The sequence below is a fragment of the Balaenoptera borealis genome (genome assembly GCF_965194805.1).
Source record: "Balaenoptera borealis genome assembly, contig: HAP1_SCAFFOLD_323, whole genome shotgun sequence".
Classification (NCBI taxonomy): Eukaryota; Metazoa; Chordata; class Mammalia; order Artiodactyla; family Balaenopteridae; genus Balaenoptera; species Balaenoptera borealis.
In genome coordinates, this window is record NW_028123869.1 from 124,826 (window position 1) to 196,914 (window position 72,089).

Sequence of the window (72,089 nt, forward strand, 5' to 3'; positions counted from 1 at the left end):
AAGTAGGAAGGGAATTAGCTGTTTTTTGGGCAAATGTTACCAAAATAAAGTTAGATCAATTACATTAATATCAAGACAAGACAAAAATCAAGGGAGAAAAATGACAAATCAAGTAAAACGGGCATTTAATTATAATTAATTAATTAAAAATCCATAAATCATAATTTACCAAAACTATAGCATCAATAAAAGCAGAAAACTTAGGTTACACAAGGAAAAGCACATTATTTTAGAATACTGAGATTTTTCACACTCAGCTTATTATAACTGAAGTAGATAAAAATTTAAGTAAACATATAGACTGTCTATTCCTCAGACCTAGTGGCTTACCGTGACCTCCATCCTAATCCCTTATACCCATGCCCACCTCACTCCATCCTTTACCTCTACCTGGTGTCACAGGCATGTCCAACACTCTGAGTTTCTTGAATAATGTGTCATTGCTTCCAACTTGCTCTCCCACCATTCTTCCTTGGCATACATTTTTCTTTCTCTTTAGAGTGGAGTTACTGTCTCCTTCTTCCAGTGGAGCTAATTCCACTACTCAAATCATGCCATTATATGGGAGGTAGTATTTTGTGATAAGAAAGCATGGGTTCTGGGGTCAGACTTAAGTGGGTTAAGATCCCACTTAAAGTATGACATTGGAAATGCTGTTTAACCTACTGTGTCTCATTGTCCTCATGTGTAAACTGGGAATAATAACATAAGCTAACTCACAGAATTATGGTGAGAATTAAATGAGATAATTCTCTATACAAGGAAAACATGCAATCAAGTTATTAAAAATATTAGACTATTAAAGTGTTGTTTTTAAGGCAGTAGAAAGCACCTGATCTGTTAAAATTGCACACAAACACATAACAGAAAATTTTTCAAATTTCACAAATACATCTAAGTTTATAATCCCTTCCTGGCTAATTAAAGGTCAGAAAATGTCAATAAGATATTCAATCTTAAGTTATTCCTAATAAATTTTGCTATATGATGATAAAAGGCATTATAGTGGCTTGGAGAAGAATAAATATTTTCTAAATAAATAAATACTTCTAAATAAATTTTTTTTAGGTAAACACATTTCTTCTGTTCTTCATATAGAAAACTAAACTTGCAATTCAAAGAAGTTATAGAACTGTGATTTGGAAGAATAAACAATTCCCTTGTTTAACTTGAGATAGATAATACTCTAGATAATACACAAGATCTCAAATGAAAGCCGATAAAATGAACTCCATGTCAAGCCTACATTCAGTAGGCTACATACAGCACTAAGGAAGGAATTATAATGTTTAGATGGTTGATCTTGCTCTATAAAGTTAAGGCAAACAATCCTCTGAGGCATCCAGGTGAACCTATGCTTCCAAGTTTGCATTCTGCTCTCTTTTCCACATCTAACAGGGATAGTCAACATTTACTTATGGGTTTATTACATTTAAGTAATTTGGGGACAATGAGAAATTTCATTAAGCTTTACATAACTTTTGATGATTCCTATGTATAAAAAGATATCTGTATCTCTCTCTCTCTCTCTCTCTCAGAGAGTTTTGCATTGAAATGTATTTGTGTCTGGATAAGAGTTTATTTATATTCTTCTTGATAATCTCTATTTTATAAATGTTCTCAGAAAATAAATAACACTACAGTAAATTGTTATTTTGATCAAGCAGAAGAAATACTTCTGCAAAGTCCCTGGCTTATCTGATATTATTCCAAGCACCAATGAAAAATTGACTTTCATCAAACCTATTTGCCCAAAATATAAATAAGTTAAATTTCTAAGTCAAATATACTTACTTGAAAGGGAGTTTCACGTTTTTTTCTTGTTGTTCCTTTGTTTACTTTCTAAAGCAATCTAACAGTCTACTAGACAATAAATCACCATCTGGGAAAAGAATCATTTAGTTAATCACTATCATTTCTGGGCACAAATAGGCTTTTATTTTCACTCAGTCATTTTCCCCTCTGACAGCCTTTATGATAAAACAACTTCAACAAGCAATAGGAAGATGAACTGTTCTGTCTCATGTATGTACCTACCCACTTATTTTTTTCTTCACACCCTTCAGGAGCTTATTATATTATATTATATTATATTATATTATATTATATTATATATGATATATATAAGCTTATATATAATAAGCTTAACTTATATTGCTGATCTTTTCATTTTTATTTATTTATCTAATCCTTTGCAATGTGTGGAAGTGTATAGGAGATAAAACAAAAGTTATCAAATTCTAAGGATAGAATCATAAAATATTACAGCTAGAAGGAACCTTAGGAATTCTGTTAGCCACCACCTCATTTTGTGTATGAGAATACTGAGGACCAGAGAGTCAGAATGCTAGTTAAGAGTCTACAGGACTAGTTAATGTCTTCCACACAGGTTCGTTACAATCATCAGGTCCTGCCAACAGAAAAAAAGTTATTCATTATGAAACCCACAGACATTAGAAGAGTAAGTCAAATGCTAAAATCCCTTCTAACTGATTTTGCCAGTGTCAGCTCTACATGATGTCCTTTCAATAGAGAGAGCAAAGAGATTGCTGCCACTCAACAGCTGGACATCTCCGGGAGAGCGATGGGCTCTGACATTCAGCAATAGATCTAACCACAGCGTCTCCAGAAATTAGGTAGCACTTTGCAATTGGTGTGATGCTTTCCAAGCCATTCACTCATTTATTCATGTTCACTGAGGACCTCCCTGAGGTGTCACATGAGGCTCCAAGGAACTATCGGAAGGTGAACCAGACAAACATCCCTGCTGGCCTGGAGGTTATACTCTAAGTGTGGGAAGAAAGCAGCACATAAACCAGGAAACATATTCACAGGTAATTAAGATATATGGTAAGTGCTATGAAGAAAATGGGTATTATAATTTTGATGAAAGGATGAAGGGCCTCTCTGAGAAAGGAAAATTTAAGCTGAGGACTTTTGTAGGAAAAGTTAGAATAAAATGGTTTTTTTTTTACAATCTTTTTTTTAAAATGCCATCTGTTGATACATTTCAAACCAAAAGCTCAGAAAGTCAAATTTATTATATGTTCTGTTTTCTACCAAAGAAATACTTGTTGAAATGTACCAACTAATTTTCAATAGCCCATGTCACTCAAGTAGCTTTTTCATCCCCAACTAATGCATAGAACCAGAGAATTATCATAGAGATCAAACTGTTTGGTGAAAACTAAACATGTTTTCTATTTGAAAGCTTTTCCCAAAGAGTTTCACTGTAACAAACAAGAGTGAACGTGAATATTAACATTTAAACTATGAACAGCTCTCTGCTGCCTCTGCTGTTCTTTGTTACCCAGGATAAAAGATTACCTCCGCACCACTCAAAAAAATAAACTAAAGAAAATTAAAAGAAGAAGAAGAAAAAAGAAAAGATAACCCATTTTATTAGGAGTCTTAAGAAAGTGACTGTACCTCCCTCAAGGCCACTGCTTATCTCCTGGAAAATGGAATAAATGAATATTTCAAAAAAGATATTTACAAATTTATCAATAATTCTCAATCTGATGCCTGTTTTTAACCATTTTTTTAAAAAACCTTGAGTTGGTCCACACTAAAGTAAATCTTAAATAGCATTAATGAATGCCATTCACAAGAAGGATATATAATTGCATTAAATCCTCATCCAAATAAACTGACATTTGCAAGTGATGTTCTGCATTTAACAGCCATAAAGCAGTATCTTACAGTAAGTGAAACTGCTGGTTGCATCCAGAGGTTCATACAATAATAAAACTGTTTATACTGATTAACACACTAGTGAATGACATCTCCATTTCTAAGCATCTATTTGATACCTGAAATGTTTGCCTTACCTCCTTAGCCCTAAACTCTATCAATAAGCACAACCTCATTTAACTATGGTCTTGCTACTGTTTATAGACAGGCTTCAACCAATTCTTAAGGGAATAACTAGCAAGCGGTAGGCACTCTTCACTCAAAATGTACTGTGGTAATAAAACCCTTAGGATGAAAGCAATTAGGAAAATTGTAACTTGCTCATAAAATGGTAAACTGAATGAAATTTTAGTGAAGGGAGCAGAGTATGTACCTCTGTTTCTGCTAGCAAGACATTGGGATAAAATAGCATTCATATTTTATTTGTTTATATTTTTTAAAAATCTGAGAATAAATTCAGAGAAACAAAGAGATAAGACAACAGATGTTCTGGATGCTAAGTGGAAAATTCCACTGAGATTTAGATTATGCATTTGCATCTCACCGTCATCAAAAATATCACAGGCTCCTTCAGTGATGGGCAGGCCATTAAAGATTTTGATGCATGACCTCCATTAAAATGGGATTAGTGTCTATTTAAAAGAAATTCATAGGATTGTAGGAGTGAAGAAGAGGAAAAGGAAGAAAAGTAATTCGATTTCTAAATTTCATCCAAGTATGAAGATGACATCAGAAAACCTGCACAGAGACATTATGAAATTACTTTCACAGTGTATGAACATCACGGCCACTGCTAGTATGTCATAATATACTTTAAGGGATTTTTGATCCAGGTACTTTAGATTTCAGCTCTTGGCTGATAACAGCTTATAAAACATCATCATGAATTAAACATGGAAGGATCATACAACTCAGAATAATACAAGGGGAAGTTGATCAGGTTTAGTTTTATACATGTGCAGTGAAAAATAAAATGTATTAGAAAATATTTTTAGAGCCAAAGAAAGTGGGCTTACAAAGGAGTAAACAAAAAAGAGATAAAATTAATGATTGATAAATGTACCTTCTGCAATAGATTTTTCTAAATTACTTTAAGAAACATGAAAAGCAGCCCAAGAGACAGTGCCTTAATCATTTCTCAATGAATATGTGTGCTGGGGATAAAAAAAAATTAAGAAGGCAAAGATGTTCTCATCTTTGTGGAACTTACATTCTAGGCTGGGGGAGGGAGGAGCAGATGATAGATAAGTAAATAGTGACAAAGATGAGGCCCCTAACCTCTGAGGGCTCACAATCAGTTTGGGGGAAAAGATATAAAAACAAATAGTTATGTCAATATAAGAAGAAGCAGAGAAATCACTTTAGTTATGGGCGGTCAATCTCTGTCATTTATCACCCTGTCCTCATTTGATGAACAGTAGTTTCTATAAGGGCCAGTCCAAGTCTCAACAAAGTCACATTTTATCAGTGATGCTAGTTATGAATTGACAGCAAGAGGAATTAAATAAGGAGGCATGTCAAACCTTAGGAAGTTGGGGTACTCTAGAAATCTCCCTAACCATGATTAAAGTTCAGAAATAAACAATCTATTTTTGTGGGGCTACATATGCATATGTAGAAAATGCAACATATATGACAAAACCCTGCTGACCATGCTATAGGAAATGACTCTAAGAATGGTTTCCCTAACTTAGTAAGCTTGATTCCTTACCTGGCCAATTGTTACTCTCCTGTGTTCTTCCCATTTCCTTTGAAACCCAAAAGTCTCAATGTTCCTCCTCTGGTTTAGAGTTTGAAAGCCCAGGTTCATATTCAAATGTGTTATGTAGAATTTATGATCTCTTAAACCGTTAACCACCCAGCCATCCATAGTTTCTGTGATGACATGAACAAGGGCAGTACTTTCCCCGCAAAATCCCAGAGATCTTTAGTGAATGACTCAGAGGTCATGCAGGGAGGCCAGGGGAAGCAGGAACAACTCCTACTTTTATGTGTTACAGCTTGGCCTTCAGTATAAGACTTTCTGCTTTGCAAGAACTTTAAAAGCCACTGATGTAGACACCATAAAACTATCTATGTAAAAATCACACGACACAGTGTCAGAAACAGCAGACACTTCATGTTAAAAAATTATTATTTTCAACAGCAGATTCTGGCACTGTCCTCTTGATCAAACTGATCCTGAAGCATCCTAAACAAAGATATATTGGGAGGTAATTGATTTATATTAGATTGTAAGCTACTTAGGTTGGATATGTTTCTGCTCCTATATTCTGACATCTGTTAGATTGAATTTGTCCATTTCATAGACCCTTTCTGTTGCCCATAATGGTTAGTAGAGAGGTCATTTTGGTGTCATAGTCATATATTTGACTCTCCTTCAGAACCATTCCAAGTAGCAATAATCTGTAGGGCTGAAATGAGAAAGGAAGATGGTACCAACTTACCATCTCTTTCCATCCAAGTTTCCTAATAATTCCATTGAAATATGAGAAATGATTCAGAAACATTCATTAAGAACTCACTTCTGGGGCTTCCCTGGTGGTGCAGTGGTTAAGAATCCGCCTGCCAATTCAGGGGACATGGGTTTGATCCCTGGTCCGGGAAGATCCCACATGCTGCGGAGCAACTAAGACCATGCGCCACAACTACTGAGCCTGCGTGCCACAACTACTGAAGCCTGCGCACCTAGAGCCCATACTCCACAACAAGAGAAGCCACCACAATGAGAAGCCTGCGCACCACAACGAAGAGTAGCCCCTGCTCACCCCCAACTAGAGAAAGCCCTGCCCAGCAACGAAGACCCAATGCAGCCAAAAATAAAGAAATAAAGAAATAAAAAATTCACTTCTGTGTGAAACAAAGAACTGAAGTGATTACCTAGCCAAAACAATCTTGGCCACAGATGATCCTTTTTCTCCTACTCTCCCCCACCTCTATTTCTTTTGTGATACCCGTTAGTAAACTCCTACATTTTTTTCTCCTTCCTTCTTATGTTCTCTGATGTTCTTTGTCTTTCTTCTCCATTTGGTCTACTTTCCTCCTCAATAATTAGGCATATATATGTGGGAAAAATCATAGGCATTGAAGTCAGCAAAATGTGGATTCAAACTATGTCTCATCGTTTCACAGCTGTGTGATCATGAGAAGCTTGCTTAACTTCTCTGATTTTTAGCCTCTGCCTTTCAAAATGAAGATAACAATTCTTATATCATAGGTTTTTGTGAGAGTTTGATGATGATACTTTTTATGTACCTCACTATTATTTGGGCTATAATAACTGTTTAATAAGTGGTATTAATTGTTGTTATTTTTACCATTAAGCATAAGTTAATGCTGTGCTTCCCAAGCATTCATTCTCCTTTCTTCCTAATATTGTATTATTTGAAACTCTACTATTGCTCACTACTTTGTATTCTCCAGAGATGATGATAATAAAGAGAAAAAACCAGAAGAAAAAGAAAAAAAAAGGAAGAAAAGCAGGAGAAGGAGGAAAAAGAAGAGAAGGAGGAGGTAAAGGAGGAGGAAGAGGAGGAAGAGGAGGGAAGAAGAAGGTGGTGAGGGTGGTAGCTGTACTAACAAAATGAGAGGTGATTCTTTACATTATGAATTTAATTTCTGTGAGGAAATAGGTATTGCCTTAATAAAGGGAGTCATATTATGCAAATTTACAGTATATTATATCATAACTCACATATCATAAAATGGTTATTGATCATATATCATAATACATAACTCACATATCATGAAATGGTTACGAATGTGGGCTCCAAAAAAAAGAACCAGATCTAGGTTGAAATCATAGATTCAACATTTTTCTATCAGTCTTCTAAATTGACAACAAACTTTCTGAGCCTTAATTTACTTGCTTTAATATTGGAATAATGAACCACATACTTCACAGTGTGTGACGATTAGTTATATGTGTCAACTTGGCTAGGCTATAGTACCCAGATATTTAGTCTGACATTATTTTAGATTTTACAGTGAATGTATGTTTTAGATGAAATTAACATTTAAATCAGCAGACTTTGTGCAAAGCAGGTTACATTCCAAAATTTGGATGGGCCTCGTTGAATCAGCTGAAAGCCTCAATAGAAAAAGACTGACCTCCCAGGAAGAAGAGGGAATTTTTTCCAGCAGGCTGTCTTTGGACTCAACTGCAACTCCTCCCTGGGTCTCTAGCCTACCAGTTTACCCTGCAGATTTTGGACTTGCCAAACCTCCACAATCCTGTAAGCCAATTCCTTAAAGTAAATCTTTCTCTCTTTCTCAATCTCTCTCTCACTTTCTCTCTCTCTCTATAGATCCCGTTGGTTCTGTTTCTCTGGAGAACCCTGACTAATACATAGTGTTACTGTGAGGATTTAATAAAACGATGCACAAAAACTGGCTAGCACATAGTAAGTGATCAGTAAGTAGACCTGTAAGTACAACCATTGTAGTTGTAATTAATATTTAGACTTTACTATTTTCTGGTACGTGATATAATTTGGCAAGTTGGTTTGGAGGTGGGATTGGAGAGTGAAGAACCTTTAGACCTGAGTGAGATCTGACTCTGTGGCACGCTCTGTACTGAGCATTATCATCTAGATTATGTATTGTATTCCTCTCCATAACCCTACTGCAGACACTATTATTTTACAGAGAAGGAAGCTAAGATCCAGAAAGATTAAGATTATTTTCAGGGTCAACAAAGGTAACTACTAGTAAATCTAGCCTACTAAATCCAGTCAATCTGACCCCAGGACCTACACTCTTAAATTGCACTCTACATTTTTTCAAAATAAAAATACTTGAACAAAGTTCAAGTCAAAAAGTAAAAAATGGATTAACTTCTGCTTTAATTGTAATGTGGCCATGAGTTTAGCCTCAAAAAGACTCCAGGGACGATATCAGAAGCATTCGCAAAAGCCATGAGGGACCAAACTGCCCATCCCTAAAGGCGCAAGTACAGAAACAGAGGTTTAGGCAGTCACCCTAAAGGTGGGGTCAGGACTTCTCTGATGCTCTCCTGACCTCACTCTCTCACCCCACCCTCAGGAGGAGTTCACTTTGAACTGGACCATTATCCTTGGATTTGTGTTTGTTCAAAGGAGTTAAATATCATGTCCACAAATACCTTCTTTTTTGTTCTCTTTGGCTGCAGGAAAATAAGTGGAAATCTCTCAATCTCAGTTCAAGGGGCAGAGGGAAGGGAAACGGACGAGATTATTGAAAACTTATGAAGATTGAAATCATCCCATGTCTAAATAGACAGCTGCTACTCAGCTTCAATCAATTGTTTTAATGCAAACAAGCAGGGCTAGTTTCCCAAATATTCAGAATTTTCAAGAGAAGCCAGAAATATGAAAATTTATGAGAAATACCTGAGCTTTTAAGTATGGGAATGAGTAGTAATTAAAAAAATACGTTGAGAGGGCCAACACTTTTGAACAAATTATATCTGTAGGAGCGTTTTGACATAGGGAACCCCAATTTACAAAAAATGTAATTAACAAAAGGATGAGACAAAAGCACCCTATTTCACTTCAAAAATGAATCACAGATTAATTCTCAGAACATATTTGTGTTTTGATTTAATGGAGACTAAAGAGAAAAAGATCTATTCACTATCATCAATTTTTCTAGTTCCCAGTCAAAAGTTAGTAATTTTCTCCTTTTCAAAGTGCCTGTTGGCCTGATCACTACAGCTCTAAACAAACAAACAATTGATTCAATTACCTGGAAAATTCATAGTAAGGCATTTATATGGCATTCAGGGCACTGCAGTGGCATTTTTATTTCAAAATAGGTAAATGAATGTATTGGTAAACCAGATAAAGACTGTTCACATTTATCAGGCAAAACCATAAAGGCAATATGCAAATACCTCAACATTTCTTTTTTTAAATCAAATGTAGCATTTCAGTTAGCTAATCTACGAAAACACCTTTTGATTAGCAGAGGAGTCTGGCTGTGAAGGTTCAAAGCAAAGCAAAACTCTTATCCAATCATTATGATGTAACCCCACTTTATCTTATTTAATTACAACCAAATAGTCACTGAAAATCAAAAACAGGGGAAATCTGTAATTTTTTTTCCTTGAATAATGTAAAGGTTTGATTTTAAATTAAAATATATGTATATTTTATATATGTATATATAATTCCATGCATACTACATCATTAGCCAATGACTGCTAACCCTGTGATAATTTTAGACTTTTAGTGATTATGTTCTACCAGCAAACACAGAGCTGAGCCTGATCAAATTAAAAGAAGCCAGTCTTTCACATCAGCACATTGTGATTCCTGCGCCAGCCAGTAAGCATTTGAGTGATGTTCTCTTTCCAACGCAAATAGCAGAAATCCTGAATCTTGTTCCTTGTGAGTATAAGAGATAAAACAATTCAATGCAAAATGTTTTAAAAATTGCATGTTGCCAAAACTGTATCCCTTAGCTAATCTTCAAGAGGATATTTTGCCCCATTGCAATATTTATGACATTGGCCTTGAGAAATAATTGCACTCTCCATAAAGGCCTATACTGAAAAAAGTCTGATTTGGGAAATAAGTTGGTTTTTATAATTTTGTTGTTTTGTTTTAGATAACTCTCAGATGACAGTGTTAGTGCAAGTTCGTATGCCTGACACAGTGAGGCCAAACAAACCAAAACATCAGAGTTTGGAGCAGAGAAAGGTTTATTGCAGGGCCATGCAAGGAGACAGGTGGCTTGTGCCCCAAAATACATTTTTAAAGGCCAGGTGAGGGAGGGGGTTGCAGGGTACATGATCAGCTCCTGCACAATTCTCTGGTTGATGGTGAGGTAACAGAGTGATGTCACAGGGGTTAACTTTATCAATCCTCAGGCACCAAGAAGGTCTCGGGGCTATGTGCTCATGATCATCAAGTAGTTAATTTCTTCCATTTGGTGGGTGTTTTCACATCTGTAAAACAACTCAGGAATGTGCATTAGATGCTGTTATTTAGGTACTTCAGAGAGGAGCTAAAGCTAAAGGGTATGGGGGAAGGGTCTGCCCCAGGAAGGCCCCATAGGGTCCTGCTTGGTTACAATAGAATATCAATCAATGATGAAAGAGCCCCAGGAGTTTCTCTGTCCAGTCATGTACCGTACAGAAGTGTACCATGCAAAACTTGGGTGCCCTAAACACACATTGATCTGCCTTGGATGAAAACCTTGTCCGTTCATTTTATTATTTTTATTGTGCTGAAATGTAATAATTCATGAGGAACTAGATGAAGATCATGGTAAACACTGGAAAATCAAACAAGGATGTTTTTTCAAATGATGTGTTTTAGAGATTGATTAACCAGATGGACAGCCAGAAGAATACCAAATGTCATGAGCAAGAAGTGATTTTGGTTAGTGCTTTCCTGGGATGTAATAAAAATGCATTACTCGAGACTACAGACAAAGGTTCTAGTGAAATTTAATGAAAAAGCAGGAGGTAGGTAGCTAATGCACAGCTAATAGAAAAGAGGTTTTCCCCAAAATGGAAAAATTTGCTCTATCTGGGTATTTTTCAATAGTTGAGGCCAGCAAACCCTAGCTGGCCATGAAATGACAACATATGTACTTAAAGTTACATTTAATTGCAGAGCTTTTGTACTTCCCATCACCAAATGACAAGTTCAATTGATTTTTTTCATTGAACTGACTAGCTGTTGGACACAGTTGTCTTAAATTGACTGGTAATTCAACCTATGTCTACATAACACTAAAATAACAGATCAAATGAGCGGAAAAAAATAACAAGCAGATTGGCTTCACACAAATTTAGCTGATTGATAGAAGTTTCCACATTTTAACCCACCATTTCTGTGTTAGAGATAAATAGCCTCAGCTTAGCAGCAATTGTGTCAAACCCCAAAACCTACACACAGAGAACACCTGACCTTGTCCTCCACTGAACTTCAGCTTTTCCATTTTTGCCTTTGGGGAATAAAATATTATTACATTTGCCTCCTTCATACTAAGCAATGAGCTTGGCCAGTGCAAGGCAAAATAATGAGATAAAGTCTGCTTTGGAGATTGCTCCAAATCCCCTAATCAGCGCTTTTTGCTTTTTGATAAAATTTCTACCATTCTCACAGTCTCCCAACATTCTATGGATAATCTGTGCCTTTCTGTGCCACACCATTCTCAAGCCTGTCTCTCTCAAGAGCACTTAACTTCCCAAATTCTCCTCCATGTGTCAAATTTAGTGCTTTACTGATAGGTTTTGATAATGTATTCAGTAGTAAACTACTTGATGATTAAGAAGCTAAGGGCTGTTAACAGGTTACATCCCATGTAACAATTGCAAACCTTAGGATACTGTGGCACAGAATACTGACCAGTGAGGAAACTCTCAGAACTCCTGTTAAGGTGAGGGAGGCAAAGGATTTAGAAAACCCTGGATTCTTTCAGTGCTTCTGAAACAGCAGGATGTAGGGTATTAGCACATGTGAGGCTGATTCTGAAGACCTTGCTTACTTCACATGTAAGAAGTTACAAATGTCACTCCAAGGATAGAATTCTGCAGTTTTTCAGACTTAAGAGGCCCATGCCTACTACCTATCTCCAGGGATTCTAACTCACTGTATCTAGGCTAGACCCAGGCACCTTTATTTCTTGAAAGCCACATAGGTAAGTTTGAGACACACCAAACTTGAATGCCAAGTGACTACATTCTTGTTGTTAGATGATTACCCAGAACCTCGAAAAGATGGTGCTAAGTGAAAGAAGCCAGTCACAAAAGACCACATATTATATGATTCCATTTATATGAAATGTCTAGAATGCACAAATCTATAGAGACAGACAATAGATTGTGTTACTAGGGCTGAAGAGGAGCAGGGAATGGGGAATAGGGTGGTGATAGCTAAATGGTATGGGGTTTCTTTTTGAGGTGATAAAAACTGACTGTGGTAATGTTTGCCCATATCTGTGAATATACTAAAAACCATTGACTGGGACATGTTAAATGGGTGAATTTTAGGGAAATTAATTATATTTCAATAAAATTGTTATAAAAATTTTATATGATATGCAGTGAAACCTGTATCTCTCCACAATTATGTGAGGAAAGTACATCATTCTGTGTCACTCTTTTTGGGCCTGAAAACTTACAGAGTTTCAGCACCAAAAATGCTGTCAGGTTTTTAAATCTGGATTTTATTTTTCTTCTAACACTCACCATTGATGACCTAGTGATTGAAATCCTATGGAGGTTCTACTCCATTACTGAAATGAAGTGACAGTCCTCAAAAAAGCATCAGTGCCAAGCTGTAGATGGCAGAGTCGATATCTTTTTTGATGATAATACACGGTTCGTTTTTTATGTGTATAGATGGTTATTTAATTAAGAGAGCACATTATTTCTGTCAGGGAAAAATTGCTCTCCTGGCCACCCACCAAATGTTAACAAGAGCACTCTGTCATCCACTGATCAAAGCCAACACAAAAATCTGTCAGCCTTGAGAGAGAAGTCGCCACTCTCACTCAGGCAGAACTCAGTTTTTACTCTCTATAGCCATAGTCCATTCAACAATGCTTGAAGCAATAAAGAGACCAATGAGAAAATGTGTCAACCTCTAAATATGTTTTTTTAAAAAGTTTTAGTACAGGTTTTGCATGTATAAATGAGATACATAAATAACGGAACATATAAAAAATTTATATTTATTTTGATGACTATTATTCATTAAAATTGAGACAGTTTTAAAATCGTGTTTTGAGATGCTCCTAATGATTCCTGATTTAAATATTTTTGACATGGATGGTATAAACTAATAGCTATTAAATACATAAATGCCAATTAGTTCTTATGTTAATTTATTGAGATATGAATATTTATTAAGATTTAAGATTGTATCAATACCCAGTAAATCTTGAGATGTGAAATCAGAACATATTTTAATCATTTTGTCAACACTAAGCTTTCCTTTACTAAGATTCCATACACTTATTTTTCTTGGAAGAAAACTTAATCAAATCTTTCATTTTCTAGATAGGAAAATGAAGGCTAGAGACATGAAGTTACTTGCTCAATACCACACAATCAGGAAGTGGCAATGCTGGGGCCAGATCCAGAATTATAGGGTGGAAATCTCACCTAGAGATACAGGTCTGATTCAGACCCTAAGGCACCACTCACAGCCTAATCTGGCTTATAAATACCTTGTATTAGTCACCTTGGGCTGACATAAAAAACATCATAGACTGAGTAGCTTAAACAACAGAAATTTATTTCTCACAGTTTTGGAGACTGGAAAATCCAAGATCAAGGTGTTGGTTGATTGGGTTACTGCTGAGGAACCTCTCTTCCCGGCTTGTAGACAGTGCCTTCTCGCTATGTCCTCATAGTACACACACACACACACACACACACACACACACACACACACAGAAATTATAAGGCCACTAATCCTATGGATTGGGACCTCATCCTTATGATCTTATTTAACTAAAATTAGTTCCTAAAAGCCCTATCTCGAAATACAATCACATTAGGTGTTAGGGCTTCAACTTACGAATTTTGAGGTGACGCAATTCAGTTCATAGTATACATCAAACTCAAGCATTATGGTTCAAGGAATCAAGTAACAATGGCCAGACTGTCATAATGCCTCCAAACTTATTGGGTCCAATAAGGCAAGAATAGTACTTCCTTTTCTACCTACCCTCAAGTTTCAACAATTCACCAATTCAACAAATATTTAGTACCTACTATGGCACTAGGAATACAAAATGAATAAGTGCACTTCTGGTTCAGCCTCACTAGTTATCAAGAAAAGCATTAATAATTGCAATTCCTTAATCATCAAATTAACCATCAAATTTGTGAAACAAATGGTATTCTGAACACAGTGAACCAAACACTCTTCATAAATTCCTGGTAGTTTATAAATGAACATAAACTGTCAACACTTATTTATCAATTACTATGTGAAAAGCCCATTTAAACTTTTAGTATATATGATTCATTTACAGTATGAGATATGTTTATTCCTCAGCTGAGGGAAATAAGACAGAGATGAGAGAGGACCTGTCTAAGGCTGAACAGTGTTCATCGTGCCATGTCTCAAAACTTTATGACCTTCCCCCATTGTCTGTTTATTCTCAACCCAATAGGAACAGCAACAAAAAAATTCTTAAACTCATAAAATTTAAGTTTATAATAAAAATGAACAATTTCTCCTGCAAGCTGTGATCCTCCAATTGGCTGGGTAGGGAAGCATACGCTCTGCAGACCCAATTGTACAGTCCAATCTGGCTTTATTTGTGACAAAGTGAATTCTGCATTTTAATTTCTACCTGTCTGCAAGGCATTTGGGCTAGGTCTCCTAAATCATACACTTGGCCTTCTTTCTCTTTTTCCACCCTTTCCATTGCCTCCTGTATGGTTTCTGCAGCCATGGTGGATGTTCTCTTCCATTTCTATTCTCACCAAATGACAAGGCTCCTCTAAAAGAATATATGACCTGACACAGAGTCAAATTAATGGACGTGGTTTGGGACTGGTAAAGATTAACAGAGTCCTATACAGTTCGAAAATCTGTCTACTTTCATTTCTTAAAATGTCCATATACTCACAATTTGACAGTAATATTCTTAGACAGGTGTTTTCATATACAGATTGTCAACCATTCCTATCTTTTTTATTAAAATAAGCCTAACTGGAACCTTTGAATATAAGTAGAGATGTGAAAAAAATTTATAAAACCCAGTTTTTCCCCAAGTATTCCTTTACTCAAAATGTCCTTCTAATTTGCATTGACTTGCTTAATCTAATTAGTGACATGGCACAATGGCTTTGAATTTTGTATCATATTACCTGCTGACCCTCTATAAAATGCTTTGCATTAATGAGATGTATTGTAACTGGATTTTTCCACATTTCTTTTGACTAAGAATGATTATATATTCTTCACCCTCAGCTAGGGTTTTGTGATCCTAAATAGAATGTTATCTATTTAGGATCACAGAAGATGTGATCCTACCATTGCCCTATATACTTCCCATTAAAAATATTGATATTCTTGGCAAGGCATGTTTCAACTAAGGAATGATTTAATTAGCATCTGGAAATATTCATTTTACATATGCGTGAGGGGAAAGAAACACATTAACTGGAAAAGAAAATGCATTGTCCCCTGTAAGGATATTGATCTGACCATATGGATGGAATTTCACTACTATACTTGACTAGCAGGTATCTCTGGCTTGGCCCCCTAGGGTCAATTTTCCACTATAATTTTAAACATTTGAAAGTTATATTCATTCACTAAGTTGCAAAATTATTCTTTTCTTGCATCAAAAATTGATTCTTACAATTGCTTTCCATTTTAGCACAAATAAATAATTTATTGTTAGCTTCCTTTATGAGACAGCAGGAAATATGCTTACCTCTTCAATATCGTTTTAATTTAAAAAAGGACTGGAATCCACCAGGAATATTTAGTCACATCAGGAGGGAGGGAAATTTGACTAACTTGTTATTTTCTTATGAAAGTGTTGACAAGGAGAATTTTTTAAATAGGTTCTGATCTCTGTTAAATCTCTCTCCCTAGAGAGAATGCCAATATTTGATTGAAGTGACAAGGAAAACATCCTCTACTTATACTTTCCATGCATGATTTGGGTAGAAAGGCACACAAATAAAGGAGAAACTCATATTTTGTAAACTCTAGAAATTCTATTGTGATCAATTCCATAGTGTCATGTGCAAAGGGACTCTACTATGTTAATTATTGAAGGAAATAAAATCAACATCATCACTATTACTAATGATCTTTCACGCTATGCTTGTTATAGGATTCTTTTAAAGCAATGATTAAAGAATTGGGAAACCTGTTCTCTCTTTAATAACAAGGTATTTTAAAAAATTATTTATTTAATATGGACCTTGAAGATTACCTTTCTGTCCACCCATTCCATAGTTATATAGATGAGGAAACAAGATCCAGGGAGAGTATGTCACTCAGGGTTCAGTGAGAGAAACAGAACCAGTTGATTGTGGGGTTGATTGTGACCCCGCCCCCTAAATAAAAAAGAAGATAAAGTCCTAACCCCCAGTATTTGTGAATGAGACCTTATTTGGAAGGCCTTTGTAGATGTAATTAGAAGATCTGGAGTTGAGATCATCCTGGATTATCCAGGATATATTTAGGTATATCCTAAATCCAATGGCAAATGTCCACATAAGAGACACACAGAGGAGAGACAAACAGAGAGAAGAGTAGAAGGCCATGAGAAGATGGAGGCAGCTCCAAGCCAAGGAATACCAGAAGTCATCAGAATCTAGAAAAGTCAAGGAAGGACTCTCCACTAGAGACTTTGGCGGGAGCATGGCCTTACCAAAATCCTTATTTCTGATCCCTGGCCTCCAGAATTTTGAAAGAATAAATTTGTGTCATTTTAAGCCAGTGAATTTGCAATAATTTGTTATAGCAGCCCTAGAAAATGAAAACACTGTAGACCATCAGGAAAAACAGGCTTGATCTCTTGGGCATGAGCTCAGGATGTAGTCTACAGGTTGAATTTCTTCTTCCAGGAAATCTCAATTCTGCCTTTAAGGTCTTTTAACTGACTGAATCAGGCCCAGCCAGATTATCTAGGATAAACTCCTTCACTCACAGTCAACTGATTATGAACGTTAATCATATTTACAAAATACCTTCACAGCAACTTCTAGATTAGTCTTTGACTGAATTCCTGGGAATTATAGCCCAGCCAAGTTGACACATAAAGCTGACCATCACAGAGGATATGTGACTCATTCATGTCACAAAATTAGTAACAGTATTCTAATGTTCAACCTAGCCAAATATTAAAATAGTTCTTAATTCAGCCAGCCTGCATGGACAAAAGGTAGATACCAGTTAACATTTATTTGTATGTATGGAAGATGAAGAAAATAATAAATAGAGGCTCTCATCCAAGTCAACCTTATAAAACATGGCACCAAGAATAGAAGAAAGCCAAGAATTTCAGCTGTAGATGAACTGGGATGAGAAAAGTCCCCCAAGGTTCGTGTTTGTATAGTAATCGATGCTGACTGTCCAGCTAACTAAAAAGCCTTCTTTTTCTTGAAGGAATTATTCATGTGTTGAAGGAAAAATGAATTGCCCTAGAAAATACAGGGACTTCTGATAGCCTGTGATGGAAAATGGAAAAAAGAAGTTTGGAGTACAAGGGCCAGAACAAAGACAGAAATGGTAAATTTGATTAAGTGGTTATTGTGTTTATACCTTGTAACTCATTGTCTATATAGCATCAATAAATTATATGGTTCTTGTTAATGTGAGAGGAGTTTGGATAAATTTGAAGTTTGTATCAAGCTGGGTCCTACTTCAAAGTAAGCCCAGGACAAAAATAGAGTCTGCCACAGGAGCTCTGCTACACTGGGTTTTGACCGAGACGAACTTACCTACATTACCTAACCTTCCCCTCAGCTTGATTATACTTGAGACTGATTCTTCCTATTACATCCTTATCTCCTTTTTCTTAGGGCATTTACTTTAGAAAACTTGCAGTTGTAAATTCTTTCTCTGGCTCCTTTCAGATATAATTCTTCTCCTAGTCTCTTGCCAGCTTTAAACCCAGGAATGACTTTCTCAAGGGCCTAGAAGCCATCCCATTGATATGTGGGAGGGTAGGATCCTAACTTTGTAAGCACCAATTAACAAAGATAGATGGCTGAATCACAACAACCAACCTCCCACCAAGCCTGCAGTACTTTTCCACTGGCTCACCCTAGTGCTTAAAAGCTCTCCCACCTTTTGTTTCAGTGGTGTTGAACTCACTCTCTCTCCCCCACTGCAGCAGTATTGAAAAGAGCCTTCCTTGCCCGTTCAACTCTGTTCAGCACATTTTTTCTTCGACAGTTTACATAAATCAGAGCTTTCCAAACATGTGCAGAGGCATGAAGGATGCTGCACATGAATCAGTGATAGAATGAAATATTGATACTCTCAGCATTCAGGACAGCTAGATGAGCCAATGTACCCAGAGTCTCAGGCTAGTAACCACCAGGTACAAGGAGCCTCTTCAAGTTACCTCTATCCATTTACATCTATACCATTCTTTATGTGACCTCTTAAAAGAAAGATCATTGCCATGGATGATAGAAAACACTAAATTCCTTATTTAATATATATTTCTAAAATGTTTCCAATGCACAATTATTGCACTGAAATCTAAAGGAGTTTTGAAGAAGCAGGGGAGGAGAGGCAAAACTAAAGTGCCCATAAGGAGCTTGAAATATAATATCAAATAATAAAAATAACAAAAGGGACACTTCAAAGAACATAAGAACAAGTTACACAACAGTACATGGATCAAAAGAAAATGTATACATTGAATTGATGAATATAAAATGACATCAAGTAAAGAAAATGTAGTAATATATGGAGGAAGTGAGGGCAAGATTTAGTAAAGGAGAAAAGTTGGGTGAGTTGTGGACTGTGCTGTTCTGGGAAAGCTTCATAAAGAATGTGAGCTCTCTAAATCTGATCCGTGCTGTGCAGTGAAAAATAAAATAAACCAACAAAACTTCATTTGTGCCTGAGGGGCAAGCAGGGCAGGTTACTGAGTGCTTTTGTGGTGATTGCGAGGAGGAGCCGTGGAGTCTTTAAAGAACTTGCTTCATCATCGGTGAAGGGCTGGTCCTACCTGCAAAAGTGTTTGTCTGGTATATGATGCTTCTTAACTTGTCCAGCCCCGAAAACCTTCCCTGAAATACTTTCTTCCTGCTCTGCTCTGTAGTCTGCAGGCTGAGCTTTTCTAAACATTTCCTATTTCTCAACTTGAAGGAAATTGGGGTTAACCTGTATTTCCAACCTTCTGACCATTGTTATCCATCTTCTGGCCTGAATTCTGAAGACACTAGTGACATTTTCTAAGTGATAAAAGAACCCTACCACTTCCACTCACCTTCTGGCCGTTCATGACAATGTCAGTTCTTTTAGGGACTAAATACCTCCTCTGGACCCTTTGTTCTATAATCAAGCCAATTGTTTGAACCTGGAAGACTCACAAAAGACCACTGAAGCACTGAACCTGAGAAATATTCTGGCACAACCTGCCTATCTGGCAGCCCCTGACTCTCTTTTGTTTATTCATTCAGCAACCACATGCATTTAGGCCTTGCTGTGAGCCAGAAACAGTTCTCAGTTTGGGGTATAGTTATGAAAACATCTGCTTTTTGGAGTTGAAAATCAATTGGGGAGAACAAAAATATACATGTAAGTGCTGCAAGGAGAAGCATGGGCTGCTGTGAAAAGGAGGCGGTGGCCAAACCTGGTCTGAAGGATCAGAAAGGCTTCTCAGAAGAAGTGACATGTCAGCAGTTAAGGCTTGAAGGATGAGGAGAAATTGGCTGGGTGACTGTCTTCTTGCCCTCAGGTGTCCAGTCCCTTCATTTTCCTGGCTCCAAAGAACACCACTATTTTGTTGCCTCAGCCTAGCTTTCTTTTGGCAGGAAATACTGCAATTCCCCTGGTTCCTCCAAGTCCACACCCCAAAATGAAAAAGTAAGTCCCTGGTCCACATTGTCTTGCGACCTTTGTAAAGAGCACTCGGAGATTAACATTCTGAGCCCACCACTAACAAATTTCGTGAGCAATGGAACTCCATATTCCTCAACTATAAATGGGATAGTGCATGGCTGTCTGACAGCTTCACGGAAAAAAAAAGTGAATAAAACAGTATTGTTATAGTTGTTACTTTTTTTTTAACAATTTTATTGGTGTATAATTGCTTTACAATGGTGTGTTAATTTCTGCTTTATAACAAAGTGAATCAGCTATACATATACATATATCCCCATATCTCCTCCCTCTTGTGTCTCCCTCCCACCCTCCCTATCTCACCCCTCTAGGTGGACACAAAGCACGGAGCTGATCTCCCTGTGCTATGTGGCTGCTTCCCACTACCTATCTATTTTACATTTCGTAGTGTATATGTGTCCATGCCACTCTCACTTCGTCCCAGCTTGCCCTTCCCCCTCCTTGTGTCCTCAAGTCCATTCTCTACATCTGCGTCTTTATTCCTGTGCTGCCTCTAGGCTCTTCATAACCTTTTTTTTTTTTTTTAGATTCCATATATATGTGTTAGCATATGGTATTTGTTTTTTTCTTTCTGACTTCACTCTGTATGACAGACTCTAGGTCCATCCACCTCACTACAAAAATCTCAGTTTTGTTTCTTTTTATGGCTGAGTAATAGTCCATTGTATATATGTGCCACATCTTCATTATCTAGTCATCTGTCGATGGACACTTAGGTTACTTTCATATCCTGGCTATTGTAAATAGAGCTGCAATGAACTTTGTGGTACATGACTCTTTTTGACTTATGGTTTTCTCAGGGTATATACCCAGTAATGGGTTTGCTGTGTTGTATGGTAGTTCTAGTTTTAGTTTTTTAAGGAACCTCCATACTGTTCTCCATAGTGGCTGTATCAATTTACATTCCCACCAACAATGTAAGAGGGTTCCCTTTTCTCCACACCCTCTCCAGCATTTATTGTTTGTAGATTTTTTTGATGATGGCCAGTCTGACTAGTGTGAGGTGATACCTCATTGTAGTTTTGAGTTGCATTTCTCTAATGATTAGTGATGTTGAGTGTCCTTTCATGTGTTTGTTGGCAATCTGTATATCTTCTTTGGAGAAATGTCTGTTTAGGTCTTCTGCCCATTTTTGGATTGGGTTGTTTGTTGTTTTGATATTGAGCTGCATGAGCTGCTTGTACATTTTGTAGATTAATCCTTTGTCAGTTCCTTTGTTTGCAAATATTTTCTCCCATTCTGAGGGTTGTTTATGGTTTCCTTTGCTGTGAAAAAGCTTTTAAGTTTCATTAGGTCCCGTTTGTTTATTTTTGGTTTTATTTCCATTTCTCTAGGAGGTGAGTTAAAAAGGATCTTGCTGTGATTTATGTCATAGAGTGTTCTGCCTATGTTTTCCTCTAAGAGTTTTATAGTGTCTGGCCTTACATTTAGGTCTTTAATCCATTTGAGTTTATTTTCGTATACAACATTAGGGAGTGTTCTAATTTCATTCTTTTAGATGTACCTGTCCATTTTTTCCAGAACACTTATTGAAGAGGCTGTCTTTTCTCCATTGTATACTATTGCCTCCTTTATCAAAGATAAGGTGACCATATGTGCATGGGTTTATCTCTGGGCTTTCAATCCTGTTCCATTGATCTATATTTCTGTTTTTGTGCCAGTACCATACTGTCTTGATTATTGTAGCTTTGTAGTATAATCTGAAGCCCAGGAGCTTGATTCCTCCAACTCCATTTTTCTTTCTCAAGATTGCTTTGGCTATTCAGGGTCTTTTGTGTTTCCACACAAACTGTGAAATTTTTTGTTCTAGTTCTGTGAAAAATGCCATTGGTAGTTTGATAGGGATTGCATTGACTCTGAAGATTGCTTTGGGTAGTATAGTCATTTTCACAATGTTGATTCTTCCAATCCAAGAACATGGTATATCTCTCTATCTGTTTCTATCATCTTTAATTTTTCATCAGTGTCTTATATTTTTCTGCATACAGGTCTTTTGTCTCCTTAGGTAGATTTATTCGTAGGTATTTTATTCTTTGTGTTTCAATAGTAAATGGGATTGTTTCCTTAATTTCTCTTTCAGGTTTTTCATCATTAGTGTATAGGAATGCAAGAGATTTCTGTGCATTAATTTTGTATCCTGCTACTTTACCAAATTCATTGATTAGCTCTAGTAGTTTTCTGGTAGCATCTTTAGGATACTCTATGTATAGTATCATGTCATCTGCAAACAGTGACAGTTTTACTTCTTCTTTTCCGATTTGGATTCCTTTTATTTCTTTTTCTTCTCTGATTGCTGTGGCTAAAACTTCCAAAACTATGTTGAATAGTAGTGGTGAGAGTGGGTAACCTTGTCTTTTTCCTGATATTAGTGGAAATGGTTTCAGTTTTTCACCACTGAGAATGATGTTGGCTATGGGTTTGTCATATATGACCTTTATTATGTTGAGGAAAGTTCCCTCTATGCCTACTTTCTGGAGGGTTTTGATCATAAATGGGTGTTGAATTTTGTCAAAAGCTTTTTCTGCATCGAGATGATCATATGGTTTTTATCCTTCAGTTTTTAATATGGTTTATCACATTGATTGACGTGCATATATTGAAGAATCCTTGCATTCCTGGGATAAACCCCAGTTGATCATGGTGTATGATACTTTTAATGTGCTGTTGGATTCTTTCTGCTAGAATTTTCTTGAGGATTTTTGCATCTATGTTCATCAGTGATACTGGCCTGTAGTTTTCATTTTTTGTGACATCTTTGTCGGCTTTTGGTATCACAGTGATGGTGGCCTCGTACAATGAGTTTGGGAGTGTTCCTCCCTCTGCTATATTTTGGAAGAGTTTGAGAAGGATAGGTGTTAGCTCTTCTCTAAATGTTTGATAGAATTCACCTGTGAAGCCATCTGGTCCTGGGCTTTTGTTCGTTGGAAGATTTTTAATCACAGTCTCAATTTCAGTGCTTGTTTTTTGTCTGTTTATATTTTCTGTTTCTTCCTGGTTCAGTCTCGGAAGGTTGTGCTTTTCTAAGAATTTGTCAACTTCTTCCAGGTTGTCCATTTTATTGGCATATAGTTGCTTGTAGTAATGTCTCATGATCCTTTGTATTTCTGCAGTGTCAATTGTTACTTCTTTTTTATTTCGAATTCTGTTGATTTGAGTCTTCTCCCTTTTTTTTTGATGAGTCTGGCTAATGGTTTATCAATTTTGTGTATCTTCTCAAAGAAACAGCTTTTAGTTTTATTGATCTTTGCTGTCATTTCCTTCATTTCTTTTTCATTTATTTCTGATCTGATCTTTATGATTTCTTTCCTTCTGCTAACTTTGGGGTGTTTTTGTTCTTCTTTCTCTGATTGCTATAGGTGTAAGGTTAGGTTGTTTATTTGAGATGTTTCTTGTTTCTTGAGGTAGGATTGTATTGCTATAAACTTCCCTCTTAGAACTGCTTTTGCTGCATTCCATAGGTTTCGGTCATCATGTTTTCATTGTCATTTGTCTCTAGGTATTTTTTGATTTTCCTCTTTGATTTTTTCAATGATCTCTTGGTTATTTAGTAGTGTATTGTTTAGCCTCCATGTGTTTGTATTTTTACAGATTTTTTCCTGTAATTGATATCTAGTCTCATAGCATTGTGGCAGGAAAAGATACTTGATACGATTTCAATTTTCTTAAATTTACCATGGCTTGATTTGTGACCTAAGATATGTTCTATCCTGGAGATTGTTCCATGAGCAGTTGAGAAAAGAGTGTATTCTTTTGTTTTTGGATGGAATGTCCTATAAATATACATTAAGTCCATCTTGTTTAAGGTATCATTTAAAGCTTGTGTTTCCTTATTTTTCATTTTGGATGATCTGTCCATTGTTGAAAGTGGGGTATTAAAGTCCCCTACTATTTTTGTGTTACTGTCAATTTCCCCTTTTATGTCTGTTAGCATTTGCCTTATGAATTGAAGTGCTCCTGTTTTGGGTGCTAAATATTTACAATTGTTATATCTTCTTCTTGGAATGATCCCTTCATCATTATGTAGTGTCCTTCTTTGTCTCTTGTAATAGTCTTTATTTTAAAGTCTATTTTGTCTTATATGAGAATTGCTACTCCAGCTTTCTTTTGATTTCCATTTGCATGGAATATCTTTTTCCATCCCCTCACTTTCAGTCTGTACGTGACCCTAGGTCTGAAGTGGGTCTCTTGTATACAGCACATATACAGATCTTGTTTTATATCCATTCAGCCAATCTATGTATTTTGGTTGGAGCACTTATTCCATTTACATTTAAGGTAATTATCGATATGGATATTCTTGTTACCATTTTCTTAATTTTGGGGGGTTTGTTATTGTAGGTCTTTTCCTTCTCTTGTATTTCCTGCCTAGAGAAGCTTCTTTAGCATTTGGTGTAAAGTTAGTGTGGTGGTGCTGAATTCTCTTAGCTTTTGCTTGTCAATAAAGGTTTTAATTTCTCTTTTGAATCTGAGTGATATCCTTGCTGGGTAGAGTAATCGTGGTTGTAGGTTTTTCCCTTTCATCACTTTAAATATGTCCTGCCACTCCCTTCTGGCTTGCAGAGTTTCTGCTGAAAGATCAGCTGTTAACCTTATGGGGATTCCCTTGTATGTAATTTGTTGCTTTTCCCTTACTGCTTTTAATATTTTTTCTTGGTATTTAATTATTGATAGTTTGATTAATATGTTTCTTAGTGTGTTTCTCCTTGGATTTATCCTGTATGGGACTCTCTGTGATTCCTGGACTTGATTGTTTCCTTTCCCATGTTAGGGACGTTTTCAGTTATAATCTCTTCAAATATTTTCTCTCTTCCTTTTTTTTTCTCTTGTTCTTCTGGGACCCCTATAATTTGAATGTTGATGCGTTTAATGTTGTCCCAGAGGTCTCTGAAACTGTCCTCAATTCTCTTCATTGTTTTTTCTTTATTCTGCTCTGTGGTAGTTATTTCCACTATTTTATCTTCCAGGTCACCTACCCATCTCCTGCTTCAGTTATTCTGCTATTGAGTCCTTCTAGATAATTTTTAATTTCACTTATTGTGTTGTTCATCATTGTTTGTTTGCTCTTTAGTTCTTCTACGTCCTTGTTAAACATTTTTTGTATTTTCTCCATTCTATTTCCAAGATTTTGGATCATCTTTACTATCATTACTCTGACTTCTTTTTCAGGTAGACTGCCTATTTCCTCTTCATTTGTTTGGTCTGTTGGGTTTTTACCTTGCTCCTTCCTCTGCTGTTTATTTCTCTGTCTTCTCATTTTGCTTAACTTACTGTGTTTGGGGTCTCCTTTTCACAGACTGTAGGTTCGTAGCCCCTGTTGTTTTTGGTGTCTGCTCTCAGTGGGTGAGGTTGGTTCAGTGGCTTGTGTAGGCTTCCTGGTGGAGGGGACTGGTGCCTGTGTTCTGGTGGGTGGGGCTGGATCTTGTCTTTCTGGTGGGCAGGTCTGTGTCTGGTGGTGTGTCTTGGCATGTCTATGAACTTATTATGATTTTAGGCAGACTCTCTGCTAATGGGTGGGGTTGTGCTCCTGTCTTGCTAGTTCTTTGGCATGGGGCATTCAGCACTGGAGCTTGCTGACCATTGGGTAGAGCTGGGTCTTAGCATTGAGACGGAGATCTCTGGGAGAGCTCTCGCTGATTGACATTACGTGGGGCCGGGAGGTCTCTGGTGGTCCAGTGTCCTGAACTCAGCTCTCCCACCTCAGAGGCTCAGGCCTGACAGCAGGCTGGAGCACCAAGACCCTGTCAGCCACATGCTCAGGAGAAAAGAGAGAAAAAAAAAGAATGAAAAAAGTAAATAAATAAATAAAAATTATTAAAATTAAAAATAAGAAAAAAAAAATAATAATAAAAAAAAAGAGAGCAACCAAACCTATAAACAAATCCACCAATAATAACAAACCCTAAAAACTATACTAAGATAAACATAAAAATCAGAAACAAATCTGTCACAGACAGAAAATCCCAAGTCTACAGTTGCTTCCAAATTCCACCGCCTCAATTTTGGGATGATTCGTTGTCTATTCAGGTGTTCCACAGATGCAGAGTACATCAAATTGGTTGTGGGGATTTAATCTGCTTCTCCTGAGGCTGCACAGAGAGATTTCCCTTTCTCTTCTTTGTTCGCACAGCTCCTGGGGTTCAGCTTTGGTTTTGGCCTCACCTCTGAGTGTAGGTCACCCACAGGCATCTGTTCCCACCGCGACAGGACGGGGTTGGAGCAGCAGCTGATTAGGGGGCCCTTGCTCATTCAGGCTGGGGAGAGGGAGGGGTACGGTAGTTATAATTGGAATGCAGGGTGAGCCTGTGGTGGCAAAGGCCAGCATGATGTTGCAACAGCCTGAGGCGTGCCGTGTGTTCTTGTAGGGAAGTTGTCCCTGGATCATGGGACCCTGGCAGTGGCGGGCTGCATAGGCTCCCAGGGGGATATGGATAGTGACCTGTGCTTGCACACAGGATTCTTGGTGACTGCAGCAGCAGCATTAGCGTTTCATGCCTGTCTCTGGTGTCTGAGCTGATAGCCATGGCTTGCACCCATCTCTGCAGCTTGTTTAGGCAGTGCTCTGCCTTCTGTGCGCAACAAGGAAGGAATCCCCTCTCCTTGTGCACCCTGAGACAATGGTCTCTTGCCTCTTAAGCAGGTCCAGACTCCTTCCCAGACTCCCTCCTGGCTAGCTGTGGTGCACTAGCCCCCTTTGGGCTGTGTTCACACAGCCAACCCCAGTCCTCTCCCTGGGATTTGACCTCCGAAGCCCAAGCCTCAGCCCCCAGCCCCCAGCTGCCCCGGCAGGTGAGGAGACAAGGCTCTCAGGCTGGTGAGTGCTGATCAGCAATAATCCTCTGTGCAAGAATCTCTCTGCTTTGCCCTCTGCACCCCTGTTGCTATGCTCTCCTCCGTGGCTCTGAAGCTTTCCCCCCACCCATCCCCCGTCTCTGCCAGTGAAGGGTCTTCCTGGTATGTGGAAACTTTCCTCCTTCACAGCTCCCTCCCAGAGGTGCAGGTCCCATCCCTATTCTTTTTTCTCGGTTTTTTTCTTTTTTCTTTTGCCCTACCCAGGTAGGTGGGAATTTTCTTGCCTTTTGGGAAGTCCAGGATCTTCTGCCAGTGTTCAGTAGTTGTTCTGTAGGAGTTGTTCCACATGTAGCTGTATTTTTGATGTATTTGTGGGGAGGAAGGTGATCTCCACGTCTTACTCCTTCACCATTTTGAAGGTCCCCCGTCTCTTTCTTAAGTTCTACTTCTTCTGATATTAATATGGCCATGTAACCTTTCTTATTTATATATTTTGCAAAATATATCTTTTCCATCCTATACTTTCAACCTATCTGCAATTATATTTAAAGTATATCTCATTCCAAAAAATAAATATATAAAGTGTATCTCATTCCAGAACTTCAATTATATGTATGTTTGGTCACTTTATATTATCCTAAGGTCACCAATTCTCCGTGCATTTAAGTTTTGTGTTATCATTCTTTATTCTTCAGATTAGATCGTTTCTATGTATCTGCCCTCAAGTTCACTGTCCCTTTCTCCTACCATCTTCAATTTGCTTTTCAGATAACCAGTTATTTTTATGGCAGATGTTGCAGTTTTGAATAGTTGAAATTCTCTTTTATACTTTTTATGGTTTTTTTCCACTCATTTAGAATAATTTATTTTAAAGTTAAACATAAATATGTTAAAATAGTTGTATTAAACTCCTCTACTAATTCCATTATCTTAGTTTGTTGAGATTTATTTCTCTTGATTTTGCTATACATTAGCTATAAAATGGACACTGACTAACCATAAATCTTTATATTTTTCTAATAAATAACTGCAATCAGTATTATTATATGTGTCAATTAATTACCTGTTGATTATTAATTTTTAATTACATATATCAATTATAAATGTAATCTATATGACTCATAATTTGTTTTTGCTTTCTTTCAGTGATTTCCTCACTCATATTTCCTCCTGGACTTTTTCACTGGCACAATCCACTAGGAAGGTAAAAGGTGAGAGATGTTATCCATTGTGGGTCAGCCTCTAGGATGGTGGAGAGAGGTGGAAAGTGGATCTGTTGGGCAAACAGAAGGTATTCAGTGCATTAATTACCTATTTTAATAAAACAACTCGTAGTAACAAGGGAAGTAGTTTATTCTTTAGGTCAAATGGCGCTCTGTGTAGAATCAGACTTACCCTTGCAGGTAGAGCTTCTGATTGTATTAGTTCTGTAGTGTTGCATCATCAGTGAATCTGTGATTCTTTTTTTTTTTTTTAATCAGTCACCAATTTTATACACATCAGTGTATACATGTCAATCCCAATCGCCCAATTCAGCACACCACCATCCCCACCCCACCGCGGTTATCCCCCCTTGGTGTCCATACGTTTGTTCTCTACATCTGTGTCTCAACTTCTGCCCTGCAAACCGGTTCATCTGTACCATTTTTCTAGGTTCCACATACATGCATTAATATACGATATTTGTTTTTCTCTTTCTGACTTACTTCACTCTGTATGACAGTCTCTAGATCTATCCACGTCTCAACAAATGACTCAATTTCGTTCCTTTTTATGGCTGAGTAATATTCCATTGTATATATGTACCACATCTTTATTCATTCGTCTGTTGATGGGCATTTAGGTTGCTTCCATGACCTGGCTATTGTAAATAGTGCTGCAATGAACATTGGGGTACATGTGTCTTTTTGAATTACGGTTTTCTCTGGGTATATGCTCAATAGTGGGATTGCTGGATCATATGGTAATTCTATTTTTAGTTTTTTAAGGAACCTCCATATTGTTCTCCATAGTGGCTGTATCAATTTACATTCCCACCAACAGTGTAAGAGGGTTCCCTTTTCTCCACACCCTCTCCAGCATTTGTTGTTTGTAGATTTTCTGATGAAGCCCATTCTAACTGGTGTGAGGTGATACCTCATTGTAGTTTTGATTTGCATTTCTCTAATAATTAGTGATGTTCAGCATCTTTTCCTGTGCTTCTTGGCCATCTGTATGTGTTCTTTGGAGAAATGTGTATTTAGGTCTTCTGCCCATTTTTGGATTGGGTTGTTTCTTTCTTTAATATTGAGCTGAATGAGCTGTTTATATATTTTGGAGATTAATCCTTTGTCCGTTGATTCATTTGCAAATATTTTCTCCCATTCTGAGGGTTGTCTATTTGTCTTGTTTATGGTTTCCTTTGCTGTGCAAAAGCTTTGAAGTTTCATTAGGTCCCATTTGTTTTTTTTTTTTTGTTTATATTTCCATTACTCTAGGAGGTGGATCAAAAAAGATCTTGCTGTGATTTCTGTCAAAGAGTGTTCTTCCTATGTTTTCCTCTAAGAGTTTTATAGTGTCCGGTCTTATATTTAGGTCTCGAATCCATTTTGAGTTTATTTTTGTGTATGGTGTTAGGGAGTATTCTAATTTCATTCTTTTACATGTAGCTGTCCAGTTTTCCCAGCACCACTTATTGAAGAGACTGTCTCTTCTCCATTGTATATCTTTGCCTCCTTTGTCATAGATTAGTTGACCATAGGTGCATGGGTTTATCTCTGGGCTTTCTATCTTGTTCCATTGATCTATGTTTCTGTTTTTGTGCCAGTACCATACTGTCTTGATTACTGTAGCTTTGTAGTATAGTCTGAAGTCAGGGAGCCTGATTCCTCCAGCTCCGTTTTTTTCTCTCAAGACTGCTTTGGCTATTCGGGGTCTTTTGTGTTTCCATACAAATTTTAAGATGATTTGTTCTAGCTCCGTAAAAAATGCCATTGGTAATTTGATAGGGATTGCATTGAATCTGTAGATTGCTTTGGGTAGTAGAGTCATTTTCACAATATTGATTCTTCCAATCCAAGAACATGGTATATCTCTCTATCTGTTGGTATCATCTTTAATTTCTTTCATCAGTGTCTTATAGTTTTCTGCATACAGGTCTTTTGTCTTCCTAGGTAGGTTTATTCCTAGGTATTTTATTCTTTTTGTTGCAGTGGTAAATGGGACTGTTTCCATAATTTCTCTTTTAGATTTTTCATCATTAGTGTATAGGAATGCAAGAGATTTCTGAGCGTTAATTTTGTATCCTGCAACTTTACCAAATTCATTGATTAGCTCTAGTAGTTTTCTGGTGGCATTTTTAGGATTCTCTATGTATAGTATCATGTCATCTGCAAACAGTGACAGTTTTACTTCTTGTTTTCCAATTTGTATCCCTTTTATTTCTTTTTCTTCTCTGATTGCCGTGGCCAAAACTATGTTGAATAATAGTGGTGAGAGTGGACATCCTTGTCTCGTTCCTGATCTTAGAGGAAATGCTTTCAGCTTTTCACCATTGAGAATGATGTTTGCTGTGGGTTTGTCATATATGGCCTTTATTATGTTGAGGTAGGTTCCCTCTATGCCCACTTTCTGGAGAGTTTTTTATCATAAATGGGTGTTGAATTTTGTCAAAAGCTTTTTCTGCATCTATTGAGATGATCATATGGTTTTTATTCTTCAATTTGTTAATATGGTGTATCACATTGATTGATTTGCGTATATTGAAGAATCCTTGCATCCCTGGGATAAATCCCACTTTATCGTGGTGTATGATCCTTTTAATGTGTTGTTGGATTCTGTTTGCTAGTATTTTGTTGAGGATTTTTGCATCTATATTCATCAGTGATATTGGTCTGTAATTTTCTTTTTTTGTCGTATCTTTGTCTGGTTTTGGTATCAGGGTGATGGTGGCCTCATAGAATGAGTTTGGGAGTGTTCCTTCCTCTGCAATTTTTTGGAAGAGTTTGAGAAGGATGGCTGTTATCTCTTCTCTAAATGTTTGATAGAATTCACCTGTGAAGCCATCTGGTCCTGGACTTTTGTTTGTTGGAAGATTTTTAATCATAGTTTCAATTTCATTACTTGTGATTGGTCTGTTCATATTTTCTGTTTCTTCCTGGTTCAGTCTTGGAAGGTTATACCTTTGTAAGAATTTGTCCATTTCTTCCAGGTTGTCCATTTTATTGGCATAGAGTTGCTTGTAGTAGTCTCTTAGGATGCTTTGTATTTCTGCGGTGTCTGTCGTAACTTCTCCTTTTTCATTTCTAATTTTATTGATTTGAGTCCTCTCCCTCTTTTTCTTGATGAGTCTGGCTAATGGCTTATCAATTTTGTTTATCTTCTCAAAGAACCAGCTTTTAGTTTTATTGATCTTTGTTGTTGTTTTCTTTGTTTCTATTTCATTTATTTCCACTCTGATCTTATGATTTCTTTCCTTCTGCTAACTTTGGGTTTTGTTTGTTCTTCTTTCTGTAGTTCCTTTAGGTGTAAGGTTAGATTTTTTATTTGAGATTTTTCTTGTTTCTTGAGGTAGGCTTGTATAGCTATAAACTTCCCTCTTAGAACTGCTTTTGTTGCATCCCATAGGTGTTGGATCATCATGTTTTCATTGTCATTTGTCTCTAGGTATTTTTTGATTTCCTCTTTGATTTCTTCAGTGATCTCTTGGTTATTTAGTAACGTATTGTTTAGCCTTCATGTGTTTATGTTTTTCACCTTTTTTTCCCTGTAATTCATTTCTAATCTCATAGCATTGTGGTCAGAAAAGATGCTTGATATGATTTCAATTTTCTTAAATTTACTGAGGCTTGATTTGTGACCCAAGATGTGATCTATCCTGGAGAATGTTCTGTGCGCACTTGAGAAGAAAGTGTAATCTGCTGGTTTTGGATGGAATGTCCTATAAATATCAATTAAATCTATCTGGTCTATTGTGTCATTTAAGGCTTGTGTTTCCTTATTAATTTGCATTTTGGATGATCTGTCCATTGGTGTAAGTGAGGTGTTAAAGTTCCCCACTATATGTATTATGTTCATATATTTCATATGTATATTTCAATTACAAACTGTAATACACACACACATATATATGACTGTTTTGTTTAAATTTCTAGCTCTCATGTAGTGATCTGAAGTTTTCTCATAAAAACCTGACATTGAGTTTCTCTTGAAAAATAATTGGCCTGTATTTTTGCATGACAGCTACTTTCAGACTTAACTGGTGGACTTCCCAATATGCTTTGCTCATTTCCACTGCCTTCCTGATCACGAGAGCCACTGGAATTTTCAAGCAACCACTGAAAAAGACTAACCAATTTTAAATGATTCAGAAATATTTAGATAGAGCCTTATAAAATCATGACATGCATACCAGTTTGACTACTGTGAAGAATCTGGAAAGATATCAGGTTCTATAAAAAGGATTCAAGCAAATTACACTTAAGACAATTATTATATAAATGAAATTCCAGTTTATTCATATACAATGGAGATTGCACAAATTTCAAACATTATTCTACTTGTTAACTCTTCTTGGAGGTTGATTAAGGAATCTGAAGTTTGTGTGAGAAAAGGAGAAAAAAGATATTTATTTATTTTCAGCCACAAGCCAGACGATTTGTCTACCCATAAAGAAACCATAAAAATGTATATACAATGGAATAATAATATACATACAATTGAAAGGGATTAACAATTGATATAGAGAACAGTGTAGATGAATCTCAAAAATTATGTTGGGTGAAAGAAGTCGGGAAAAAAAGTTCATATTGTATGACTGCATTTATATAAAATTCTAGAAAATGCAAACTTATCTATAGTGAAAGAAAGCAGATGTTGCTGCTTGGGCACAAGATGGGTGGTGAGGGGACAAGAAGCGTTGTGTAGGAGGGATTACCATGGAGCATAAGGAAACTTTTTGGGGTGATGATATTTTCATTATCTTTATTGTAATGACGGTTTCATGGGTATTAACATTTGTTAAAACTTATTAAATTGTACACTTTAAATATTTGTAGTTTCAGTATGTTAATTATATGTCAATAAGAATTAAATTAATTAACCAAAGTCACTAAACTAATGAGTTGAACTAAAGTTTGTTCGATACTCAAAGCAATATCTACCTTGAATTATATTTACTGTTTGAACAATTATCACTTGCACTTATCACTTTGACTTGTTATCTTTTATGTCCTCTTATATACCTTAAGTCAGGTTTACAGTTGTTCAACAAATGATTTTTGAATAAATTAAATCATTGACTAGAAAGCTATTAATATTTCAAATATTCTCCTTTAAGTTATTAGTCCATTATAGTAAATATTTTTGCCTCAACATTTTTATCTTACAAAGCAAAGTGAAAATTTGAAATCAGCTTATTTTCCTGTTGTTTCCAACTTTTGCTTTTGGATGCTTCTCCTCCTACCTGGTCATTTCATGCTCCTGCAATTAGTAACCTCCAGCATTTGTTTCAATGGACAGACACAGATTTACCTGACAGGCTGCTGACTGCTTCTGACAGGAAATCCATATTGAAAAATACCTACTTTTGTCTGTAGGCAAATATCACACATGATTGGATGTTTCCTTTAGAGATAAAAGGAGAAAAGTGGTCCAGAAAATTTGACGCCAAAGAAATATAGGCATACCTGATGCATATTACTCTAGAAGTAATTCCCTTATTGAAAAGTTTGGTTTTTTGAGGCCTGCTCATTACTCTTTTATTTCACAGGTTGTTATCTCACCAACACATATTTATTGCTCTACCAAAACTGAGCAATCAACTCTGACAGCTTAAACATTTTTTCTTTTATTATGTGCCAGAAATTCATCAAAATGTGCATTTCTTTCCCCACATGGCAATGACCTTTATAAACTCAAAATAGGAATCTTCCATTTTAATGACAACTGAGCTGTCTAAAGCACAAGCACTTATATAAAATTTTGAACTCACAATAGGAACCCAAAGATGTGGGTTACAGAAATTTCTGTGACAGAATAATTAGTTTTAAAAATCAGATAATAGCTGTACACATTGGGATGATTATAGTTGACCTCAAATATTTGCACTAACATATCATCTCCAATTCTTCACCTGAAAAGAAGAGGATAGGTAAATCTTGTAAAAATATCTTCAGCAAAATACAACTACAGGATTGCTAGTGATAGAGAAAGTTTAGGAAAGAAACCGTTTAGTATTAAACTTATGTGTTATGTGGTAGAGATGGGAAAAGCAAAGTGAAAACACTTCATTCATGATCATAATACCCTCTAAGAGAAGACACATGATAGGAAAAAAATGGATAGTGGGTAAAAAACTGAATTTAAATTCTATGTGGCTCCTTTCATTGAAAGTATAGGGAAGTAACTATTGTGCAGTTTAGTTTCCTCAGCCAGAAACAGGGATTAGAAATACTGATCTTACCTACTTAACAGTGTTGTTATAAACATCAGACTCAAAGAATATGTGAAAATGCTTTGAGGGGTTATGTAAATGTATTGCATCGTTATTTCTTCTCTGACAATCAGTGAATGTACAGAAACTCATTCCACGAGACAGCAATACTTTTAGTAATCTAAATTTAAAAAATAAATCTCTTTGAAAACAATTTGCCTATTACCTTTTGAGTAGTCTATTAAACCAGTATCTTTTGTCAGCCACGTGTGATGTAATTTTGTTACATCATTTTCCAGTCTTTTGTAATTCATAGAAAAATTTGCAATGATATTTGCTGCATTCTTCTTCTTTATAATTGTCAATGAACTCACTGCCTAATATTGTAAAATCTGAATAAATAATTTGAAAAACATGCAAAATATAAACTGACCATATTTGTTGGGCTAAATTATCTTTCCCCTTTTATTTGAAAATATAAAATATATATATGTATATACAATAGACTATTACTCTGCCATAAAAAACAATGAAATTTTGCCATTTGCAACAACATGGATGGACACGGAAAGTATTTTGCTAATTGAAATGTCAGACAAAGACAAATACTGTATGACTTCAATCATGTGTGGAATCTAAAAAACAAAACAAATGAACAAACATAACTAAACAGAAACAGAGTCATAGATACAGAGAATAAACAGGTGATTGCTGGTGGGGGTGGAGAGAAATAGGTGAGGGAGATGAAGAGGTATGAACTTTCAGTTATAAAATAAATGAATCACGGGTATGAAATACACAGTGTGGGGAGTATGTCAATAATTATGTAATATTTTTATATGGTGACAGTTGCTAACTAGACTTATCATGATGATCATTTTGAAATGTATAGAAATATCAAATCACTATATTGTATACCAGGAACTAACAAAATGTTGTAGGTCAATCATACTTCAAAAACAAACAAACAAACACATAAACAAAGACAGAAAAAGAGGTCAGGTTTGTGGTTATCAGAGGCAGGGGGGTGGGGGAGGGGAAATTGGAGGAAGGGAGTCAAAAGGTACAAACTTCCAGTTACAAAACGAATAAGCACTAGGGATGTAATGGTTAAATACATGATAAATATAATTAACACAGCTCTACGTTACATATGAAAGTTAAGAGAGTAAATTCTAAGAGTTCTCATCACAAGGAAAAATTTCTTTAATTTTGTATCTGTATGAGATGAGGACTGTTCTCTAAACTTATTGTAGTTTAGATCTTTTCATAATGTATGTTAAATCATTATGCTGTACACAAACTTACACAGTGCTGTATGTCAATTATATCTCAATAAAACTGCAGGAAAAAATACAAATAAATAAATTTTTAAAATTTGATATGTCAGCTAAAATTTCTGTAAGAGAATATCTTTATGGAAATATGGATTGAAATACGAGTAATTAGATGGAGAGATGGAAAAATAGTTTGGAAAGAATGTCATTGATAGGTTAATAATAGTTATTCCTTTCTGGGTTTTGTGCATTATAAACTCCCTAAACTGCATATTCATTAGCTATATATTTATAAAAGAAATCCAAATTACTTCAACAATATTAATGCAAAAAGTAGGTTAAAAACTCATATGACGATAATATAATTCCAAGTAAATATACAATAATTCAAAGTGCCTTGAAGTTTTAGGGAGCTTGTATTTTGGTGGATGGATTGGAAAAGGAGATTGCTAAATAGTTAAAGAAAATTTGTAAATTATATAGTCAGAGCTTTACAAAGCTCTTGCTATTGGAGGTAGTCACACCAAGAATGTAGACTTTTAACAAATTTTTAAAACTTTTGAAAGACCACCTTGTATGTGAGAGAGAAGAGGGAGATAATGTCAGGTTTTTAGATGAAGAATGTGTATTAAATTCAAGAGATAATGAGGAAGTCATTTGAGATATTCAAAGAGATAATTGATATGATTAGATGTGTTCCTAAAATTAAACTGGAACTAATGTAAAGGATAAAATGAAAGATTATTTGAAAGCCCAATATCAGTAGTTCAAATAAGAAGTGATAAGGTCCTATTCTAAAATATTGACAGAAGAAATATCGACATAAGAATGCAGGACCAAAAAACTGAGAAGAAAGATGTAATAAGGTTAGTTTGCTTATTTATTCTATGTAGGCAAGGCAAATCAGAGGTAATGAAGAAGTTTTCAACGTGATAAAGTATGTGAAAAATCAGTTTGTGATAAGATGTTTCATATGCATTATCTAATTCTTCCTATGATGTAAACATGAGGATCCTCATTTTACAGAAAGAAACCTGGTATTTAGAGACGTTAAGCAAGCTTTCCAAATTTGTACAATAAATAGATTATTAAGGAGGGATTAGAAATCAGCTCCATGTTCCTCCAGAGACTGTACTCTTAGTCATTCTGTGTGTTACCTGTTGACAGGGAAGAGAATGGAAGAAGTTTTGGATTCGATGTACATTTCCAAACTATGTCTGGCATTGTTGAAGGCATAAGCAATACTTTACACATTGTAAAACCAAACACATTATATTCCCACCAACACATATTTTTCTACCATTTTATCCCTTACACATACAAGATCATGTTTTAAAGTACAGCTTGAAGTGAGATGAGGCTAAGTGACTGAGTTTTGTTCAATGAAATGTAAGCAATGGATATATGGTAAATCATTAGTGTCTTTCCAGTGTATTAGTTTTCTAGGGCTGCATAACAAAGTACCATATACCGGATAGCTTAAACGACAAATTCTCACCTATATGCACAGATGTGTAGAATAGATAGATAGATAAACAGAGAGATGAATAGCATTTTATAAGTATAAAGAAATATATGGAAGCATGAATACTAATTTACTTGGTTGACCCTAAGGAGAAGAGGGGAGTGGTAAATGGGTGTGGGAAAACTCAAACAAACAAACAAAGTGCATAGAATAAAGTTTTAAAATTTTAATCACATTCAAAACTTATGCAAACATGTATTTATGTCATGTATGTAAAGATAATCAGTGTACATTTGTAAATTAAAAATATAGGGATCAAGAAGGAATTATCCACATGTTGAAAGAACCTATACAATTATAAATGTGTTAATATTACATATTACATCATCATGTGTAATGAAACTTTCCACCTCTCGCTATCATAATGTCTGGCATCAAAAATTCAAGGGAGAGAATAGTCTAGATGAAAAATACTTTAAGAAACTCTTTGGGGTTGGTGTAGGGGTATGAAGCTTCTAAACCTGCTTATCAATTGATGCTAAAGTAAAAAATGGAACATTTAGTTGTTTTTGTGATCAATCTGAGATGTAGGGAATAAGAAACAAATGGAAAGAGTTTATGAGGAGATAGCAAATTGAGATTTGGAACTCTGTAAGCTTTACCATATGACTCCTTCCTGTAGCCCCCAAATAATAATTAAATTTATTAAGAGCCACTCCTTCCCTTCCCAAAGGCAATTTAGACATCTAAAAATAGCCCCTTATTTTGTTCTAAGGGCTTTAAAACTTAAATGTTCCCATGGTGTTTTACAATTTCCTCACAGCCCATATAGATGGTGCAGGTGATTAAAATCTTAACATGCAGCTATCACAAAATAAAACAAACAAAACCCTTAATTCACCAGAATCCTGCTTTTTAAAAAAATTTGTTGTGTTTTATTTTGTTTGATTTTTTAAAAGGCACTAATTTGTTGCCGGATCTATAAGGAAGTAACATTTCATGGACAGGACTTTATGGCTTTGAGTCTATCGTCATTCAAATCTTTCTGAGAGTTTTCTCAGGTTTGCAGTTTAGGGACGCAAGAATACTGTCGAGGAAAATGTTAATATTGCATATTATATAACATTAACATTGTAATGTGAATTTGTAATGAACTCAGTAACTCTAACAATGGTTGCCAACATATTGACCTGAGACACAGAATTATTCATAAAATAACTTGTAGTGTGATTGTGAGCTTGATTTTATATTTTAGGCCCATAGGTTGTGATCTTATGAGATAATTAGCTAAACATCCCTGGCCTTGAGCTTTAATAAAAACAGAAGATAGGATAAAATATTTCTAGTCTTATTCTAGGAAACGTTCATATATCGTTATATAGGCTAGAATTAAATGAAGAGCTCACAGTGTCAAAAATCCCAATCTCTAGGGTTTTGTGAGCTTTTATGAGCACAGTTCAAAGATACAAGATTATAATTTTATGAAAAACAATAATTACACTTGTTGCCTACAGATTAAGCTTCCTCATAATTAACCTTCCAATTACCCTCCCATCACTCTCTTTTTAAGGACCACAAAGACAAATGCTACCGCTTTCTTTTTTTAACCAAAGAGTGAGCTTTATAAATAACTATAAAAAGTCATCTTCAGATAACTAGATTAGCATGCTCAAGAATCAGAAGCTCTCCAAGTTCCTAAGATAAAATACACTAACCGGTTAAAAGAGAATGAAAAATGTCAAAATCATTTTAGAATCTGTAGTTTTTATGTTTTCAGAAAAATTAAATGTGAAGACTCAAGAAATTCTTAGAAGTTATAATTGGTTTAGTTATTAGTCTCTAATGAAAGTATAAAAGAAACTTTGACAAATGGTTATGGTTAGGCCCAATTTTGCCTTTTGTTCATCATAAACATTGATAACTTAATAGTATAAAATATCAAATAGAATATCAAATTTGTTATCTTTAAAAGTAAACAGTATGTCTAGTTGAAATGTTATCTTTTAAAAATGCAATTAGTTTTAATATTTGAGATTGTTTTTTTTCATAGATTTGAATATTCTTTGTTCAGGACAGGCAAAGCCATACTTATTTGTCTAAGCTGCTGTTAGGTGTCTGATCTATGACCTAAAGATTATAATGACTAGGTATTATTATCAAAAATAACTTGTATATTTTTACATTCAAGTAATCTTAAAATGGATCATAAATTAACTCTAATATGACATTTTAATAATAATATAACTTTAATTGAAATATTATAGAAATAATTGTAGATCCACATGCAGATGTAAGAAATAATACAGATAAAGCCTGTATACCCTTTTCTCAGTTTTTCCCAATAGCAACGGTTTATAAAATGACAGCACAATTAGGATATTGAGATTGATACAATCCACTGATCTTATTCGGATTTCCCCAGTTTTACTTGTACTCATTTATGTGTGTGTCTTTACTTTGATAAAATTGTATTAAATATGTAGGTTCATGTAACCACCACTACCATCACAATACAGAATCAAGGTAACAGGAGAATTCCATCACCACATGTATCCCTTAGGTGGACATTTTAAAACACCTCTACTTCTCCTCTACTCTACTACCACTTCATTCCACCCTTATCCTTAATCTGTTTTTCATTTGTAAAATTTTGTCTAGATACTCTAATTTTGAGGAAACATTTTTATTTTTAAGGTTTTTTAAATTGAAGTCTAGTTGATTTACAATATTGTGTTATTTTCAGGTGTACAGTACAGTGATTCAGTTTTATATATATATATATATAGTTATGTTTTATATATATATATATATATATTCCTTTTCAGATTATTTTCTCTTACAGATTATTAAAAATATTGAGTATACTTCACTGTGCTACACAGTAGGTCCTTGTTGGTTATTTATTTTATATATAGAGTGTGTATATGTTAATCCCAACTTCCTAATTTATCCCTCCCCCCACCCTCTTTCCCCTTTGGTGACCGTAAGTTTGTTTTCTATGTCTGTGAATCTCTTTCTGTTTTGTAAACAAGTTCATTTGTATCATTTTTTAGATTCCACATATAAGTGACATCATATGGTATTTGTCTTTCTCTGTCTGGCTTACTTCACTTAGTATGATAATCTCTAGGTCCATCCATGTTGCTGCAAATGGCTTCACTAATACTGCTCAGTATTATTAAGTGAAGAAAATAATCATGCCTACCTTTAGGGTCATTACCCACCCACCCCCCCGTGAAAAAAAATTAAAAACCATAGTAAATCATAATTATGGTTTTGAATATTATTACCCATGCCATATCCATCCTTGTTTTAGTAGCCATGGCCCTCTAGGTGTTACCAAACCAAACTTGGGTCTGTTTGCCCGCGCACAGTGAAGCCAATCTACTGACACAGGGTTGTGGGGAAGGAAAGTGCAGCATTTATTGCAGGGCACCAAGCAAGGAGTCCAGGGCAGCCAGTGCTTAAAAGACCCAGACTCCTCGAAGGCTTTCAGGAAAAGGTTTTTCAAGACAGGTTGAGGGAGGGGAGTTGTGGGGTATGTGATCAGTCCATGGACATTCTTCTGATTGGTTGGTGGTGAGGTAATCAGGAATCAACATCATCAAGCTTCTGGTTCCAGCCAGTCTGGGGTCTATGTGCTTAAGGGCAATCTCATTTGGAGGAAGTTAACTTCTTCCACCTGGTGGGGGTTTCAGTGCCTGCAAAACAGCTCAAAGGACATGACTCAGAATATTACCTATAGCCCTTGAGGAGGAACTAAATGTCCTTGACTTTGTTTAAAGGCTAAACTATTACTCATTTGTCTTGCTTGACTGTTTTCCTTTCTGCATTTTCTCACTTCTCTGATTAAATTGATTCGTTGACTAAATTTTTCTACAGACAAAAGGCAGTGGAGGACCTGCTCTGGGCAGGCCCCATAGAGTCCTGCTCGGTTACATAGAGGTGTTTGCGTTATCCTAACACAGTAAAAATACAAATGGCCTATAGAATACTGATGATTTGTTTTTCTTTCTTTCTCTCGCCTTTCTTCTTTTTTTTCCCTCTGTAACAGGGAAGCCGTTTCAGCCAGACCACTTAAGGTCCTGTTCTGGGAAGATACACAGGCCCTCTGTGTGGGTAGATCTCCCAGGTGTCTCTCATTATTGGACTCCCAGGACTGACTGAGAGGGCAGGAGCACAGGAGATCTGGCTTCAGGGGAATTAGCAACTCTGTTTAGGAGCGGGATGCACCCTGCCAGCCTGATGTGTTTCCGAGAAGCCCTCACCTGTGGCCAGTTTATTCCTACCTGGCCAGAACACGGGGAACTATCCCAGGAAGCCGTGAGGCTGAGTCAGCGTCATTTGCACACGCACAGCATCTTGGGAGTCCACACACCAGCCTCAGTTTTGAGAATCTGCGCGCCTGTTAGGTAGGGCCTGGCAGCAGCCACCAAGCAGCGTCTCTGGGCCAGCAGTTCTCTGCAGCGTACTGCAGCAGCCGTCAGACCGCATGTGGCCCTGCTGTCCTTATGGGACTCGGGGCCTGTCTGTGACAATCTTGATTCGCAGCTGTCTCCCATCTCTTGCAGCCCTGGTCAGGCCTCTAATGGCTTCGGAAGTCCTGCGAATTCTGGCTTCAGGGGAATTAGCAACTCTGTCTTGGGTTGGACGCGGACAGCCGGTGTGTCCCCCTGAAGTCCCCACCTGTGGCCCAGCCTATCCCTGCACGCCTGGACCTGGGACTCTTCCCGAGGAGCCTGGAAGCACAGTGACACAGCACGCGCCGGTGTTCGCTCTGCTCACCGAACCTCAGGCACCGGGACCTTTAGCTCTGCGTGGACATGGGCTGCCCACGCCCAGCAGGCCATCTTCCTGGGCCAGCGGTTCCCCGGACAGCACGCCTGATACAGGACAGTGAAGGTCGTTTGAGCCAGACCAGTTTGGCCCTGTTCTGGGAAGATATACAGGCCGTCTGCGGGACCCAGGTCTCCCAGGTGTCTCTCATCAGCGGACTCCCCTGCACGGCCCAGGACGAAGGTAAGGAGTTCCCGTGAGAGCTGGCTTCAGGGGAATTAGCAACTCTGTTTAGGAGCGGGAAGGACCCTGGTAGCCGGATCTGCCCCCCAGAAATCTTCGCTTGTGCCCTATCTCTACATGGTCCAGGCCCAGAGACGGATCCCGGGAGCCTGGATGCTGAGTCAGCAAGGTACGTGCATGCGCATTTCGTTCCTGTGCACCTGCGCCGGTCGTCGTGCTCTCTAGGCTTGTTGGGTAATCTGCCCGCCTTTGCCCACCAGGCCGTCCTCCTGAGGCTATCGCTCCGCTCCGCACCCACCCCACCCCCCACCCCACCCCCCACCCCGCAATGCGACATTGATGAGGTTTGAATGGTGGTAACCCTCAGCCCTCGTATGGTGCTTGTCCTTATGGGACTTGAGCTGATTAAAAAAAAAAAAAAAAAAGAAACTTTATTTTTTAGAGCAGTTTTAGCTTCACAGTGAAATTGAGTGGCAAATAGAGTTATAATATGCCCTTTACCTCCGCAGAAGCACAACCTCTCCCACTGTTCTTTTTTTTACAATTGTAAAAATGGTGGAAATTTGCATAGAAATCCTGAGAAACTATGCAAAAATTATTGCATCATTAGAAGAAATAAACTATAAAAATCCAATGAAATCCTGTGATGACTAAGTTGAACAGAGGAAAATGAAATAGAAAAGAAATAAGAGCAAGACACTAAAGTACTATTTATTAGTTAAATTTATTTTTTATTGAAGTATAGTTGATTTACGATGTGTTAGTTTCTGGTGTACAGCAAAGTGATTCAGTTATATACACATATATGTATTCTTTTTCATATTCTTTTCCATTATGGTTTATCACAGAATACTGAATATAGTTCCCTGTGCTATACAGTAGGATGTATGTGTTCATCCAATCTATATAAAATAGTTTGCATCTGCTAATCCCAAACTCCCAATCCATCCCTCCCCCACTTCCACCCCGCCTTGGCAACCATGAGTCTGTTGTCTATGTCTGAAGACACTAAAGGACTATAAATAGAAGTACTGGATGCAAACAATTTAAATCAAAGTGGAAAAATATAAAATAGGAAAAATATGTTCCCATTATGAGCACTAATGTATTTGGTTAAGCTTTTCCAGCTGCAAGTACCTTTCTTTTCATTTGCTTAATCATGTCCCACATAGTCAAAAGGCGATAGTTCCAAAATTGATCTTTTTTAACACCTCTAACAAGCTATGGGTACACGTTTTGACTAAATATACTTTGGTAGATATTTTCAGGTTGCAGTGTTTAGTCAAAGATAACATGTTGCTCTAAAGAGTTTGATCATTGGGTGATTTGATCATGAGATTTTTCAGATTGTTTAATACAAATGAATAATATATTTTAGCATTTTATTAATAACGTTGAGAATATTTTTAGTATTCAGAGACAGATTTCCAATAATTCCATAAAATTCCATTCCCAAAAAAAATGTATCAAATTATAATCTGTAAATCTGTAGATAATGAATCTGCAGATTTATAGCTAGTTAATATCAAATGTGTGACTAGAGCCCTAAACTGAGTGTTGTTCCTTTGGTTAATTGTGTCCTTGTAGAGTTGCAGTCTTTACAGATGTTATGGAATAAAAGTACTATTTCTTATACTATTAATTTAGAAGAAATGATGAAAGTTTGGAGTCTAAACACTACCTTTTTTTTTTTCAGTTGAAATGAGAAAATGTCAATTTCTTATTAATTTATTTATTTTTATATTAATTTTTGGCTGTGTTGGGTCTTCGTTTCTGTGCGAGGGCTTTCTCTAGTTGTGGCAAGCGGGGGCCACTCTTCATCGTGTTGCACAGGCCTCTCACTATCGTGGCCTCCCTTGTTGTGGAGCACAGGCTCCAGACGCGCCAGCTCAGTAGTTGTGGCTCACGGGCCTAGTTGCTCCACGGCATGTGGGATCTTCCCAGACCAGGGCTCGAACCCGTGTCCCCTGCATTGGCAGGCAGAGTCTCAACCACTGCGCCACCTGGGAAGCCCCTCAATTTCTATTTAAAATTAAGTAGATGGAAACTGATTTTTGGCTCACTGCTTTATGCTAAAAGGACCCGCTTAGTTGTAACTAATTAACAGATACTGTTAGATATACAAGCGTGTTTAAATCTATCATTTACATTTCTTTTAATTCCTATATTAGACAGAATTGGCAATGTTATGCTGAAGTAAGAAATCGCTCCAGATATCTCAGTGGCTTGACATAAGTTTTTTTCTTGCTAATTCTACATATCCAACATGAGCCAGCAGGGGGATCTGCTCACCTCCATGTTAACAGGCAAAAAGGTGTCAGCATCACCAAAGCAAGATCAGATGCACAGGATGGCACCAGACAGGGGTACACAGCTGAGTGCAATCTGGGTGACCTGAGACTAATAAAAGAGTCAAATCAGGTGTGTGAAATGATTAGTGCAGTTGAATTTGGACTAAAAGGTGGGTTAAGTCAGAGAAGGAGGGTTGATATTGGGTAATCAGAATAAGATAGGACTTACTGGACTACCTGGTTGATAGGAGTGAGAATACGCAGAGGGACCCTAACCATCTGGGACACTGGAACAGGTGGGGTGTAGTCATCTGGTTGATGTTGACAGAAGGAAAGTAGGTGAACAACGCCACACTAAGCCTGACAGTAAATTGTACAGCTCCCAAAGGGCAACTTATGCAATTGAAGGCTTGTTCAAATGGTGTATTTGAAAGGGGTACTTAGTGATCAACCAGTACATAACACTCTGGATGGGATATTTTAGCTTTTTCAGGATGTAGTCATTAGAGCAAAAGATGTGCTTTTTTGGGGTTGGTTTGTTATTGAGCTCATCAAATTTGACTCAAGAAGCAGAACCACTGTCTTAGCGTGAATAAGGAACTTCCATGGGAGGTGACTAGGAGTTGAATTTCTCAAATTACTGGGGATGTGCTCATGGAAATGGCATTTGTTTGGATCTAAAACACTAGATAAAATTGAGAGACTTAGTAAGGTGAGGTGGGGTTGAGGGAATACATTTATCTTATAGAAGGAACGTTTTATTAATGTTTGAACTCTTGAAGTTGATACTTAAAACAATTTAGAGACATCTCTGATGGACTGGATCAAAGCAATTATTACAGTCAAGGTGAGACATTATGCAGTCCACCTTTTCAAGCTGTAAGTTTTTTTCCTCTCTGATTTGTCTTATTACATATAAAAGTGAATAAAGAACTTTGTTTTATGTAAATATATGGCATTATATAAGAACACTGAGTGTGAAGGTGGTGGCTTACTGCTGTTTTCCAACTTTCTATGCTTAAACCTGTGTAACTACTAATTTTTTCAAACCATGTGATAGTTAATCAATTGGAGGCAGAAGAGAGGATAGCAAAACCCATTGGAGAATATTCACTTTCTCTTGAGAGCAATAGAACACAGCTTCCACTTTACAACAGTGATGGAAACAGCACCATTATTGCCCTTTTACTATTTGTAAAATGGAGCATTTAATTCTTAAGAAATCTTTTAAATATCCTGCTCTTTAATCTTACTGTTTCTCACAAAACCAGGAATGTTTGGTTCATATGAATTGCATTTTTCATATTTCCTTGCTTATATTAAACTGTTTGAAAAGTTTTATTGATAATGTTTTAACGGATACTTAAATCTATTATTTTATTATCAAACATGGAGCATAAATCATTTTCATAGTTATTTAAACATTTAGTAAAATGCAACAAACCTCCACATCTATAACTAAGAGGTTTTTGGGGAAGGCTAGTGTTATGTGAAATAATTTGCACCTGTGCTATCAATCGGGAACATTCCTTGTTTAACTCTAGAGACTGGAGAAGCAGATGATTACATGACCCAGAGACCCCACTGCAGGCCCATTTACCATCTCCATCCAGACAAATGATTATAGGCTTCATCAAGCTTTTAAGGAACTACAGAGAAAAGTTTCAAAATCATGGTTCTTCGTGCATGAAAAACCTGAGTATTTTCAGCATCATGTATTTCAGTTTTGCAGAGAATATGAATGTGATGGTAAAGAAGAATTGTAAATTGGCAGTAAAATGAAGTTATTTCCAACAATTTTAATTTAAATTTAAGTCTGTGGTGTCGTAGGGTCTTTACATTTTTCTCATGGTTATGCCTAGTATTGTCTCACCACTTAGAACAGAAATTGGAGTATGAGAAAAAGAATATGGGGAGGGTAAGAAGGTAATGGATTTGAAGGAGATGGGCACGGCTGTTAAATTGGATTCGTCTGGAGTTCCATTATATGTTGTGCTTCCAGTCTTCCCTCTTTATCTGTCTATCATCTATACATTGTTAGGAATCAACTTCATGGCACCCCTTCCAGGAAGCCTTCCATGACCTTCAAGACTGAGTTAGAGTTTGTGATTATAAATCCATAAACATTTTGTATTTCCCCTATCCTACATAGCTCTTAACACTCAGAATGTTGTATTATAATTTCTTGCTTTCCAGATGTATGCGTCCTTAGACAGGAATTGTATCTGACTCACTAGTGTTAACCTCATGGTGGTTGTGTAATAATTGATCAAGGAATGAATGGTTATCACTCAGCCTGGAAGAACTGATTCGACTGTATGCACTGGGCTACAGTATATTTGTCTTTAAAGAAGGGTAACATTGAGGAAAAAGGAAACACGGCTGGATATTCAAAGTCAGAACATTTGGAAAAGAATTTTTCTTTATGCTTTTGTATTTTAGAGCAGTGGAATGTATTCTTGACTCAGATCAGGATTTGATTTCTAATTCTGGTATTTTGATGGCATCTACATCTGTGTGCTGTTGGCAAGCTTCCTAACCTCCCTGGACACCTGTTTCTTTATTTGTGAAAAGAAGGCCCTTAACTTGATTTCCAAGGTTTCTTTGCACACGTATACTATTATTATATGAATAGCAAATTGATATCAGTGACAGGGCTAGTGAGCTTCTTGTTGAGGTGAGGGTGGGTATTGCCTTGTTTTGTCAAATGTCAGTAAACTCTAGTGGAAGCAGGTAACGTTGAGAACCCTCCTTATTTGTGGCAAAAGGAATGTTGCTTATTCCGTATTATTGCCAGAGATTGAGAAATGGAAATTATGATTGAGTTGCTTCTGAATCACATAGATCTAAAGACTTTAAAAGAGGAAGTTCCAATATACAATGAATTACAGACCAAGCTAAATTGGGATTACTATTTACTGTAGATAAACCACCATTGGACAAGTAGAAGGTGAATTAGGTGTAACTACTACTGTAACAAAGAGAGCCAATAAAAAGGTACTATTAAAGAACAAATAGTTGTTACCTCGGTATACGAAAAACTGTGGATGCTCAAATCTCATAATTGGCCCTCAGTATCCATGGTTCCTCATCCACATATTCAATAAACCACAGATTGTAAACATAATTATGTAATCTGTCATTGATTGAATCTGAGGATGCAGAACCTGCGGATACCTAGGACCACTGTACACTATTTTCTTTCCTTCACAGTTGTCCTGGGATGGTGTGGGGAAGTTATCTTCCACTCAGTCATTCAGGGAATCAGGTTCCTTTCAAGTCAGTGCGCTATTCTAGGGTACGTCGTCATCTGTTTGATTAAAGCTGGATTGCTGTGAATTCTTGGTTTCAGTTGAGACGTGTGTGGGATGGGATGTGGTTGGGAAGAGATGAATGCAGAGAGGCACATGTGCAATGTTTCAAAGTCAAGGCCTGGTTACATTTCACACTTAGAAGCAAGGGGAATGGTGGAATGTAGTTGGTCCCCAACTTCCTGGTTTCCAGGAAGAAGGGGAGAGTGGACTTTGGTGGATAACTTAAAATCTCTACCAATTTTATTGCTTTCAGTAATTAGAAGGGAAATGGTCATGTGCCTCAAAGATGCAATTTGAATCATCATTGTACTTTTTTTTTTAACATATCCATCATCAAATTACAAATATATAATTCCATGGTTAAACATTTTTATAGCATAGCCATAGAGTAGAATGCTATGTAGTTCTTAAAATGCTTTTGTAAATGAATAGTTAATACACTGGAAATGAGTACACCATATGTAGCTAATTTAAACTAGCAAGATAGGAAAAAAGTTATACAATAGAATAATTTTTATAAAAATATTCTTTGGTTAAGTAAAGCAAAGAAATTAGAAAAAGTCCAAAACGTTAGTGTTATCTTTTTTTTGAGGCTTAATTTTATTATAGATTTTCTGTTAAAGTCATAAGGTTTTTTCAAATATTTTGTTAGTTGCCATGTCTTAAATCGTAGACAATCTTAACCCTTCAGCAGCAGAGAGTTTCCCATTTCTCTTCTTGCTTTTATGAATTTGTCAAGAAATAACCTTGTTTTTCATCCAATAGTCAGATCTGGTGTGTTGGATGGACCACTAAGCATGGAAACAGAAGATCTCATTTTGAATCTTGACTCTGATATTTGATAGCTAAACATTTTCTTGGAAAAATCCTTTAACCTCACTGATTGCCCATTTTCATGTCAGGTCAGTTCAATGGGGCTAAAAGTACATGCCATATGGAGTTGTTAAGAGCAGTAAGTAAGATAACAGGTGTGAAAGAATTTTATAAATGGTTAATTGATACTAATACTGCTAGAAATTAAATTTAGATTTAGCAAATATTTAAATGGCAATGGACTCTATGTGAACTTGGCTCATTCATATTGGCTCACATGCCCTAATTAATTATAATAAGGCAATAAATAAAGTTATTCTGCTAGATTCAAATAACTTCAAGATAACTTGTTTAGATAGGCTGATGGTGGGACTGTTTAAAGCTCTTCTAATAACACTGTTGTGTCCAACTTCCAAAGAAATGGCTAGTGGTCCTAAAGTTCACTTTTAAAACAAACTAACAGTATTCTGATAAAGCTTTTCTATGTATAATTTTAAGGTAAGCTTTTAAAAAAGTTTATAAATAACATGACAACAAAGTACAATGATGCAAATCATTTAGCCCTCCTGGAAAATCCATAACAGCATCATGTTTTTAATTAAAATATAACTCACATGTAATGCAGTGCACAGATCTGAAGTATGAAATTTGATAAGATTTACAAATGCATAGAACCATGTAACTCACATCTTATAAAGATACAGAATATTTCCATTTTCATTACTTCAGAAAGTTCCCCTGTACCTTCCTCCAGTCAACATCCCCATATGCAGCCGCTGAGATTATTCTTATTATAATAGGTGATTTTTACTTATTTGAACTTCATAAAAATGGAGTCATACTATATGTACTTTTTTGTGTCTACCTTCTGTGTAACAATGTTTTGGTGATTCATCAATATAGTTTTATAAACCTACTTATTCATGATTATTTTTGGTAGAATTTATCGTATTTGTGCCTGTTTTCTCTATTTATATATCCATGTTTTCTAAACTTTCTCCATTGAACATATATTTGAGTAATAAGCAAAATTCAATAAACATATTAATAGGTGAGAATTTTGTAATGACCCAGGAGAAGTTAAATTTACCCACACTCAACTTCAGCTGTTGACTCTGATAGAATTAGTGATCTATTTGGTCAGTAGCCAAGTAGACTTATGAAAGCAAATAACCCAGAAAACTTGGCATGTAGAAAGGAATGGTAATTGTGACTTATGGTCCTCTTTCAATGATACAAGAGCTGTTCTCATAGTAAAGGAAATGCATATTGTAACATTTTTGTATAAAGTCTTATCACAAAGCTCATAAAAGCACATAAATGTCTTACTTCCCAAAATCAGTGAAGCAAAATGTCTGAAATGAGTGCAGCATTTAAAAGATAAGCCCTTTTTCCTAATCTAAATGGTTCAGTTGGTTAAAAAAAAACCTCAGCGATTCATTATTTATCTGCCCTGAGTTTGATTCCAGATTACTTTTGGTCACAACCAAATTAAACGAGGGAGCAAACTTTTCATCATGGGAAATGCTCACCTTTCTTCGATAATGGGATATTTTACTTTTAGAGGCCATTTTTCTACATGATTATGACAAGTAGCCATTTTAACTCCTATTTTTATTTTTTAATTAATCAAGTTGAGTTCACTTTCATTTATAAACCAAAATTAAAGAGATTTAAAAAAAAAGAAAACTTGATGTTATCATCAGTATTCTTATCTTTTATTGCCAGGTTGTGATATGTCCACTACGGATGTATGTAGAAACACATATGGCAGTCACCTTGGAAATAAGATAATCTGATCTACAACTCAGTTACTTATTGGCCCTTCTCTCATTAAAGGAAACTGTCCTTTAACCTGTGGGTATAACCGGAAGGTTTGTCGTGGATTCTTTCTTGCCCATGTAGTCCCTGGAATGTCGTCATGGTGCACTGTCATTGGGCATTAGCTGTGGGTCACCTCTAGTAGCACTGATCACCACCCAGAGATCTGAGTCATTGCTTACTACTTCTGGCAAGTGGCTATTCTTTGCCAGATCCAGGAGATAGGATGCGCCAGCCTTTCTTATATTTTTGGCTCCTAATTGCTTTACTCTCCCAGCCTGACTTTTGGGATGCACTAAATCTTAGTTTTAGTCTTGTCTCAGTATCTGCACAAATCTGCTATATGGCTTAGCTTTTGGGAAACTGAGTAACTGCATATGTATTTTAACATCATAGAAGTGTTATTGATGGCACAGGCACATGGTGAGGGCTGTGAAGGATATGGGAAGCCTCCCATGTTTATGCACACTTTTCAGTTGGGTGTTCAGAAAGAAAACACAGCTTAAAACATACTCCAGAATTACCGGTCATATCGAGAGAGATAATGGGCCTCTTTATCATTATTCTTCAGTCATAGACAAACTGCATGATATGCAAGAAATTTCAGAACTGCCTTATGATATTCAAATAATTTGGAATAACTGCAATTACATGTAAAAAACACTGCTTGAGACAAATAGCTTTAATACTGTACTTTGCAGTTAACATTAGTTACATAGCTATGAACTAAATGGTTTACTAATACCAGGATAGACATATGAGCAATCAATGCTGGCCTTGGAAAAAATAGTTCATTTTACCAGAACTTGCTGAAATTTCTTGTGAGGGCAGGTATTTTGTTACATAATGCTTGCTTGATCCTCCTCCTATTCTACTCCAGGAAAAAAGGTAAAATGGGTATATGTGCACCAAAAACTGAATTGCAGCTGGAAATTTGGAGACAGTTTTATTATCTTGAAACTCAAGTTTATATCTCCATTACCACATATTTCTGTGTGGGGTTTAAGGACAAATTTTTCTCAAATGTGTGAAACATTAAGGACCTGCAAATGTATTCGAAATAAAAATAAGTTAGGGTCTTAAATTTGCTTCTGAAAATAGTTTGCATCTTCTGCAAGCAGTGCACAAACCTTTGGGGAATGCATCAGTAAAACTGTAACATCACTATATTAGTTAGGGTTTTCCAGAAACAGAACCAATAGGAGATCTGTATCTATATCTCTATCTGTATCTCTCTATTTCTCTCTCTATATTCCCCCCCATAAATATCATATATATGGATTTATTATAAAGAACTGACCTGTGGTAATGGAGGTGGAAAAGTCTCAAGGACTTCAGGGTGACTCAGCAAGTTGTAGACCCAGCAGAGCTGATAGTTTAGTTCCAGTCCAAGCCTGAAGGCCTGAGAACCAGGAGAGGCAATGGTGTTGTTCCTGCTCAAAGACTGGCAGGCTTGAGACCCAGGAACAGCCAGTGTTTCAGTTCAAATTCGAAGGCAGAAAGAAAGTTGATGTCCCGGTTTGCAAGCAGTCAAGTAAAAGGAATTTGTTGTTACCTGGGGGAGGTTGAGCCTTTTTATTCTCTTCAGGCCTTCAACTGACTGAGCCTCAGCCGCCTTAGGGGGGGCAATCTGCATTACTCAGACTTCCAATTTAAATATTAACCATATCCAAAAATACCCTCACAGAAACATCCAGAATAATCTTGACCAAATATCTGGGGACCCCATGGCCCAGTCAAGTGGATACACAAAATTAATCAGCATAATCACCATCAACATTTGGTTCAGGAGGTAAAGAGGAGATACTAGAGGAAAAGAATTCTTAACAACTTAGTGCCAACATAATCAGCAACAGGAAACAATAGAGGCAGAACTGATATATTTCACTTATTCCACTCACCTGTGGTTGGACTTGAGCTTTGACTTAGCATTGCAAATGTGCAGTTTAGGGGCTGCAGAAGCCATTAGCTGGTGATTGTGCTGAGGTTTTCTTCCTTTCTCTTTAGTGCTAAACTTTAAAAAATCTAACCTGTTATATTTTAGGACAGTCAATTGTATTATAATGGTAACAGTATAGTGTAGCCTATAGTCAAATATTATTTCACAATTTTGAATATAAATTAAGATATACAGTTGATCCTTGAACACCAGGGGTTTGTGTGGGTCCACTTACATGTTGATTTTTTAAAATAAATATATTGGAAAATATTTTGGAGTTTTGTGACAATTTGAAAAAACAGATGAACTATGTAGCCTAGAAATATCAAAAAAATTAAGAAAATGGTATGTTATGAGTACATAAAATATATGTAGATACTAGTCTATTATTTACTGCCATAAAATACACACGAATTTATTATAAAAAGTTAAAATTTATTAAAATTTACACACACACAGACCATACATGGCATCATTTGCAGTTGAGAAATGTAAACAAATGTAAAGGTGAAATATTATAACTGCATAAAATTTACTGTAGTACACACTGTACTACTGTAATAATTTTTTAGCCACCTCCTGTTGCTACTGTGGTGAGCTCAAATGTTGCAGGTATTCACTTAAATGCCACGTGATGCTGATTTTCTCTGCCTGAGCAGTTTCTCTCTGGAGTAAATTGTGTATCACAGTAAAAAGTGATCTCTTGCAGTTCTCATGTATTTTTCATCATGTTTAGTGCAATACCATAAACCTACTAATACTGTGGGACCCATACAAAGTGCCAGTAGTGATGCTAAAAGTGCTTCCAAGAAGCAGAGAAAAGTCATGACGTTACAAGAAGTTGAATTGCTTGATATGTACCACAGATTGAGATCTACAGCTACAGCTGCCTGCCATTTCAACAGAAATGAGTCCAGCATAAGGACCATGTTTAGAATGCAGCTTAGCTTTTATGTGGGTGTAGGAATGCTATAAGAAAGGCATACCTATAGACTCTAATGTGATTCAAGAAAAAGTGAAGTCATTATATGTCAACTTAAAGCAAAAGAAGGTGAAGGGTCTAAAGCTGGAGAATTTAATGCAAGCAAAGGGTGGTTTGATAATTTTAGAAAGAGGTTTGGCTTAAAAAATGTCAAGGTAGCAAGAGAAGCAGCTTCTGCAGACCAAGAGGCAGAAGACGAGTTCCCAGATGCCATTAAGAAAATCATTGAGAAAGAATATCTGCCTGAACATGTTTTTAATGCAGACGAAAGTACCCTATGCTGGAAGAAAAGAAATGCCACAAAGGACATTTATTTAGTAAGGAAGAGAAGCGAGTACCAGGATTTAAGGCAGGCAGGACGGGATAGGCTAACTCTACTGTTTCATGTGAATGCAGTTGAGTTTATGGTCAGGACTGCCCTTATATAAAGCTGCTAACCCCTGAGCCTTGAAGGGAAAAGAAACACCAGCTGCTAGTCTTTTGATTGTGCAAGAAGGCCTGGATGAGGAGAACCCTTTTTTCTGAATTGGTTCCATCAATGCTTTGTTCCCGAAGTCAGGAAGTACCATGCCAGCAAGGGACTGCCTTTTAAAGTTGTTTTTGGTTTTTTCTTTTTTTTGATATTACACAATGCCCCTGGCCACCTAGAACCTCATGAGTTCAACACTGAAGGTATTGAAGTGATCTACTTGCTCCCAAACACAATGTCTCTAATTCAGCCTCTAGGTCAGGCGGTCATAAGAACCTTTAAGGCTTATTACACACAGTACTCTAGGGAAAGGATTGTAAACGCTATGGAAGAGAACCCCGGTAGAGAGGACATCATGAAAGTATGGAAGGATTACATCATTGAAGATGCCATTGTTATAGAAAAACCTGTGACAGTTATGGAGCCCTAAACAAGTTATCAAGCCTGCTGGAAAAAAAACTGTGTCCAGAGGTTGTGCATGACTTTACAGGATTTGCAACAGACCCAATTAAGGAAATCATGAAAGAGATTGTGGATATGGCAAAAAAGGGGTGGGTTTGTGTGAAAGGTTTCAAGGTATGGATCTTGGATAATTCAAGAGCTAATAGGCACTACACCAGAAGAGTTAACAGAGGATGACTTGGTGGAGATGAGTGCTTCCAAACCAGTGCTAGATGGTGAGGAAGAAGACGTAAAAGAAACAGTGCCAGAAAACAAATTGGCATTAGACAGTCTGGCAGAAGGGTTCTGATTATTCAGGACTGCTTTTGACTTCTTTTATGACGTGGACTCTTCTATGATACAGGCACTGAAACTAAAGGAAATGGTGGAAGAAGGATTGGTACCATATGGAAACATTTTTAGAGAAATGAAAAAGCAACAAAGGCAGTGAAATATAGTATGGATGTGTTTCTATAAAGTCATACAGAGCGTGCCTGCCTGCCTCTCCTCCCTCTCTTTCCACCTTGTCCACCTCTTCCACCTCTGCCACCCCTGAGACAGCAAGACCAGCCCCTCCTCTTGCTCCTCAGCCTACTCAACATGAAGATAAAAACTTTTATGATGATCCCCTTAATGAATCATAACTAATTATAATGCATACAGTCAATAAACTTGTCTGTATGGCAAGAACCGTATGTTTTATGTCATCATTATTATCACCTAAGTATCATTGTGTAGAACATGATATGTAAGACTTGTATTGCAATGGATAGCCTATCCTTACATAGGCATAAAATGAGTGATATTTAATATAAAATTAATAGTGTGATAGTTCACTGTTTTATAACTTTGCTTTCAAAGAGTTACATTACTGAACAGTATGCCCCTCTCTCTCATAATTGGAGAAACTGTGTATCAGCCTATTATGACAGGTTATTTTTAAATGTAACAATGATTTCAATACTGTATTATGAATATGATTGTATTAATAATACTAAATGCCATCAAATTTTTATAATGATTCACTCATTAGTGTATAGGCTAGGCTGCCATGAAGCAATCATATTGATTACACGAGGCTACCCTAAAGCAGTCATAGTGCTACTTCTTTATTATCAGTGCATGAATTAATTGTTATACCTGTAAATAATGTGAAAACGAAATCCATGTGTATCTTTTCATTTTTGGTGTCCATCGTTAGCAATATATATAACATCTACACTGCTGTGTATCGTATAGGACAATATTGATATAGGTACTGACAGATGATTCATCTTATAAACAGATGATGTAAACTTACAGTATTAATAAATAGAGTACAGTACTATAAATGTATTTTCCTTATGATTTTCTTAACATTTATTTTCTCTAGCTTACCTTATTGTAAGAATACAGCACACAGTACATATAACATACAGAATATGTTAGTCAACTGTTTGTCATTAGTAAGACTTCCAGTCAACAGTAGGTTATTAGTAGTTAAATTTGGAGGGAGTTATATGTGGAATTTTGACTGCACGGAGGAGCAGCACCCCTAATCCCTATGTTGTTCAAGAGTCAACTGTAATCTCATCTCAGAAGTTAATTCTGTGGTAAAGATATTCAGCTTCAGTCTTTGCTTGGTTGAAGTTTGATTTAAATACTCTGCCTTTCAGCATTTGACTAAAATGTATTTTTGTTGTACATATATATATATATATATTTTTTTTTTTTTTTTTGCTGAAGATTAAGGCAATTCCAGAAAGGCATTACATTATAAGAATTTCCAGTTAAAGTCCCAGCAAACTAGGTCTTACCTTTGGAGCCAGGAACACAGTCTCCAGGGCACTGACCTCCCTCCTGACTCAGCTCTGTTGCCCTCAGGTTGCACATGCCTCCTAAGTATCCTTCTGTTCACTCTCCTCAGTGTGCAACTCCAGTCCCTCTCCACAGTGAGTAACCTGCTCTGGAAGGATCCTTCTGAAACCGCTAGGTGGCGTTTTGGGGGGCTCTGAGGAGCTCTGGTCCTTTATGTCTCAGTGCAGAAAGAATTCAGTGAGACACAAAGTGATAGATAAGAAGTGATTTATTAGAATGGGATGCTTGTGAGGCTTACAAATGGGTGGGCGAGAGGGTGCCACATCCTGAGAACTTAGTGGGCTACAGTTTTATAGTCAAAGGAAAAGTGGGGAGGGAGAAAAGACCACCTTCTTCCTCATTCTTGAGTAGATGTCATGCTTCCATTATCAGCTCCTCCTTCAGGTTGGATGGGGGAGTTTTCTTGTCCCTACATGGTCAAGCCAGGACTGTCATGGCACTATGGAAAAATTACTTAAGGTCTCAGTATAATGAGGGTCTTTCACTTTGAAATGTCACCTTTCCATAAATTATTGTTTTTTATGTGTGCAGAGAGCATGTCCTAAGTGTCATGAACTTACTGAGTTCACTGGGCAGGATGTGGGTCTCATGCCACCATTGTTTTGTTGTTTGGGGGCATGTGTTATGCTTCTGTTGCGTGGTTTTGTTCCTAAGCAAGCCTGCTTGGCTTTGTGGTTAAGCAAACCTGCTTTCCTTAGTAATCACTAACTTACAGAGGTCTCCAATACTTTTTTTTCTTTACTTACAGTCCCCTAGCTGGATTAACTATTTAATCACCGACTTTGTCTCTTTACTCTGTCCCTATCACTTCCATCCTTGCCCATACAATTCTCCAGCTCTGGGCTACACAGCCTTAAAATATGCTCGGCATTCACGCTGTCTGACCCCATGCTTTACAGGCACTGGGGGTGGGAAGAAAGTGGAGGTGAGGTGGGAAGATGGGTTCCTATGCTCATCCAGTGAGGCAGAAAAATGCCCTTCCCTCAAGTTGCCTTTTCAATACTTCCTCTAGTTGGGGCTCCAGACCTGCTAGCCCTTTACCATTATTATTAAATTAATGACACATTAATCACCTCTTCCAAGGGCAAATATTATTTTTTAAAGTTATTTCATATTGAGAGAGATGAAGGTTTTCTTCACATTGAGACTGTGAAGGTCTCTGGTGTATGTTTGGAGTCATTGGGTCCCCATTGTTCTGAGGGACTCTGTCTTTACTCTGTTTTCAAGGCCCAGGTGAATCATAAAAGGGTTATATTAGCCATTAACGTCTACTTTTACTGGGATCTAGGGACAAAATCTCTATTAAATTATGTTCTTTTGAGTCAAAGCTTCCCTTTGATAGAAAAAAGGGAGACTGGTGATGACCCATGGCTATGTCACTGTATAGACAATCATTTTTTGGCCACATGGCAAATAATTATCTATGGAAAGAAAAGTGAGAAATTATCCTACTCCCAGTGGGTCTGATGGGGTCATCAGAGAAGGCTGTAGCTAGAGAATCTCTTTTCAGAGGAGGGGATAGGGACAGCCTGAGTAAAGAGTGGGCACTGTGTGGTTAGTGAAGGTCTCACTTTCAAGGTTCAGCAAAGATGGAAGGAGGAGCTTTCTGGGCTCTGGTTCTGCATGTGAGGAGCTTGAAAGTTGCTACTCTGTCCTAACAAGTAAAAAGCTGAACAAACTGAAAAGTCAGCAAATCTGCCTAGATCTTTGAAAGAAGTGAAATCACAGGGCAAATCACTGTGGCCCAGATTTGGGAAACTGACAGGTAAATACAGATAATCATAACCCAGCAGAGCAGAAAGCTCTGCAGGAACCAGTGCCAGGGTAGGAAAACCTGACCGGTAATGGACAAATTGCTGGAGGCTCAGTGAGGGCAAGTCTGAGATAAAATCTCCAGGGGGGACCCAATTTTGGGAGAACCTCACATTTGGGGGAGTTTTATTTATTAAAGCTCTACTGGGCTCTCACGGTGAATATCAGGGAGATTACGGCGCGCGAGGGGGCCGGGGGGTGGGGGGCGGGAGGCGAAAAGGAATTGTTTTGAAATAGTCCACAGCATCTGTTCTTTTCAAGGCCTACCCTCAGGGGAAACTGTTTAACCAAAACCTAACCTGCTGGGATCTTATCAGAGCGTAACTAAGCCGGGGGAAGAGAAACACCCAACTCCAGCTCACTCTAAGGGTGCTGGAGCAGGGACTGAGAAGCATGTGTGAGGTTCACAGCCCAGAGGCACAGGCTTGCTGAAAAACAGCCCTAGTCATGGGACTCTAGCATAGTTTGCCTCCCACACGCCCCAATGCCACATAATTATAGGCTTGTTCATAGCACTTCCTTTTACCTAGTACATCATGTCTTGCTATCAATAAAAAAAATTACAAGATATACTAAAATGCAGAAAACACAGTTTGAAGAGACAGAGCAAGTATTAGAACCAGACTCAGATATGGCAGGAATGTTGGAATTATCAGACAAGGAATTTAAAACAACTATGGTTAATATGCTAAGGGCTCTAATGGATAAAGTTGCCGCAGACCGGCTGCAGAAAGCTAGAAGTTCCTGGCGGTGAGGGGTAAGGAACTGAAAAGCACCAGTATGGGGTCAGAAGGGCCAAGACAACTGATGGTTGTAAGGCAAGTTTATTCAAAGAGCATGAATGTATATATAGGTTCAGCACCGAACGAACACTAGGCAACAAATCAGTAAACCTTGTATTTCCACATAATTCTGTCGCCACTATCTATGCGCCACTATCTATGCATCACTATCTATGCATCACTATCTATGCATCACTATCTATGCGTCAGCATGCCTTATGGGCCATTCTTTGGAGATACAGACTTCCCCCTCAGGGCAGCACGTCCTTCTTCTGGGGAACAACCAGGGGCTCTTAGATCCAGAGCAGGCACCTGGAACGAAACTGGCCGCAAGCCATTTTCCTTTTTTACGCTCAATACTGCAGCGTCAGGAGTGCATACCAAGAAAGAGACAAGCAGTTCTCCGCAAAGCAGAAAGCTGAATAAGCTTACAGCTTGGGGGCCACCACATAAAGTAACAGGCAAAAATATACTGGCAATGTAAGCAGATACATGGAAATACTAAGAACCAAAAATATGTGCCAGGGATCAAAAATGCTAACAGAAATGAAGAATGCCTTTGATGGGCTCGTTAGTAGATTGGACTTGGCTGAGGAAAGAATCTCTGCTCTTAAGGATCAATCATAGACACCTTCAAAACTAAAAAGCAACCAGGAAAAAGCCTGAGTACACAAGAATATCCAAGAACTGTGGGACAGCTACAAAAGATATAACATATGCATGATACAAATACCAGATGGAGAAGAAAGAGAGAAAGAAACTGAAGAAATATTTGAAACAATCATGACTGAGAATTTTCCTAAAACCACAGATCCAGGAACCTCAGAGAACATCAAGTTGGAGAAACAGCAAAAAAAAAACTACACCTTGATGTATCAATTTCAAACTACAAAGATAAAGAAAATATCCTGAAAGAAGCCAGAGCAAATGCTGTTGGAAAAAATGGCACGGCTAGATTTGCTCAACACAGGGTTACCACAAACATTCATTTAAGAGTATGGTGTTCCTCAACACTTGTGGCATTTGTCCTTTTTATGTAGTAGGTCAGTGATTAAACTGAGGTCCTCCAGGCATCAGAGTTTAGAAAAAGGTCATGTAGTGGAAGGAAAAGGGTTTTAGTAGTGGTTTTTCTGTGATTCCTTCTAACAGAAGACTAGACCATAGATAGGACATTGGCAGTGGGCAAGAATGGAGTAACTGTATTTGTAGTCCTAAGTTTGTCTTATATGATGGAAGCACATTGCTAAAGATCTGCCTCTCTTCTTCCTAAGGCTCAGAGAAAGCTGAGACATGTTAAAGTGAATTTTCAGTCATTTTCAAAGTTCGCTCTGAAAGCAACTCTTAAAGATTCTGAGGATGTGTGTCTAGGGCTATTCTTCCTGAGAGAGCAAATAATAGAGCTGGCCTTTATGTCCTCCTGCCATTACTTCAACAAGAAGTTCTGCTTGCTTTTTTTTAAAGTATTTTATACTTTGGGATTCTGTATAAGTTTTGTTTGAAGAAAATGTTCTTGAGCCCAAAAAAGATGTTTGAAAATCATTAAACCAAGACTTCTTTTTAAAGAAATCTCTTCCCAAATATCTTTTGCCTTGACTTATGTAATTTTAAAATCATTAGGATTAAAATATACATTTGTTTGGGAAGATATAAGGATTGGGTAAGGGGGAGGTATCACATCAGAAATTCTTTGCTCAGGTGCTTTAGTCCAGTCAGATTGCTTTCCTAACATTGATTTTAGGCTCACACGAGGAGAGAGTGGGGAGCTTTGTGGAGAAGGGGAAAAGAGATGTAACTGCAGAGCATATTGAAGCTGAATCTGGCCTCTGTATCCCGACACTGAATTGTCAGAGACAGAGTTTTGGGCGAAGTAGAAAAGAATAGCTTTATTGCCTTGCCAGGCAAAGGGGGCCACAGCGGGCTAATGCCCTCAAACTGTGTGTCCCAACTTGGAGGGAGTAGTGAGAAGTTTTACAGTAACGCTTCAAAGAGGGAGTGATCAGCTCGTGGACATTCTTCTGACTGGTTAGTAATGAGGTAAGTGGGAGTCAGCATCATCAACCTTCTGGTTCCAGCCTGTCTGGGGACTACTTGCTTGTGGGCAGCATACCATTAATTTCTCCCACCTGGTGGGGGTTTCAGTATCTACAAAACAGCTCAGTGATATTGTGATGTGTATCCCTTGATGGGGAACCAGGACCTTGTCCCAAGGCTGCACTATTGTTTATTTTGACTGTTCCTCCCTTGTCTCCGCATCACCTCCCTTTCCTAATTAGCAGCTGTTTGAACCTGCTCACTGGAACTCAGGGAAGGTCATGGAGGCTAAAATGAAGACTATGTGCCCAGTAGCCCCACAGGGTCCTGCTAGGTATCAGTATGACATTAGAAGATAGGGAAGCCCAAGGCACTCACACTGAGCACAATTTTGATAGCCAAAGGGCAATTTGAAGGCATTTAATTCTTGAGAGAGATTAAGTATTAGCAGTACACAGGTTAAAGGGAATAAAAATAAAAATTAACTTTAAAATTGGGCTTTGTATTGGTTGTTTTCCTGGTTTTTTTTTTGGTATGTCTAGAGTGGTAGGTCTTGAATGAGAAGCCCAGGGCTACATCTCAGGACTGGGTTCAAGACTATCTGGAAGAGCAACTGAAGAGTGTTTGTGCTACTAAATGTGTGCCTGTGCTCATGTGCAACATAAATGAAGTTACGACTGAGGTCCTGGGTTAAAATCATCTGACCAAGTGCTTGAGTGCAAATAAAATTCCATTTTCTATCCTTGGCATTTTTGGAACTTTCTTGTTTGGGAAAAACCAGTGATGTTAACAATGAGCTAAAATCCCCATGCATATTCCAAAATTGTTTGTTGTAAAAAATAATTATGGCCTAATCTCTTCAATACGTGTCAGTAGTGTTCTCTGTCTCAGAAAAAAATCAATTGATTAAATAAACTGATTTCTAATTTACTTTGTGTTAGAATTTAGGCTGTACCTAAAAATGAGACTTTGAGCCTTTCAGGTTATATGATACGGAGTGAATATCAGAGGAGTACAGGCTGAGAAAACAGTTTTATCCCATGCATTCTCTTATTTCTCACGAACTTGGGCAATGTTGCATCCCTGTACTCTAAGCCGTTATGCACATTAGGATAGTAATGCCCACTCTTGGGCATACCTCTTAGGCACTGTATATTTATGAAAAGCTTTTCTATTCATCTGATATAATTAAATTCAGTTTCCCCACACATGTCAGCTGTTTAAGGTGCAGCCTCTGCACTCTGTAATTTTATATTGACTTAGCTCTTGAAGGGTTGGCAGGCCAGCGTGGAGTAAACCAAATTTTCTCACAGAAGGCAGTTATATAACCTCTCTACCAAGGTCTGACAATTGGACTGAATGTAGATGCTGAACTTTGCACCTAAGAGGGGTATCATCTGAAGAGAAAGCCACTAGGAGCTATGCGAGGGACACGGTTTATTTAAGCAAATATTTTGCAAAGCTTGTCCGCCTCCATCAAAGCTGGTAGGTTTCATCTGACTCATTGAAGCAGCAAATACTTCTCACCTCTCCAGCAGGCATCACCTTTGCTGAAACACATGAATGTTTTCTCTCCATCTTTGAGCTCTGTTTCCTCTTGAATGAAATCTTGATGACACTGAAGCAGTTGAGGCATATCTTTGGCTCCTTCTGCTGATGTGAGATTTATGTGTGAATTTGAGGACTCCTTATTCAGGTGGCTAACAAATTATTTTAAACTATGTCAAGGAGGAAGAAAAACAAGCCGAGTTTTAACACCTGTCAATACAGTATACTGTAGGAAAACTTTAGTATCAGTAAAATAAGAATCTATCAGCATTTTGTTCTTTGGTAAGAAAAACAGAGTCCCTAGGCCTTACTGGGCCCCCTCCATACACTGTTCTGTTGTATATGAAACTTAGATACTTCTAATGAAATTATTGTTTTTATGAAAATAATTTTTAAAGATGAAAATGCCATATTATGATTTATATGATTAGGTAAAGAAGGCTGGATAAAATACCTTCATATGGTCTTTTTAGTTGGAAGCATTTCTGCCCCAGGGAAGGTTAGGATGTAGCCCTACTACTTCTTCGGGATTCTGGGAAGTGTAGTCCAGAAGTTCTGTGTAATGGATAATACTTCCTTTTCAGGAGAGTGAGTGTGGCCTTTGTAGTCCTGGGATTTAAAAAAGTAATAACCCCCAGATTCTGAATGTTTCTTCTGAATACTTATTATGTATCAAGCACTGTGCTATCTGCTTTTCACGTAATCCTCACAAGAAACCCAACTATGAGATATAAGTGCGTATTAGCATTCTCCAAAGAAACAGAACCAGGAGGATATATAGATAGATAGATAAAAGGAGCTTTATTATAGAATTTGGCTCACAGAGTTATGGAGACTGAGCAGTCCCATGATCTGCTATCTGCAAATTAGAGAACCAGGAAAGCTGGGGGTGTTATCCACTAAGGTCTGAAGGCCTGAGAAAGGAGGGCCAATGGTGTAAGTACCAGTTTGAATCTGAAAGCCCAAGAACCAGAAGCACCAATATCCTTGGGCAGGAAAAGATGTATGTCTCAGTCCAAGCAGAGAGAGTGAATTCACCCTTCTTCCCTCTTTTTGTTCCATTCAGGCCCTTAATGGGTTAAATGATGCCCACTCACATTGGTGAGTTACTTCTGTCTACTGATTCAAATGCTAAGTCTTTTCAGGAGATATCTCAGACATACCCAGAAATAATGTTCTACCAGCTATTTGGGCTCAGTCAAGGTGACACATAAAATTAAGCATAACAAAGTGTTCCGTCACTTTATAGATGATGAAACTGAGGCTTAGGGGATTAAATAACTTGTCTGGGTCACACACAGCTTTAAATGATACAGAAGGAATTTGAACCACATTTTGGTATGACACGAAAATCTATGCCCTCACCTAATGTCTTCCCTGTATGAACTCAAAGAGAAGATTTTAATCTTCAACCTGGTAATAACTGAAGAATTCTGAGCATGAAAAGAGGAGTATCCTCCATCAACATTACTGATGGATCATGAAGTAAAAACATCTGAGATGGGAGTTTTCCTATTACATTTTAAATAGAGGACACAATATCCATCTCAGTTCCTAGTAATCTTCCCACTTTGCCTCTTTTTTCCTTCCCATCTTCTAAGAATGGAACCTCGAAGGGAGTGGGGTTGACTCTGACTGAGGAAGTAGGGAGAAAAAGAAGACAAGATTTCCTCCTTTGGGGTCTGGTCTCAAGATTTGTTCACAGAGAAAAAAATAAACTTGATTTTAAAAAGCTTATTCTCAGTTATTTCAAGTACATTGCTCTAATAACTAAGATGGGGAGAGTGTGACAGATCAAACCATCACTTCTGTACATTTCAATTTTTAAAAATCAGGATTCAGGAGTTTCAGAAAGATGAATTTAAAAGCAAATGCTCTGATGATGAGTATCAGGGAAAAATTTCTCCTCCCCCTTTCTTTTTTCCATACCTGAATTAACCATTTCATTTTTGTATGACTGCTCTCTGTCCTAAGACCATATTTTTCGGTCTGTACCTGAAGTCTTGCATATGGGCTTTTGGGGGTTAGTATATGGCCAGAGAAGATATAAGGGGGAACTGGACCACCTTATTTAAAGTTTATGCTTCTGTAGGTCACTATCACTTCACCTAGTTAGTTTCTTTCACTCTGCTTATGATAACCTGAAATTACTTTGGTTGTTTATTTACCAGCTCATTGTCTTTTTCCCACAACGTAGTACCAGGATCACTGGAACACTGATCTTGTCTCTTGCTCCTTGCCATGTTTTTATAGTCTAGAGAAAGCCAGTCACATATTAAGTGCTCAATAAATTAGCTAAGGAGGGACCATAATAGGACATTCTATTTAGGAACATCACACTTTGGCACATTCTGATTAGTGCTCTGTAGACAGGCAATGTATTTTTGCAACTGGAACAAAACAAATATCAAACATTATTAGAATAACACCATTTTACAGTCTCCTAATGAAATGATGGATCTTTGCAAAGACCATGACTACTTCTAATATCACAGATACCAACCAGGTAATATGGTTCTTCCGTTGTAATTCACATAATCACCTATACAGTATTCTTGACAAAAATTTTAGGTTGATTCATATAAACCTCCAAATTTAACCATGGCAATTTAATCAGCAAAATCTAGAATAAGGGACTTCTGTAGGACAAACAGAAGTTATAGTTTGTTTGTTAAATATAAGAAACAAGTTTGTTATATTTAACAAATAAACTGAAAGAAGAAAAAAGAGGAAAAAGAAACACTTTGTTAAAGACAGATGTCACAGTCAGCCAAATTGTGGATTTTATTTGGTTCCTATCTGATTGGCAACTGTTGAAAATAATTTTGAGTATTCAGAGAACTGTGAATGTTTGCTGTGATGTTTGCCGTTATTGTGAAATCGCTATTTTTTAGAAATGGGGAAGGCTGTCCTTGGGAGAGCTCCAGGCTGTAATTAATTTTAAAACTTAATAGCTTCACCTTATCTGGGGATAGGTGGGAGGGTGGGTGCAGAAAGCATTTGAATATTTTGTCATTATTCAGTGTCTCCTTTCATCTCTAGTAATAATTTTCTCCTTAACATCTACTCTGTTTGATATTTATACAGATTTTCCAATCTTCTGTTTGTTAACTTCTGCATGGTATACATATATTCCCATCCTTTACTTTAAAATTTTCTTGTTTTAGATGAATCTATTTCAAACTGCATATATCTTTTTAATCTAATTTTTCCTTTTTTCTTTTAACTGGATTAAGTTGATTTATATGTAAGAAAATTACTGATATGTTAGAAATTAAATATACCATCCAATAAGTGTTTGTCCGTTTCCTTCCTGTTTTTTTCTCTTCTTTTTACTTTTGTTTGGATTGAATATTTTTTATTTCATTTTCACTTCTCTAACATCTTCAAAGTTGTGTACCTTTAAAATCTAGTCTTAGTGATTACATTAGATGTTACAATATAAATTCTTGATTTATCAAATACTATTATTAATTTATGATTTTACTTTCTTCCCAAACATTCCAAAGATCTCTTACCATTTTAACTTAATTGACTTCTTTAATCTTTTCTTATATAGGCTTATATATATATATAGCCTTGAGAAAACTCTCAAATAAGCCTATACATATAGGCTTACTTGAGAAAACTCTCAAATTTCTCACTGAAAATGTCTTTATTCAACTTGCATTTTTGAAGAATATATTCACTGAATGGAAGATTCTAGTGTGAAAATTTTTTTCCTCCTCAGCATGTTAAGAATGTCTTCTCTTGACTTATGGCATCTGTCATGTCTAGTATCATGAGTGGTTAGCTATAATTTTTTTTTTATCATTTAAAAAAGTCTCTACACACAATGTTTTTCATTTGGCTGCTTTTAAGATTTTCTCTTTGATTTTCAGCAATTTGAGTAACAGGTGCTAAGATAGTGCTTGTTTGTATTTATTCTTGGAGTTTTCAAACTTCTTCAATCCATATGTTGACATCTTCAAAACATTTTGGAAATTTTGTTGCAATTAACTTTTTTTTCTTTTTTTAAAAATTGAAGTATAGTTGATTTACAATGTCATGTTTCAGATGTACAGCACAGTGATTCAATTATACATGCATCTATATCTATCTATCTATCCTTTTTCAAATTCTTTTCCCAAATAGGTTATTACAGAGTGTTGAGTATAGTTCCCTGTGCTATACAATAGGTCCTTGTTGGTTATCTATTTTATATATAGTACTGTGCATATGTTAATCCCAACCTTCTAATTTATTCCTCCCCATGCATTCTCACCTGGTAACCATAAGTTTGTTTTCTATGTCTGTGAGTCTCGCTCTTTTGTAAATAAGTTAATTTATATGTTTTTCTTTTTAGATTACACATATAAGTGATATCATATGATATTTGTCTTTCTCTGTCGGGCTTACTTCACTTAGTATGATAATCTCTAGGTCCATCCATGTTTCTGAAAAGGGCATTATTTCATTCTTTTTTATGGTTGAGTAATATTCAATTGTACGTATATATGTGGGTGTGGGTGTGTGTGTATATATATATATATATATATATATATATATACACACACACACACCACATCTTCTTTATCCATTCATCTGTAAATGGACATTTCAGTTGCTTCAATGTATTGGCTATTGCAAATAGTGCTGAAATGAACATTGGGGTGCATGTATCTTTTCGAATTATAGCTTTCTTTCAGTATATGCCCAGGAGTAGGATCTCTGGATCATATGATAACTCTATTTTTAGTTTTTTAAGGAACTTCCATACTGTTCTCCATAGTGGCTGTACCAATTTACATTTCTACCAACAGTGTAGGAGGGTTTCTTTTTCTCCACACTCTCTCCAGCATTTATTATTTTTAGACATTTTGATGGCCATTCTGACTGGTGTGAGGTGGTACTTCATTGTAGTTTTGATTTGCATTTCTCTACTAATTAGCAATGGTGAGCATCTTTTTACGTGCCTGTTGCCCATCTGTATGTCTTCTTTAGAGAAGTGTATTTAGATATTCTATCCATTTTATGATTGGGATTTTTTTTTTTTTGATATTGAGCTGTATGAGCTGTTTGTATATTTTGGAGATTAATCCCTTATAGGTTGCATCACTTGCAAATATTTTCTCCCATTCTTTACATTGTCTTCCATCTTGCTTGTGGTTTCTTTTGCTGTGCAAAAGCTTTTAAGTTTAATTAGGTTCCACTTGTTTATTTTTGTTTTAATTTCCATTCCTTTAGGAGGTGAATCCAAAAAGATACTGCTGAAATTTATGTCAAGGAATGTCTGCCAGTGTTTTCCTCTAGGAGTTTTATAGTGTCTGGTCTTATATTTAGGCCTTTAATCCATTTTGAGTTTATTTTTGTGTATGATGTTAGAGAATGTTCTAATTTCATGCTTTTACATGTAGCTGTCCAGTTTTCCCAGCACAACTTATTGAAGAGACTGTCTTTTCTCCATTGTATATTCTTGCCTCCTTTGTTGTAGATTAATTGACCATAGGTGCATGGGTTTATTTCTGGGCTCTCTATCCTGTTCCATTGATTTATATTTCTGTTTTTGTGCCAGTACCATACTATTCTGATCACTGTAGCTTTGTAGTATAGTCTGAAGTCAGGGCACCTGATTCTTCCAGCTCCATTTTTCTTTCTCAAGGTTGCTTTGGCTTTTTTGGTGTCTTTTGTGTTTCCATACAAGTTGCAAATTTGTTTTGTTTTAGTTCCATGAAAAATGCCATTGGTAGCTTGATAGGGATTGCATTGAATCTGTAGATTGCCTTGGGTAATATAGTCATTTTGACAATTTTGATTCTTCCAGTCCAAGAACATGGTATATCTGTTTGGTCATCTTCCTGTTTTTTCCATCAGCATCTTATAGTTTTCAGAGTACAGGGCTTTTGCCTCCATAGGTAGGTTTATTCCTAGGTATTTTATTCTTTTTGATGCAATGGTAAATGGGGTTGTTTCGTTAATTCCTCTTTTCAATCTTTTGTTGTTAGTATGTAAAAATGCAACAGATTTCTGTGTATTAATTTTGTATCCTTCAAATTTACTTAATTCACTGATGAGCTCTAGTAGTTTCCTGGTAGCATCTTTAGGATTTTTTATGTATAGTATCATGTGACCTGCAAACAGTGACAGTTTTACTTCTTTTCCAATTTGAATTCCTTTTATTTCTTTTTCTTCTCTGATTGATGTGACTAGGACTTGCAAAACTATGTTTGATAAAAGTGACAAGAGTGAACATCCTTATCTCGTTCCTGATCTTAGAGGAAATGCTTTCACCTTTTCACCATCGAGTATGATGTTAGGTGTGGGTTTGTCATTTTTGGGCTTTATTATGTTGAGGTATGTTCCCTATATGTCCACTTTCTGGAGAGTTTTTATCATAAATAGATGTTGAATTTTATCAAAAGCTTTTTCTGCATCTATTGACATGATCATATGGTTTTCATTCTTCAATTTGTTAATGTGGTGGATCACGTGGATTGATTTGCCAGTATTGAAAAATGCTTGCCTACCTGGGACAAAACCCACTTAGTCAGTATATGATCCTGTTAATGTATTGTTGGATTTAGTTTACTAGTATTTTGTTCAGGATTTTTGCATGTATGTTCATCAGTGATGTTGGCCTGTAATTTTCTTTTTTTTGTAATTTTCTTCTTTTCTTTTTCATTTTTTCGATCTTTTTTTCTGGTTTTGGTATCAAGGTGATGGTGGCCTCATAGAATGAGTTTGGAAGTGTTCCTTCCTCTTCACTTTTTTGGAATAGTTTCAGAAGAATAGGTGTTACCTCTTCTCTAAAAGCATGTGAAGCCACCTTGTCCTGGACTTCTGTTTGTTGGGAGTTTTTAATCACAGGTTCATTTTCAGTACTTGTGATTGGTGTGTTCCTGTTTTCTATTTATTCTCGGTTTAGTCTTGGGAGATTGTACCTTCCTAAGAATTTGTCCATTTCTTCTAGGTTGTCCATATTGGCATATAGTTGCCTGTAGTAGACTCTTATGGTCCTGTATATTTCTGTGTTGTCAGTTGTAACTTTTCATTTTTCATTTCTGATTTTATTGGTTTGAGCCCTCTCCCTTTTTTTCTTGATGAGTCTGGCTAAAAGTTTATCAATTTTGTTTATCTTTTCAAAAAACCAGTTTTTACTTACATCGATCTTTTTTTGTTTTTTTTTAGTCTCTTTCATTTATTTCTGCTCTGATCTTTATGATTTTTTTCCTTCTACTACCTTTGGGTTTGTTCTTCTTTCTCTAGTGGCTTTAGGTGTAATGTTAGGTTGTTTATTTGAGATTTTTCTTGTTTCCTAAGGTAAGCTTCTATTGCCGTAAACTTCCCTCTTAGAACTGCTTTTGTTGTGTCTCATAGGTTTTGGATTGTCATGTTTTGTTTTCATTTGTCTGTAGGTAATTTTTTAATTTCCTCTTTGACTTCTTCAATGATCCATTGTTCGTTTAGTAGGAAATTATTTAGGCTTCATGTGTTTCTGTGTTTTACTTTTTTTCTTATAGTTGATTTCTCGTCTCATAGCATTGTGGTTGGAAAAGATGCTTGATATGGTTTCAGTTTTCTTAAATTTACCAAGCCTTGCTTTGTGGCCCATCATGAAATCTATCCTGGAGAATGTTCCATGTGCACTTGAAAAGAATGTGTCTTGGCATGTTCCTCCTTGGGTTTATCCTGTATCAGACCGTCTGTACTTCCTGGACTTGGGTGACTGTTTCTTATGTTAGGGAAGTTTTCAGCTATTATCTCTTCAGATATTTTCTCAGGTCCTTTCTCTCTCTCTTCTCTTTCTGGGACCCGTATAATGTGAATATTGGTGTGTTTGACATTGTCCCAGAGTTTTCTTAAACTGTCCCTATTTTTTTTTCATTCTTTTTTCTTTATTCTGTTCTGCAGCAGTGATTTCCACCACTCTGTCCTCCAGCTCACTGATTTGTTCTTCTGCCTCATTTATTCTGCTACTGATTCCTTTTAGTGTAGTTTTACATTTCAGTTATTGTATTCTTCAACTCTGTTTGGTTGTTCTTTATATTTTCTAACTCTTTTCTCAAAACTTCTTGTAACTTCTTTCTCTGTTCATCCATTCTTTTCCTGAGTTCTTGGATCATCTTTACAATCATTACTCTGAATTCTTTCTCAGGTAGACTGGCTGTCTCTGCTTCACTTAGTTGTTCTTCTGGGGTTTTACCTTGTTCTTTCATCTGGAACATATTCCTTTGCTGTCTCATTTTGTTTAAATTTCTCTTTGTATTTTTGTATATGTAGTAGCTTAGTTCCATTTCTCAATGTTGGAGAAGTGGCCCTCTGTAGGCATTGTTCTATGTGTTCCAGCAGTATACTCCCCTCTCTTCACCCAAGGGCCAGGGACCAGCTGGTCCCAGGGTAGCTTCTGACCTGTCTTTGTGGACTCAGTTCTGCAGGCTGTAGGATCATAGTTTTCTTACTTCTGGTGTCTGCCCCCTGGTGGATGAGGCTGGTTTAGAGGTTTCTGCAGGCTTCCGGGCAGGAGGGTCTGGTGTCCGCCCACTGGTGGATGGAGCTGGGTCTTGGTCCTCTGGTCAGCAGGGCTGTGTCAGTGGGTGTGTCTAGAGGTGGCTGTGGGCTCAGGAAGTCCTTAGGCAGCCTGTCTGCTGATGGGTGGGGCTGTGTTCCTCCCGGTTGGTTGTTTGGCCTGAGGCATCCCAGCACTGGTGCTTAGAGGCTATTGGATGGGGCCAGTCTCTGTACCAAAGACCCAAAATATCTGCCTACAGACAGAGTTCAGGTAGGTCCCTGCTATGTCCTTCACCAGCTTTTATCACCCCAGAGAGAGCCACAACCACCTCCTGTCTCCCCAGGAGACCCTCCAAGACCAGCAGGTAGGTCTGTCCCAGGCTCCTATAGAGTCACTGCTATTTCCCTGGGACCCAGTGTACACAGGACCTTGTGTGCACCCTCCAAGAATAGAGTCTCTGTTTCCCCCAGTCCTTTGGATTTGCTGCAGTCAAGCCCTGCTGGCCTTCAAAGCTAAATGCTCTGGGGGCCTCTTCTCCCAATGCCAGACCCCTAGGCTGGGGAGCCTGGCATGGTGTCAGAGATGTCACTCCTGTGGGAGAACTTCTGTGATACAATTATTCGCCAGTTTGTGCATCACCCACCTGGGTGGTATGGGATTTGATTATCTTGCATGTGCTCCCCTCCTACCATCTCGTGGTTTCTTCTTTATGTCTTTGGATGTGGAACATCTTTTTTTTTGTAGATTTCAGTCTTTTTTATCAATGGTTTTTCAGCATTTAGTTGGATTTTGGTGTGCTTGTGATACGAGATGAGCTCAAGGTCCTCCTGCTCTGCCATCTTGTCTCCTTCTGAGGATGCATTTTTAAAATATTGACACCTTACATACAATTAGATATCTCTCTTTATGCAATCAAAAAAGAATACAAATATAACTCTACACAAATGATCATTACAACAAAAAAGCTTCTTGTGTGGAACCACATTTTTGGCTTTGTGAAGAACCAGATGAGATTTTAAAGTAATGTGCTGTCAAAAATCTTTGCAGGTACCTTATTGTCTTTGCAGCTCACTTAGAAAGGATAGAGAATAATCTGACACATAAAACTTCCTCCCTACCAAAATGTTGCCTGCCACCAGCTATAGCTTTCTGATAGTTCTAGGGTAAATACTCTAGTTTCAATGTCTGTCTTCATATGGTCTCACTTAAGCAAGGTGAGACAATAAATCAGGCTCTATAGCACCGAGAGATCTTGAACAATACTTTTCCAAAAATAAGAATAATTTATGAG

At 37.0% G+C, this 72,089-nt stretch overlaps 1 long non-coding RNA gene across 1 annotated transcript; it reads right to left on the reverse strand.

Annotated features, from left to right (window-relative positions):
* Positions 1 to 21,434: 21,434 nt before the first annotated feature.
* On the reverse strand, positions 21,435 to 58,112 carry LOC309621340. The gene is made up of 2 exons (XR_014239946.1): positions 51,750 to 58,112; positions 21,435 to 28,311 (listed from the first exon to the last, which is right to left on the reverse strand). It is a non-coding gene; the product is annotated as an uncharacterized lncRNA (long non-coding RNA).
* Positions 58,113 to 72,089: the final 13,977 nt, after the last annotated feature.